A 72,089-nucleotide genomic window follows, 5' to 3' on the forward strand; every position below is an offset into this window, starting at 1 on the left:
CCACAAGCTGGACTCCCACATTTAAAGGCTCCATTTTATTACTTATATGTATGTTTTCAGGGTTGACCATTTGGCACTGAGTCACCAATTGTTTCTCTTCCCTGGAGAAGATCGGCTCTCCTGTTTGCAGGTTTTCTCAATTGTGTATAGCTCTTTGAATAGTGTTGAAGCCCCTGAGTATTTTCCTTTCCACTTGGTCATACCCTTGGTGTCATCCTTGTTCCCCTCACATTTAGGCAGTCAAGTTGCTGAGATTTAATGGGTGTAGCTTCTGAGATTTCTGGGAGATAAAATTTTTCAGTAAACCCACAGATCCTCTGTCTCTTACAATTTATCCATCCCATCTTCTGCAATGTTCACTTGAACATAGGTACCAGAGTGTTTTGTAGATATTTCTATTGGGACCAGGCTCCACAACACTGCGTTTTGAATGGTTGTGATTTTCTCTAGTGGTCTCTGTCTGTTGCTAATAAAATTTCTATGTAGATTGATCAGGTTATAAATACTAATTACACATATATATGTATTTATATATATATATATATATATATATATATATATATATATTTACACATATATGCATATGTAATTCCAATTAGGGAAAAAAGCATGAATTTGAAGGAGAGTGAGGAGTTGTACATAGGAGGATATAGAGGAGGAAAGGGAAGGGAGATATGTTATAATTATGCTATAGTCTCAAAAATAAAAATAAAAATGTTTGAATACTCTTGAGTTGAAAAAACCTCATTTGGTGTTTTGTCATATCTTCATGATCTAAAATACAACTTTAAAATTGATAGGTTTAGCAAATACACTGATGGGGCACAGAGCTGCATTGGAACTTCAGATCAACACTGAAACTTTACTACAGAATTAACTAAATAGTACAGTTTTTAGGATGTTGCAATACTAGAAAAACATCCTTTGCTTGTTTGCTAGGTAAAACTATTGAACTTTTTGTGTTTTCTTTTCTTTTCTTTTTTTTTTTCAAACGCTAACATAGACCTTTCCTGAGAAGCAGCTTGAATTTAGCCAGATCTGCCTGTTGACACACACTCTTATAATCAAACATGACCATAGCAATGGTAGTCATTTCACTCTGTGCCTACACTCTTCTTTTGACCAGTTCATAACAATTTTATCTTTTATTGCCCTCTGAATAGTTTCTCTTTTTTTTTTGTTCCCCATTTAATGAACACTTGGTGAATCCTCTGTCTCTTTTTGTACTTTCATTAAAGGAAACCTTTACTCCAGTTATTGTTTTGGCATTTTCAATAGGTCACAATGTTATGATTTCCTCTACCTTCTTTAGAAAAGCATTTCTGAACAATATATGTGATAATGTAACTTAATACAGGAAACATGCAAGATGTCAAAACTTGAAAATATGTATTCTGCTTATATTAGAAGTCATTTTTGATTTATCTTCAGCATCTGATTGATTCAGTGTTTGAAGCATATAAGCATGCAAGCATGTCTAAATGTGCACAGAAATGTAACATATATACTCTGCTATATTCCATTTTTAATGTGATGTCTTAATATATGCCAACTCTGACACCTCCATAAGAAGGGAATTGTGAAATACATAGTTCTAAATTTGGAATTCTTTATAAATCAAGAGAAAGACATTTAATAAAGGGATTTTCTTCATAGATGTCCAACAAAATTTAGCATTCAGTATGCTTAATGGTGAGTGACTGCATTTTCCATGTCCTCTTTGCTTACAAAGAAATCCCTGGGCTCCTAGGAAAGATTGTGTACAAGGTACCCACATAGAAAATGGGAATAAAAAGCCAATCACTTAGATGTTTTGAATTATCTTTGGACAATTTATGCAAGATATAGAATTTAGCTATGAAAGTCATAACAGAGGTAGAATTAAGATTTTAATAGCTTCCTGTTTGTTCTATAACATATGATTCTAACCTCAATGGCTCAGAGCTCAGAAATGTAGCCTTTTCCAACTTTGGAGAAAAAAAAGCCCCCAAAAAATTGTCAATAGGGACACATGCTCTCTGAGGCCTCCAATAAGAGAATTCAATCTTTGCCCTTTCCATCTATGAGAGCTGAGAAAAATGCTAGGCATGCCCCTAGATCACTTCAATCTAGTATTTACAAAGTCTTCTCCCCCTTGTATCAGTCCACGCTCCTGATTCTGTTACTGGAAACTTAGATTGTGCCAGGAAAACCCATGATAGCCTCATCTCAGAACACTTAATAACTTGAGAAGCTAATACTCTAAAATAATTGTAGCTTCCTAAAATGATTGGGCCACAAATATATAGTTGGGGATAATTTCCAGCCCACTACCATGGCCCACTGAACCTAAACTACAACGGTGAGTCACGTTAACAAGATGACCAATAGCATATGGCTTTTAGGCTTATATCAAGTTCTCATCAGAGCAGCAAGAATGAAGGCAATGGAAGAGTGAAGTGAGAACATAATGCTTCCAGGATTCAATCTGACATGCTTTACAGAAAGTAGGTAAACAGGTAAAACCCAAGGGAAGAGCAGTATGAACTAATGGATGATGACTCAATCTCATCCACTGAAAACACTATCGTGTCCTCGAGTGTAGTGGGTAGCCATTCCAGCTTTGATCTGGAAGTTCCAATGCCCATTGAGACTTCGGCAACTGTCACGCTTACAAGGCGGGGCTAAGGGAGGCACCTGGGGACCCAAGATCTGGATCAGTGAGCGCTCTCTCCATTCCGGGACCCTGGATGGTGGAGGTGGACCAAGCAGAGCTCCAGAGAAAGAATCTTTTTCTGTAAGGTCTCATTGCTATCCTTTAAAGCAGATTCCAGAGATAGAATCTTTTTCTGTAAGTCTTCATTGTTATTTTTGAAAGCCTGTAAATCCTGGTTAGCAGATTCCAGAGAGAGAATCTTTTTCTGTAAGCCTTCATTGCTCTCGCTTAAAGCCTGTATCAGTCCCAATAATGACTCATCTTTGTTCTTGTTATTAAACCAGTGTTTGAACACTGTGTGGATTATTACAATGAATGCCAAAATGGTACAGGCCAGATATGCCTTAGGAAGGTCATATATTTCCAGGAAGATGTCATTCATCATACAGGCAAAAAGGTTTTCAAATTCTTGTGAGGTAATGTTGTCAGCCATATTACAAGAATTACTCAAAATTTGTTAGTCAATTTTAAGGTGTAAAATTATCAAGTACTTTTACTTACCTTTCGTGGTTTTTTGGGGGGGTGTAGTAGCACTTTTCAGCCAGCAGGTGGCATTGGTACAGTTCCAAAGCAGGGCCTGCTGGTGATCTTGGCTGACTGCAGCTCTCTGGAGTCAAGATGGCCGGAGCCAGAGCCGGCGTAGGCACTCAGAAAGCAGGGGAGTGCCTCTTTCGCTGGTCTGGGGCTAAGCTAGGGAACTGAGACTGGACTAGCTGCTCCCTTTTTCAGGAATGGAACCATGTAGGCGTTCCCTGGTTATATGGAACTTTGCAGGCGGGTTTAGGTACCCTGCTAGCCGGGGAGGAGGCTGAGGGTAGGAGCCACCCAGGCCTTTGGAATTTGCCCCACGTTGGGCGCCAGAGATTGGTGAAATTATTAAGGCCACTCCGCGTAGTTAAAAGGTGATTTATTTAATGGCGTAACTTACAAATTAAGGGATAGGTAGGTCGCGGGATCTGGGGAAGGTGTATTGCAGTCCAGCGATGTTCTCTGGAGCTCTGCTTGGTCCACCTCCACCATCCAGGGTCCCAGAACGGAGAGAGCACTCGCCGATCCAGATCTCGGGTCCCCAGGCACCTCCCTTGGCCCCGCCTTGTAGGCGTGACAGTTGCCAAAGTCTCAATGGGGGTTGGAACTTCCAGATCAAAGCTGGAATGGCTACCCACTACACTCGAGCAGCACTTTTCTCATTACAATTCTTTGGTTTTCTGATGGATCGAATGAGAAAAATCGAGTTTGAGGCTTGGAGATTTAGTAAATTTTCATTTCTACTCACCAACATATTTCAACATTTAATGGGATTCACTGCTGAGGATGAGAAAACAAATTTACTAAACATGTATGTAATATTTTATAAAAATTATTAATTATATTAATTCTTATATATTCTTAAGTAATAACAATGAGATTAAATGTGAGTTCCTAGTAAGCAATAATTACCCTTAGAAAAGAAAATACAAATAGATTATATATAGTGCTTTTAATGATAAGTATGACTTCATACTAATATCAAATATAAAGAGGATTATAGTCCATAGGTTCCATTTTAAAGTTTTGATAGACACACATGTACTATAGGACACAGCTAAGTTTTTACAATTTTCAAGTAGAAAATATGAGGCTATGAAATATAAAATGACCTTAAATAACTGTGGAACTCCATTTCTTTATTAAACCATATTAATTAAATTGGAGTTCTACTATCAATGATTTATCTGCCTAACTCAGCCTCTGGCATCACCATACTCACCTGTCTGAAAACTTTTATAAGCATATAGACTTCCACTCTCACCATGGGCAAACAGGAGAAATGCAAAAAACACTTGATTTTAAAAGGTAAAGGAATTTACCATGGTAAATTCCTGATACACCTTAGCTTAATTTTTTCTGGTTCCCACCAGTACTAGTGCCCAAGAGAACCAAGCCACACATGCTGTCTTTGCCTCCTTGTCCTCCGTCTGTGACACAGCCTTGCTGGCATAGCACAGGAACCTATGAATAACAGCGATTTCTTGATTCTTCCAGTGAAACTACATTTGTTAATGTGGTTAATATATTGTGCACCCCAAAAAACTTATCTGAGTGTCGGAAAAAAAGAACAGCCATAATATTAAACATAGAGGTTAGGCAGTGGTAGCACATGCCTTTAATCCTGGCATTCCAGAGGCAGAGATCTGTCTGGATCTCTATGAGTTCAAAGACACACTGGAAACAGCCAGGCATGGTGACACACACCTTTAATCCCAGGAAGTGATGGCAGGGAGCAAAAAGGTATATAAGGCATGAGGACCAGGAACTAGCCTGGCTAAGCTTTTAGGCTTCTAGCAGCAGTTCAGCTGAGATTCATTCGGGTGAGGACTCAGAGGCTTTAAGACTGAGGAAACAGGATCAGCTGAGGAACTGGCAAGGTGAGGAAGCTGTGGCTTGTTCTGCTTCTCTGATCTTCCAGCTTTAACCCAATACCTGGCTTCAGGTTTGTTTTTATTAATAAGACCTTTTAAGATTTGTGCTACAGTTTCTCATACAAATCTGGCCAATGACCTATTTCATCTTAACACAGAAACCAGATATTGGTGATCCAGGAGGACCCAGGCCACAGTTGACTGAGCTGCCATCCTTTAAAGGATCAAGTGTGAATACGTGGCTAAGGTAACTCCACTTTGCACACTTGGACAAAGTCTAACAGAGCTAATCTAAATAGGAGTGGGATAAACAGACACTACTCCTGTGTTCTCTTCATGCTGTGCCTTTGGGACCTGGCTATAGCAAAGTTAAAAATTTGGCGTTCCGTTTAGCCATGACCCTCCATGCCCTCCTTTTGCCAATGGATAGAAAGAACTGTGTAAGAAGAAGGGAGAACAGCTTCTTGGGGATCATGCACGTCAGCCCTAATACACACTCTCGCCTGACTGTGTGCTTTGACTTAGCAGTGCGTTTCTTCTGCCACACTTTTGTAACAGCCTCTTAATTTAGAGTCCTTCCTCTTGTTGAAATCTTCCTCAGTACAGATGCCAGTAGTTATGGTTCAAATAGGTACGTCAAATCCTCACCGACCATCTTGCAATAGTTTTATTTGCCCTAGCAACACAGGCAATTTACTTTGAAGAGAAAGGAATTATTTTTAAAAACACATAAAAAGGAAATAAAATCAAACAATTTTGTGGGTAAGTGACTTGGAAGTAACAATTATAAAGATTATAAAAGAGAGGTTGGCATAGTAGAAAAATCCATTTATTTATTTATTTATATGGTTACAAATACAATATGCTTTCTAGACAAGCACTCTGATGCTGACCTATAGTCAGAGTCCTCACTTTGTATCTTTTTTCAAGTCAGATCTAGCTAAACTACTCACTGACCTTGAACCCACTCTGTAAGCAAGCAGGCCTTGAGTTCCTCATCACACTGCATCAGCCTCCAGATTAGCTTGGATTATTCTGCTGTAACACCATGTCTGCCTTAAAAATGCTTATTAATGATTTTCTTGTGGCATTTATCAGAGGTAATATGTATTCTATTTAATTCATAGGTGTGCCATCTGTCTTACCAGACAGTGAGAGATTCAAGGTCAGAATCCACATCAATCGGCATTGTACCGTCTTACTTTCACAGCATGATCTTCAGTAAATTGTATTTGAAAGCACAGCTGTGTAAAGAATTAAAAGAAAAAATTTTAAAAGCCCAAGAAGGTGGAAAGCCAGCAAGCAGCTAAAGAGAAACAAACATTAAAGAGAAAAACGTATTATGAAGAGAGAGGAAAAGAAAATAGAAGAGGCAGTAATGTCAGTGTATAGGAAAGGGAATTGTTGGGTACAATTTATTTCTGAAGTGTTTCTGCAGAGTAACTCTAATGGGCACGCCATTTTGCTACACTAATTTATGAGCAAAGAATATTAGCATACAGGAAGTTTTCATTGGCTTTCAGTAGAAAATGTATATAACATAGTTTCTGTAACACTTGAGCAAGTATAAAGTTACACATATATAGAGAAAGTAGCAATAAGAGAGTCCATTTTACCTTCACACAAACTCTTTTATGTGAAAATGAAGCGTATTCTCTTCTAAATTCAATAAGAATTAGTCATGAAATGGTAGGGTTTCTTTCTACATAACAACATGGATATTTAATATCTATAATTTGGTTTTTCCTTTTTATTTTTAAACAGTCAAACTTTTTTATTTATTTACATCCCGGCTGCAGTTTCACCCCACCCCCTTCTTTTCCCATTGCCTGATCCACTCCTGTTTCTGTTCAGGAAAGGGCAGGTCTCCCATGGATATCAACAAAGTATGACATATCAAGTTTCAGTAAAACTAAGCACCTCCCCACGTATTGATGCTGGGCAAGACTACCCAGAAGCTAGTAAATAGTCAGAGCCAGCCCCTGCTCCTACTGTTATGAGTCCCTCCAGAGGACCAAGTTACACAACTGTAACATACCTGCGGAATGCCTAGATCAGTACCCTGCAGGCTTCCTGGTTGTCGGTTCAGTCTCTGTGAGCACCTATGAGCCCAGGTAGGTTGCTTCTATTGGTTTTCTTATGGTGTCCTTGACCCCACTGGCTCCTACAATGTTTTCTTTCCCTCTTCTGTAGGATTCCCTGAGCTCTGCATAATGTTTAGCTGTGAATCTCTGCATCTGTTTCCATCAGTTGCTGGATGAAGCCTCTCTGATGATAATTGGGTTAGGCATCAATCTAGGAGTATAACAGAATAACGTTAGGCATCATTATACTGACATTTTGTGGCACATGCCTTTAATTCAAACACTCAGGAGGCAAAGGCAGGTGGATCACTGAGTTTGAGGCCAGCCTGGTCTACAAAGCAATCCATACTTTATAGACTAGGGAAATTTATTTCATTTTCATGTAAGCTTAGAGCATATTGCCATCATAATAAGGCACATTATAAAAACGCTATACATACATTTTATCGGAAAAATCAATATTTTCCAAGATTAATTAATTTAATTAATATCCCAAATTAGTTAATTAATTAAAAATAAATTATAAGATGTTTCCACTTATTGTTTTCAATGTAGTCAGCACTTTTTGGCACCATGGGAAAATATGAAAAAAAATGTGTCAAAGCCTGTTCTTCTAAAACATTATCTATTTGGAATGATCTTATTTTAAAAATATATATGTCACATAGAAATAAAGACTAAAAAGCCTATAATTGAAAGTAGAGGAATGGAAATAGTATTCTGAGATACTGGATTACTAACGTTGCCCTGGTAAAGAGCAACTGACTGCTCAACAGATTTTGAACTAGATCTGAAAACGTGAAGTTTGGTCAGATCATTTGCAGTTTGAAATAACTTGATGTTTTTCACAGCAACTGAGAAGGCAAAATGACTCTTTTCATGTGCATTTAGTGAGCATGCATGTATCTGCATGTCCACATGAGTTTGAGAATATGTGTGCACAGATGTGCACGCAAATGTGTGCATGTATGTGTGGATGCCAGACAGTGACATATTTGATTGCTTTTGACCGTATACATTGAGTGAGCACTGTAATTAATTGGAGCCTGAGCTCCCCTCTACTGGCTCAGTTCGCTAGCAAGTTCTGTGGATCTCCTGTGTGTGTCTCCTGCCTAGTGGGATTATAAGCAGACCACATTCTCAAGATTTACATGGGTTTTGTTATTGTTGTTGTGATAGATTCAAACTTCATTCATCACATTTGCAGGGCACCTACTTCACCCACTACATTCTCCCTGCAGTCACAAAATGTTTATTCTAGTGTTTGTATATCTCTTACTCTTCCTATATCTCTTTCCCATTCTCAGTATATCTGTCTCTGTCTGCCTCTGTCTCTGTGTCTTTGTCTCTGTCTGTCTGTATGTATGTTTCTCTCTGCATCTCTCTCTCACTCTCTGCTGCGGTGTGTGTGTGTGTGTGTGTGTGTGTGTGTGTGTGTGTGTGTGTGTGTGTGTAGTGTGATTATGGCAATATAGTCATATGTGATTTATGTGTACCTTTTCTTCTAATATGCATATTACCCATGATAATTACTAATAAGTAACCAAATGCTATTTTTCTTTTGGGTTCCTATTTGAGATTTTTCTGTAATTCATAAAGATATTGCCATTATATCCTTACATGGATTCTGTTTTAAAATAGCAGCTGCAAAAGCTGTTAGATTCTAGTAGGTCAAATGAAAGTTCCCTCTGCAGAATGAGGCCATCACTTGAAAATCTATACAAATGAGCTCTCTAGAGGTCTAATATTGGGCCATTAAGGAATCATCACATGCTATCTGGGATCTACACATATTTTTAATGTTCAGTATAGATGTTTGAACATTCTTTCTTGTTGGTTTCTTCTGCTTGGGTCTACAACTGAAATTGATTACAGCCACTGGTTTTTCTTTATTCTTTGTGGTTTTTTTTTCTTTGCATGAAATGCATTAAATAACAAATAGATAATTAGATCTGAAAGAACCTTTTTTTCTTTTAACAAGTGTATTGATTTGAAATCTCATTATCTTATCCATCCAACAGATGCTCATAAAATGATAAGCATGAAGATTACTTTTTATTCTCAAATATCATATGCTTTTAATGGGATTAACACATCGTGGTTCAGAGTCATGACCTTCCCTCAACATATACCTTATTGATGATATGTCATGCCCACTTGCCAATCCTTATTAATTATAAGTTGTTATTTAAGAGGATTCTTGATGGTCTCATTGGTGTTGATAAAATAAATTAAATTATTTTTCAAACAAAATTCTATCCTTAATTTCCCATAGCAGTATTTTATACAGTACAGTTGAAAGGTCTGAGCCCTGACACTTAGCTGTTCATTATTAGTCTCTGCAAGGAAAAGTAGATGTAGACCACAGAAGTCCTAAATATTAATTAACTTAAACTCAGACTATTAGATTAAACTAAAACAAAACAAAACAAAAAAAACCAACACCAGTGGCTGAATAAAAACAATAACAAAAAAACTCAACAAGTTTTAATGTGGAAATGACTGAGGAAATAAAACAGCATGATGCTAGGGGACAATCAACCCCCAAAAGTTGTCCTCTAACATGCACAAATTAATACACACACACACACACACACACACACACACACACACACACACAGAGAGAGAGAGAGAGAGAGAGAGAGAGAGAGAGAGAGAGAGAGAGAGAGAGAAACCACACACACACAAACTAAATCTAGTAGAGATATTAAAAAACCTCAAACTTACTATTTTGTAAAAGCTGATAAGGATAATGTGAGCATGAAAATAGTCTACTGAATCTTAAGCATACTATTGGCAACCACTTTGAGTTTATTAGGAGAATAAAAAAGACAAAAATTCTTTCAATAACCAAGGGAAGCACTAAACAAAAGTAGAATAGTAAAAATGTAAGCAATTAAAAAGGTACCTACAGAGGCCGGCCCCCAGCTCCCATCTTGCTCCGGACGTCCCTTTTGGAATACTGAGTGCGGATAAGGCCAAGAACGAACCACAAGGAGATGGGCAGACGTCAAGGCAGAAACATATACAACAAAATGAAAAGCAATACAGCATCACCAGGCCCTAGCCCTCCTCCAACACCTAGACCTGAACATCAGAAATTGGAAGAAGCAGAAGAAAACAGCCTTATGAATGACATCATGAAGAAGCTAGAGGCTTGCGTAGAGGAAAAGACAAAAAAATGTGAAGAACGCTGTAAACAACTAGAGGAAAGGGCAAACAAATTAGAAGAAATCAATAAAGTCCTGGAAGAAAACAATAAAATACTGAGAGAAAATCAAGAAAAATCAATGAAACAAATGAAGGAAACAGTCCAAGACCTGAAAAGGGAAATAGAAAAAATGAAGAAGACACAAACAGAGGGAATGCTGGAAATAGAAAATCTGAGAAAACGATTGGGAACTTCAGATGCAAGTATAATCAACAGAATGCAAGAGATGGAAGAGAGGATCTCTAGCGTTGAAGATACAGTAGAAGAAATACATTCATCAGTCAAAGAAAACACTAAAACCAACAAAGTCATGAACCAAAATGTCCAAGAAATTTGGGACACCATGAAAAGACCAAACCTAAGAATAATAGGGGTCGAAGAAGGAGAAGAATACCAACTCAAGGGCACAGAAAATATATTCAACAAGATCATAGAAGAAAACTTTCCCAACTTAAAGAAGGAAATGCCTATGAAGATACAAGAAGCTTATAGAACACCAAACAGACTAGACCCCCAAAAAAAGTCCCCTCGCCACATAATAGTTAAACAACTAAACGTACAGAATAAAGAAAGAATATTAAGAGCAGCAAAGGAAAAAGGCCAAGTGACATATAAAGGCAAACCCATCAGAATAACACCCGATTTCTCAATGGAGACTTTGAAAGCCAGAAGAACCTGGACAGATGTAATGCAGACACTAAGAGACCATGGATGTCAACCTAGACTAATATACCCAGCAAAACTTTCAATCACCATAGATGGAGTGAACAAGACATTCCATGACAAAGCCAGATTTAAACAATACTTATCCACAAACCCAGCCCTACAGAAAGCACTAGAAGGAAAATTCCAACCTAAGGAAGTCAGATACACCCTCGAAAACACAGGCAACAGATAAAGCCACAGCAGTAAACCCCAACGTATAGAAGTACCCACACATCACCACCAAAAAATAACAGGAATGAACAATCACTGGTCATTAATTTCCCTCAATATCAATGGACTTAATTCACCTATAAAAAGACATAGGCTTACAGAATGGATACGAAAGCAGGACCCATCTTTCTGCTGCATACAAGAAACACATCTCAAATTCGAAGATAGACACTACCTAAAAATAAAAGGCTGGGAAAAGACTTTCCAATCAAACGGTCTTAAGAAACAAGCGGGTGTAGCCATCCTGATATCCAGCAAAATAGACTTCAAACTAAAATCAATCAAAAGAGATCAAGAAGGGCATTACATACTCATCACAGGAAAGATCCACCAAGATGAAGTCTCAATTCTGAATATTTATGCCCCAAACACAAGGGCACCCACATATGTAAAAGAAACATTACTAAAGCTTAAATCACATATAAAACCCCACACGTTAATAGTGGGAGACCTCAACACCCCACTTTCACCACTGGACAGATCTCCCAAATTGAAACTTAACAGAGAAATAAAGGACTTAACTGATGTCATGACTCAAATGGACTTAATCGATATATACAGAACATTCCATCCTAACAAAAAAGAATATACCTTCTTCTCAGCACCCCATGGAACCTTCTCTAAAATTGACCACATACTTGGCCACAAAACAAATCTAAACAGATACAAAACAATTGGAATAACCTCCTGTGTTCTATCAGACCACCATGGTCTAAAGTTGGATTTCAACAACAACAAAAACTACAGAAAACCTGCAATCTCATGGAAACTGAATAATACCCTACTGAATCACCAATGGGTTAAGGAAGAAATAAAGAAAGAAATTAAAGACTTCCTAGAGATCAATGAAAATGAAGACACCACATATCCAAATTTATGGGACACTATGAAAGCAGTACTAAGAGGGAAATTCATAGCACTAAATGCCCACATAAATAAGTTGGAGAAATCTCACACTAGAGACTTAACAGCATACCTGAAAGCTCTAGAACAAGAAGAAGCACAGTCTCCCAGGAAAAATAGACGCCAGGAAATTATCAAAGTGAGAGCTGAAATCAATAAAATAGAAACAAAGAGAACAATACAAAAAATTAATGAAACAAAGAGTTGGTTCTTTGAGAAAATCAACAAGATAGACAAGCCCTTATCCAAACTAACCAAAAGACAGAGAGAGAGCATCCAAATCAACAAAATCAGAAATGAAAAGGGGGACATAACAACAGACATTGAGGAAATCCAGAGAATCATCAGGTCATACTTCAAAAACCTCTATTCGACAAAACTGGAAAACCTAAAAGAAATGGATAACTTTCTGGATAGGTACCACATACCTAAGTTAAATCAAGACCAGATAAACTATTTAAATAGTCCAATAACCCCTAACGAAATAGAAACAGTCATTAAAAGTCTCCCAACCAAAAAAAGCCCAGGACCAGATGGTTTCAGCGCAGAATTCTACCAGATCTTCAAAGAAGAGTTAATACCAATACTCTCTAAATTGTTCCACACAATAGAAACAGAAGGAACATTACCAAACTCCTTCTACGAGGCTACAATTACCCTAATTCCTAAACCAAACAAGGATACAACAAAGAAAGAGAACTACAGACCGATCTCCCTCATGAACATTGATGCAAAAATACTCAATAAAATACTGGCAAACAGACTCCAAGAACACATCAAAGCAATTATCCACCATGATCAAGTAGGATTCATTCCAGGGATGCAAGGGTGGTTCAACATACGAAAGTCCGTCAATGTAATACACCATATAAACAAACTCAAAGAAAAAAACCATATGATCATCTCACTGGATGCAGAAAAGGCATTTGACAAAATCCAACACCCCTTCATGATAAAGGTATTGGAGCGATCAGGAATACAGGGAACATACCTAAACATAATAAAGGCAATTTACAGCAAGCCAACAGCCAACATCAAATTAAATGGAGAGAAACTCAAAGCAATTCCACTAAAATCAGGAACGAGGCAAGGCTGTCCACTCTCGCCATACTTATTCAATATAGTACTTGAAGTTCTAGCCAGAGCAATAAGACAACATAAGGAGATTAAGGGGATACAAATTGGAAAGGAAGAAGTCAAGCTTTCCCTATTTGCAGATGACATGATAGTATACTTGAGCGACCCCAAAGATTCCACCAAGGAACTGATACAGCTTATAAACACCTTCAGCAACATAGCAGGATACAAGATCAACTCAAAAAAATCAGTAGCCCTCCTATATACAATGGACAAAGAAGCGGAGAAGGAAATCAGAGATACATCACCCTTTACTATAGCCACAAACGACATAAAATACCTTGGGGTAACACTAACCAAGCAAGTGAAGGACCTATATGACAAGAACTTTAAGTCCCTGAAAAAAGAAATTGAAGAAGATGTCAGAAAATGGAAAGATCTCCCATGCTCATGGATAGGCAGGACTAACATAGTAAAAATGGCAATCTTACCAAAAGCAATCTACAGATTCAATGCAATCCCCATCAAAATACCAACACAATTCTTCACAGACCTGGAAAAAATAATACTCAACTTCATATGGAAAAACAAAAAACCCAGGATAGCCAAAGGAATCCTGTACAATAACACAACTTCTGGAGGCATCACGATCCCTGACTTCAAGCTCTACTATAGAGCTACAGTAATAAAAACAGCTTGGTACTGGCATAAAAACCGACATGTGGACCAATGGAATCGAATTGAAGACCCTGACATTAATCCGCACACCTATGAACATATAATTTTTGACAAAGAAGCCAAAAGCGCACAATGGAAAAAAGAAAGCATCTTTAACAAATGGTGCTGGCAAAACTGGATATCAACATGTAGAAGGCTGCAAATAGATCCATATCTATCACCGTGCACAAAACTTAAGTCCAAGTGGATCAAGGACCTCAACATAAATCCAGCTACTCTGAACCTGCTAGAAGAGAAAGTAGGAAGTAGTCTTGAACGCATTGGCATAGGAGACTACTTCCTAAATAGAACACCAGTAGCACAGACTCTGAGACAAACAATCAATCAATGGGACCTCTTGAAACTGAGAAGCTTTTGTAGAGCAAAGGATACGGTCAACAAGGCAAAGCGACAGCCTACAGAATGGGAAAAGATCTTCACCAACCCCACATCTGACAGAGGACTGATATCCAGAATATATAGGGAACTCAAGAAATTAGACATCAAAATGCCCAACAGTCCAATTAAGAAATGGGCTATAGAACTAAACAGAGAATTCTCAACAGAGGAAACTCAAATGGCTGAAAGACATTTAAGGAACTGCTCAACATCCCTAATCATCAGGGAAATGCAAATCAAAACAACTCTGAGATACCACCTTACGCCTGTCAGAATGGCTAAGATCAAAAACACTGAAGACACCTTATGCTGGAGAGGATGTGGAGCTAGGGGAACTCTCCTCCACTGCTGGTGGGAATGCAAGCTTGTACAACCACTTTGGAAATCAATATGGCGCTTTCTTAGAAAATTGGGAATCAATCTCCCCCAAGATCCAGCTATACCACTCTTGGGCATATACCCAAGAAATGCTCAACCACACCATAAGAGCACTTGTTCAGTTATGTTCATATCAGCATTGTTTGTAATAGCCAGAACATGGAAACAACCCAGATGCCCTTCAACTGAAGAATGGATAAACAAAATGTGGTACATATACACAATGGAATACTACTCAGCAGAGAAAAACAATGGCATCATGAGGTTTGCAGACAAATGGATGGATCTAGAAAAAATCATCCTGAGTGAGGTAACCCAGACTCAGAAAGACAAACATGGTATGTACTCACTCATAGCAGGATACTAGACATGAAACAAGGATGACTTGTCTGCTACTCACATCACCAGGGAGGCTACCTGGAAAACAGGACCCCAAGAAAGACACAGGGATCACCCAATGACAGAGAAATGGAATGAGATCTACATGAACAGCCTGGACATGAGTGGGGGTAATGAAAGGCGAGGGTTGAGGGAAAGAGAGCTTGGGGGAGCGGGAGATCCCAGCTGGATCAACAACAGAGAGGGAGAACAAGGAATAGGAGACCATGGTAAATGAAGACCACATGAGAACAGGAAGAAGCAAAGTGCTAGAGAGGCCCACAGAAATCCACAAAGATACCCACACAACAGACTGCTGGCAGAAGTCGAGAGACAGCCTGAACTGACCTACTCTGGTGATGGGATGGCCAAACACCCTAATTGTTGTGCTAGAAACCCCATCCAACTACTGAGGGATCTGGATGCAGAGATCCATGACTAGGCCCCGGGTGGATCTCTGGGAGTCCAATTAGCGAGAATGAGGAGGGTTTATATGAGCGAGAGTTGTTGAGACCAAGGTTGGATAAAGCACAGGGACAAATGGCCAAATGAATGGAAACACATGAACTATGAACCAATGGCTGAGGGGTCCCCACTGGATCAGGCCCTCTGAATGGATGAGACAGTTGATTGGCTTGATCTGTTTGGGAGGCACCCAGGCAGTGGGACCAGATCTTGTGCTCATTGCATGAGTTGGCTGCTTGAAACCTGGGGCCTATGCAGGATTGTTTGGCTCGGCCTGGGAGGAGGGGACTAGACCTACCTGGACTGAGTCTACCAGGTTGACCTCAGTCTGTGGGGAAGGCTTTGCCCTGGAGGAGATGGGAATGGGGGGGGGTGTTGAGGGGAAGGTGAGGGGGACGGGAGGGGGGGAGAACAAGGGAATCCGTGGCTGATATGTAGAACTGAATTGTATTGCAAAATAAATTAATAAAAAAAAAAAAAAAGAAATGAAAGTTAGTAGTTAGACATTACAATAGAAGTTGTAGTCATATTAGATATGTTTTAAAAATTGAGCAGATATATTTTAGACAGGTCATCTTCAAACCCTTCAGAGATCTACAGAATATGGCATTTAAAATGTTTTAATAACTTAGAAAATTTTTCTTTTTTGTTATGATTATGAGACATGTCGGCTCCTGGCAGTACCAATCTACTTCAGAGAAAATATGGGCATTGAAGAAACTGCATATGGAGTTAACTTTCATTGTGGCAAAAGTTAGCCACTGGACAACAAAGTATCCTTGAATCAACTGCTGACAAAATGGACAGACAGGACATGAAACAAAGGACTACTGATTCTTGCCAAAACGAGTGTGGTTATGGCTTTATCAAAAGGCATCTTCTGAGGCCAGGACAATATGGCACCATCCCTGAAGTGGCCTTCGCAATTTGGAAAAGGTACAGTGCCCTTTTCTTCGAAGGCAGCTGAATAGGCAGTGGGCCGATGGCTTCTGATGTGCAATGGAACAGCAGCTGAAACAGTTATTCTTGAAGAGTAACTAAGCTCACGCCTCGCAATAGTAAACTGGCATTTGACAGAGGGATGTGGAGAAGAACGGGATGTTAAGATGAAGCCATATATACACAGCCAAGAATGGACAGCTGAATTAAAAAATCAACAACAATTTCCAGAATTTAAAATCCTGAGTCATGACATGACACTAGTGGAATTCAGGTGTTTCTGGTACATGGACTGCTCTCACCCAATGTGAGGTTGAACTGTCGACCTTGTGTACATCCTACTTCACAAATGAGTCTGTCAGATATGCTAAGCCTATAGGCTGAAGATGATGCCCCAACACTGTGGAGAAACCTCAGGTGACTGTCCAGGCAGCTGGCTGTTTCTGTCAACTCACAAATTTTTTGGAAGTTGCTTGCATGCACTTTCTGTTTTTATTTTTGTTAGCTAATATTATTTCCTTCTTGGGTCTCTGAGGGAGTTGAAGATTAGTTAGTTATAGTTGAAGGTTAGTTAGTTATAGTTGAAGATTAATTAGGATAGAAAGTGAATTAGATACATTTTGGACTTAACAAAATAGGATAGATAATGAAATTATTTTCTCTGAATTTGTCAAATACAAATGGACTAGACATTGTTTAGACATTTATTACTTGTATATATTGTATATAGTCATTGTACTTTTGTATATAATTTTTCTTTTGTTAGTTATAACCTTTTTCTTTTTTTTCCTTTTTATTAAAATAGAAAAGGGGAAAAAAAAATAAATAAATTTTAAGATTGAAAAAAAAAAAAAAAAAAAAAAAAAAAAAAAAGGTACCTACATATACCTCAAAATTATTTCATTTTATTAACTGAAGCATCTCTAATCAGAGTGCCAAGGAGGCAAAGACAGCCCGTTCAAACAAATTAAAAAATAATTATATTGAAAATTATTGGTATGCAGAAATGGCATTTGTAAAGCATAAATAAAAGAAACCTTTTTCTTTACTTATTTTGTGTTGGTAACTTTTATCTATATATTTTTACAAATTAAAGTATCAGAATGTTTGTACATGGATTTCTGAGCATCTAACTGAGAAATAATGAGTTTAGAAAAGACCTTAAAATGAATGTTGCATAACGAGCTTTTCTTTTCTTGACATACTTTACTGATGTACTAGAAGACATAAAAGGAATACTTAAAGTTATTCTGAAGTAGTGTTTCAAATAAAAGAACCTGAAGTGGGCATATTATATACAAAAATATCTTTAAAATTTGTCCATAAATTATTGACTATTAACACATAGATTACAACAAGAACTGTATGACCAGTGTCAGGACACCAACAAGTACCATGAAACAAGCTATTTGTTTTCCAGAGATGTTGATGTAGGAGATGTTGATGCAGATGATAAACCAAGTTAATAGAAGCATCCCACCCTATAAAATGTTTACATGCATTTACACAGACACATACATACACACACACACACACACACACACATTTATATATGTGTTGAAATTTTCTTTTGCATTTTGATCACATGCATCATTCTCCCCAAACTCCCTCCTGATCCACCATCTATTGCACAACAACAAGCTTGTTTCCTCATATTTTGAAACACATCAAGTCCAATTTGTACTGCTAATTTAAAGTTGAGTATGTACATAAGCATGGCTGCCATACCAGAAATCACACCCTTAAGGAAAATTATCTTTCCCCTCTTGGTAGCTAGCTATCAATAGGTCCTCATTTAAGAGTAGGACATCATGACCAGCTATGCCTTCCATTCTGAGGTTTTGTAGCTTGAGCTTGTACAGTTTTCCTGAATGATGTTACAGCTGCTATGAATTCTGATGTGCAACTGCTCTACTTGTCCAAAAAGCATGCTTTCATAGTAGCCATCCACCACCTCTGGCTTTTATAACCTTTCTGACCCTGAGGAGGGTTAGTGGTATAAACTGAGCACTCTGAAGTCTCTTATTCTCTACAGTTTTACCAGTTAGCTGAATATCTCTGTATTATTTGGCATCAACTGAAAAGAAATGCCTGTAATGAAGGTTGAGAGATATATTAATTTGTGATGTTAGTAGATGTCAGTTTATTACTATGTCCCTTTAGCAAAGTATTAGTAGTAGGTTCTCCCATAAGGCTTATGTCCTGTCAATCCTCTGTTTTTGGCTCTGAAAATATTATCAAGCATAGGTTCCACCTTGTGGAGCAAGCTTTAAATCAAATAAAAATGGTTGATATGCTATGATATTCATGCTACTATTACACCAATGGACATGTCTTGTCAGGCCGGGTACTTACTGTAGCTCACCAGTTTTACAGCTGGCTAGCAGTAAAGATTACATTTCTCCTCCAATAGAGTACATAGAATCTTCCTGTACTATGAAAGTTAAAAGTTAGTAGATCAAGATGAAGCTTACAGGTTGTTATTAGCTTGAGTTCTATGTGTTCCATGATTCAAGTATGGAGTATCTTCACTGATAAGACCTTAGTGTGAAGTTCTAAAGCATAACCAAGAGCAATGGAAATAGCCTGCAGTAATTGGTAGTATATAGTCTCTGGGATGTCATTAGCTAATAGTTTCAATAAATAAACCTGTTCCTGGTTTGTTAGCCTGTTGTACATAATTGGACTATTGTTTCCCAGTTACAGGTAACTCCCCTTGAACTCTTTTTTATATGTTATATGTTTAAATTTAATGAAACTTATGCAATAGTAGGTTTTCATATGAGTTTTCTCAGGAAAATCTTTAGGGTTGACTATCTCTTCTGGTATTCCTTCCCATCTTCTCACAATTTAGCTGTTATTTTTCCATTGTTCCTCTTCCACCACTTACATCACTATGTTCTGTCTTCTTCCCTTGAAAGATCCTTCTTCGTGGCCTACTACTAATTTCCTGACCTTTGAAGATATTGCAAAGAAAACAATATATCTAAAAATTCAATGTCCACATCTACAAATGAGAGAAAATCTTCCACATTTGACTATTTTGGTCTGGGTCACTGTATTCAAAATGGTTGTGTCCAGTTCCATCCATACACCTGCAAATTTTGTAATTTATTTTTACTTATAAGCTAAATTGTATAAATTACTACATTTGCATTATACACTAATCCATCATTTAGACTGTTTAGACTGTTTAGACATTTAGACTGTTTCTATGTCTATGCCACTGTGAAATGGAACAGAATGAACATGAATGAGCAAGTAGTAAGATATTGAGGCTTTGGGATATATTCCCAGGAGGAGTATGGTATAAAATATTTTACAAATGACAACATGGCAGTTGGAATTACAGCCATGTTTCAGAATTAACTACTATGGTAGGTATTTCTTAATAGTGTAATGTAATAAGAGAAACAGAGGAGATTATCTTCTCCAAATTATCACTACAGAATCCTGCCTTACAATATTGGAATAGTCAATATTTTTGCCTTCAGTGAAGTTTGATATATAAAGTACTAGCATATTCAGTCCTAAGGAAGCAAAAAATTACAAATTCACATACCCGGGTTGTTTGGGAGTTCAGTCAGTAGCCTTAACTGCTGAGCCAACTCTCTCCTGTCTTGTCCAGCCTCTTTATGAGAGAATTTGACATGTCTTATTGTGTAATGTTTTGTCTTTGTTGGCTGTCATCTCTTGAAGGCCTGCTCTTTTTCAAAGAGGAAAGGGAGGTGGAGTGGATGTGGGGAAGAGAGGAGGATGTGGGAACATGCAGCTGGGAGAAATGGAAGCAAGAGATACTGTGGTTGGAATGTATTATATGAGAGAAGTATCTATTTTCAAAAAAATAAATTAAAAAAAGAAAAGAAAGGACACATAGAGGACTTCTAACACCTGATTTGAAGATGAAGAAAATCTGAGCATATTTGTTGTAGGACTGCTACAATGTATAAATACAAGGAACATGAACTCTACAAAGGCTTTCTGTAGCCAAGCCTGCTTAACATACATGTATTTGAAATTATACTGTTAATTATATTAATTTTAAGACTCCAAAGTCTTTTTCTCGAGACTTCATGGGATGTTTAGCATTAATTTTTGTTAATAAAAAATATTGAGTTGGGCTACAGAAATGGCTTGGCCATTAGAGACTAAGCTCATAACCTAAAATATAAGAAATATTGAGTTAATATATATTACTAATATTAAAATTCAACTCTTAATATTTCTTCTATTTATCAATAAATACAATTATAAATTCTCTATTAATCACTCTCATTTGTTTCAGTGCAGTCTTGGTTTCTTGGGACTCCAAACATGTTTTTTTTAAACCATTACATGTAACACAGGTCTAATGGTGATTATGTTGTTGAAAACTCTGTGAAGTCATACTAAGGCAAATGTGGTAAGCATTCAGAGCAGGTAGCTGGTGTGAGCTTTCTGAGCAATTAGTTACTCATATAAGGTATTAGATTTTTTTTTAAATCCATTGGAATGTTATTTAACTCCTCTCCTTTGTTTAACTGCCATAAAAGTGAACTTTGGGGAATTATTCCAAGTTCATGAAGTGGATAATGATTAAAATGTTAAATATAAAAAAGGAAAGAAAAATAATCCTATTTTGATGCTGATTTGTTGGGAAGGTGGGATCAAGGTCAGCAGTTTGTTCTCACATGGGCATATGGCACATTTTGAGACAATAATATGCAAGGAGAAGTGCACTGAAGGCTTATGGGTAAAAATGTTTATATTATAAATTCAGGAAAGTGACTGGTCTAACTTTATTAGATATTGCCTTACGCAAATGAAAGGCTTAGAAAAACTAGAACTGTTTTTTTTTTTAACCAGAATGATTAAAAGATAACACAGAGAATGGAGATACCTAGAAAATGACAGAGAAATATGGCCATATTGGCTAGATTAAATCTAATCTCATCCTACATCTAAAATTTGAATTGTATGAGCAAAGCAGATTCTTTAGTCACTTTTAGTTTCTGTAACTATTGACCCAAGCATTCTCAAATAACCAATGTTATATGTAAAAAAAAAATGAATAAATATTTTGGAGTAATATACCACTGTGATGTTAACATAAGCCTGGCTGAACTGAAATTGAAGTAGGTTCAAAGTATGATGATATATGGAAATGATATTCAGTGGTGTTTCAAGAGACTCCATTCCCAATGGTTTTCTGTTCTGAAACTAGTGTTGTTAAGCATTACAGAGACTATGTAGAAAAAGAATATGTGCTCATGTGTGAAAACTGTATCTTGATGACATCTAAATGAAGCCCATATTCACCTTTTATTAATATTTTAATAAAATGCAATGCATGTGTATATAAGCAGCAATTATTGGCTGAATGGTTTTAATATTTTAACATTTAACAAGGCTAAGGAAACTTGACATTATACCTGGTTAAAAATCCCTAAGTAATTTTTCTCCAGAAACTCTACATAATATATAAATTCAATATGTACTTTCACATAATTAAGTTTTCTCATAATTTTATCTAGTATATTACCAAAAATGTGTTTGTTTTGAGTAATTTGAAGAATAAGAAAAATACTAAAAGGGGACTTTGTTTAGCAATTTTTTCCAAAAAGAACATGGGTGATGGGTAGTAGTTTATTCTCCAATGAACTTTATTGTTAAAGCTATAGATTTGCACATACATATTTTAAATGCAAAACACTTAATATCAATAATAGTTATGACTTAAGCCAAGCACATGTCATTTTAAAACCACCATTAATTCTCTGAGCACTGAGAAAACACTCAGTCAGGAAGTGTCTACCCTTGACTCATGAGAAGAGTGTCAAAGACAAGGATGTTTTGTATGACTTATCTCCCTAGTCACAGCAATGTACAGTGCCAATAACCACGTTGTACCTGTTGCCATGAAGGAAATGGCTTTTTGTCGGCACAAAACATTCTCTTCAGTAGAGACATCTGTGATTAAATGGGAATGAAAGAACCAATGGTCATTTTTATCTGAGGGAGAAATTAATAATAGTATCTGAGTGTCAAAAGTTAATTAGACATTTTCTAAGCTGACTAGAATTAGAAAGAAATTTTAAGTGGAAGGTACAATATGAATGACAGCACAGATACTTGTACATCCAATTAATCATGTCTATTTAGCATCTTCTCAGGGTTAAGGACACTGTTCTACAGTTAAGGGGAACAGAGAATGCATATAACACATTGTCAAAATAATAATGTTCCCCACATTGCCATACAGATAACAGGTTTATTTTCTTACTGAAATTTACTGACAATAATTATAACATCATCATTAAATCAAGCAGAACTTTCCCTAAGAATATCCTGAGCAGTACAAAAAGGTGTAAAACATAACCATATACTTAATTGGATTCAAATCATCACTTTGTATTTCTGTTTCCACTTGCAACCAAATCAATGAAACAATATCAGGAATAATAAAGTTTTGGGTAGAATAATCAAGATTGCCTATGAATACCACCCATATTACACTAATCATTTATACTCACCTTACTCTATATAGATATGACAACCGTGTAATTTTGGTAACTCATTTATTTCATTCCGTTGCCTAAATCTACTTTTTCATTGTAAAAAAGAAAATAAATACTTGCATAAAATACTTTGGAGAAAATTCTAGATCAATGTTTAAGTCCAATCATTATGTTTAGTATTTAGATCTTTCAAAATTAGTTTTATTTTAAGCAAATTTCTGAAATTTTTAAATTTTTCCCCAATAGATTTATTTCCCTATATTGTAAAACATTCACACAAGCACTATGCTATAAAAGCCATGTGAAAGTGTTAGACTAAAATATTTCCTTCCAGATATGGAATAAAAAAACAAACTCAGATGGATTTGAACCTATAAATACAAATTTACCCAAAAATCAAAAAGGGTGAGTGCACTCCATGGAGAGGCAACATTCAATAAAAATGCTATATCAAATTTATAATGCATAAAACTTAATGATGAAATTTATTTAAAAGTCTGCAATACAGTTAAAATATGAAATAATTTTTGTCATCTGGAAATAAAATTAGAGGTGTCAAATTCATTGTTTATGTTTTTTCTTCTCATGAGACACATTTATTACAAATATTTTCTTCTGTCTTCTTGTGGGTGCAATGCTGTCTTGAATGTCATCATCTATGGACTGACTGGCTGTTGGCTTAGCGGCCTTCCTAGGAAAAAAATCAAGATTCCCTTTAAATCTTCCCATGTGAAGTAATGAGGCATGTGATTTTTAAAAAGTGACATTGCCTATCTAAGTCTCAATTGTTGCAACTGAAAAGAAATTGAATCCATCTTCCTCAAGACAAAGCTTTACCATTCTTGGGCATATACCCAGAGAATGCTTTATCATACCATAGAGACACTTGCTCAACCATTTTTATTGCTCTTCTATTTATAGTATCCAGAAGTTGAAAACAACTTAGATGGCCCTCAACATAAGAAAGAATAAAGAAATGTGGTGTATTTACACATGGAATATTACTCAGCCACTTAAACAATGAAATCTGAAAATGTGTAGGTAAATGGACAGAACTAGAAAAGCAAATCATTCTGAGGAAAGTAACCCAGACCCAGAAAGAAAATATAGTAAGTATTTGCCAATATGTGGATAGTAGATATTAAGTCAGTGGAAAGCAAGTTACTAACCAATGAATCACAGAGGTCAGAAATAGGGGGACATATCCCTATTAAAATTAAATCAAAATCATATTTGTAAATAAACATGATATGGCTGAAATGGGATTATTGAGTAGGGAGTGAAGAGAAGAGGATAACAATGGGGGAATATTGGGAGAGAGCTAAAAGAGCTTTTGAAGACTAGTGCGGAAACAATACCGTACAAGCTTCTTACAATATATTATGAAGGCAATATGAATGAAATCGCCAAATAATGGGTCGGACAGGTTCACAACTGTCCATTACTCTTCACCAAATGAAGCTTCAAGTATCTGGAATAAGTTACATTTAATTGAATTGTTGGCCAAAGAGGTCTCATGGGAGCCCACAAACAACACAGGCATTGCCAAGACTACAGGTTGCTCTCCACAAAGTGTTAGCAAGGTCCTATTGCTGAAGAAACACCTACACAACTCACTGAACATTAGTAGGTCAAGCTGGTGGTACCTACATAGCGTGTTTACTCCTATATTCTACTGTCTTTCTTAGAACATAGAAGAAACATAAGGAAAAACATAAAAATCAATGCAGTCGCAAACCCTTTAATCTACAATGGTATCCTGCCTGCAAGATTTGCTAGTGCAATGCTGACACAAACTTATAGAAGTAGTCAAACAATATCTGATTTGAATTAAGGCCACTTGGTAAGATGGAACCCATATCTGATGCTGCTTGGATGATCAAGAACCTGAGACTAGATAGCCCAGGAACCTAGAGTAAAACCAAATACTACAACAGAAAGCACATGTAATTTTCTACGTAGGGAGTTACCACACATGTCAATCAACTTACTGTACATTACTGACATTCTAAGATGACAGAAGAAAATATGGTAAACATACTTAAAATACAAAACCATTGAGATCCACGAGAACATAACCCACTAAAGGATAACGTGAATGACTAGAAAAGTTTTCAACTAGAAAAATAAGTGCCAGAAGAAAACAAGATAGTTTTAAATATATGCATATTCAAAATTCATGAATTAATTAAAATAAAGCTGGAAAATATAGTCTAAGTGAAATCAAAACACTGACAATTTAATAAACAAATCCACAGCTACTTAGGTAATAATAGTATGTAGTTTGAATTTAAAATATGTGAAATGCCTTAAATTAGAGGTATGAACTTCCATATTAAGAAAATACAGCCGGGCGGTGGTGGTGCACGCCTTTAATCCCAGCACTCGGGAGGCAAAGGCAGGCGGATCTTCGTGAGTTGAGGCCAGCCTGGGCTAGAGAGTGAGATGCAGGAAAGGCACAAAGCTACACAGAGAAATCTGTCTCAAAAAAACAAAAAAAAAAGAAGCCAAATAAAAAGCCAAAGATAAAATATCAGAAATAAGTCACTGAAGAAAAAGCAAAATAAAGCAAAGTGAGATAAAATAATAATAATAATAATAATAATAATAATAATGATCATAAATAAAAATTGAAAAATAAAGACCCACATAGACTATGAATTAACCCAAGAACAGATTGAATGAAACCTTTCACAAAACTGAGAACTCATGAGAGAATAAATCTTCCCTCAAAGAAAAGATGAGCAAATTGCCAATACTCAAAGCAAGATGGAAGCATTATCACAAATGTTAGAGGTATTCAAATGCTATTCCTGATAACAGGTTATTATCAGGAAGCTTTATTTTACTAATAGGTACTCCAATTAAACTAACAATCGTAAGAGCAGAGAAAGACATACTTAATATGCCTGTAGAGGGAAGACGAGGTTCATTGATTGCTAAGTTCTTCTTTCGGGTCCTAAGATAAGTCAGGTTTAAAGCAGTTTGGTCAGGTCCTGGTCATAAACATCACTGTGCTTTCAGCTTCTGTCTCACTGGAAAGTTTTCTGACAACTTAAAATCCTTCTCCAAGACAAGTTCCTGCGCTGGCTGCAGGCAGGGTCTGAACCTCTCCTTTCCAAACTCAGTAACCGAGGAGGTTTCAATTTCTTGACATTCATTCTTTGAATACTATGTAGCCAAAGGGAGGAACACAGGAGTGTCTTCAGCACATCTTCATTCTCGCCAGAATAGCTACAGTGTTTATATAGCTGTGGAGAGAATTCCAAGTGTCAAAAGGTGGACAGACTTTATACCTTAGATCAGAAGTTTCAATAACATTAAGATATATTTTCACATAGTAATGGAGTCAATACAATCTCAATTGACATTCCTATAAACTTTTTATATAAAGTTAGGAAAACCTCCAATTCATAGAAAATATAGAAAGAAAGAAAGAAAGAGAAAGAGAGAGGGAGGGAGGGAGGGAGGGAGGGAGGGAGGAAGGAAGGAAAGAAGGAAGGAAGGAAGGAAAAAAGAAAGAAACATTAAGAAATGTAGCTATGGTCATTTTTTATTATTTCCTTCAACTTTATATAACAGCCTATTTGTGAAGGTGTGGCCACAACATCAATCCAGATACTCAGGATTGGGAATCATGAGGATAACTCACAGCAGGCCCAACTGGACTGACATGCTCACCCCCTTGCCTTCAACATAGTTTCCCTCTTAATTGCTATATAGATGTCCTGAACTGATAGCCCAATGGTGTCCCATTTCTAGGGCCCACCCTGTTTCACAGCAGCTCTGCTTGCTGTTTTTCCCTTAAGGTCCTACTTATAAAGCAAATAAAAAAATCTTGAAAACATATGCTCTCCATGATCTGCAAAATTCATGGTTGTTGGGAGTTGTTGGAAGACAGCAACTCAAAAACACTTCTATCCTCAGTGGGAGCTTTGTGTGACTATGTGCTTCTGACACTAAGTCCTCAGTTCAGTCTCCCAAGGCTAAAATGCTTCTATTGCACTCAAATACCCCACTCATTATCAATCCTGAAATAACTGAGTACCCCTGCACACAATAGAAGGTTCAAGTCTCCATCGTATTGTATATCAAAAGTAATTTCTATAATTAGAAAAAGAACTTAAATATATATAGCTGGTGAATGGTTAAATCGCTACATAATACATCAATAGTGCATCAACAATTCTAGTACATCATCAAAAAAACTGTTAAGTATCTTGTAATAGAGTATCTATGGTACTACAGTATCCTTGTTGATAGCTTACAGTTTCAAAAAGGAAAAATATTGTACTACATGAAGGAGCCAGACACAGAAAACCAACTCCTGTGTAATTCCAATCATACAAATTCTATTACATATAAAATGATAGTAAAAATGCAACAGATCATTAAATGTTGGTGATTTACAGAAGAATGTGAGCATTTTTTTAAAGTTTGTTGATGCTCAGAATTATTCCAAAAATGATTTTTCTTTTGGCTGGCTGAGAAGATGTGTCTAAACTTTAGAGGAAGTTAGAAAGATTTCAAATCAGACCCAGAATCAATGTCTATATTGTCTTCTGTTACATACCCCACTTTAGGTACAAAAACCTAATGGCAAATTTATCACAATTGTGTCCCATTCCCTCCCTTGGTTTCTTATCATCTACGGAAAGAATGAAGTGTGTAAATAGCCAAATCTAGAGTGAATTCCAATACAAGATTATGTCTTTCTTTTGGGATTGTTCAAATTACGGAGAGAATCCATTACAAGTCATTGCCTGACCCTGGGACCATTTGTTTCCAGAATAATAATGATAAGCCTTCAGTATTCTATATCTTCCCTGTTATAAAAAGTCAATAATTGCATGTATGCTTTGTGGGAGTCATATAATATCATTGATTTTACACATGTAGAATATTTGTATAATTTTTCTTCACTTAATCCTTTGCAATTTATTCCAGTGTGGAGAGCAAGCTGTGTGCCCTGTTCTGAATTATATATGGTATAAAACAGTACCTTTAAGTCCGTGCCAAGCTTAGAGTTACTCTACAGCTTTTTTGTGCAGGCAAACAATGACCATCCATCCAGAACAGTCTTTGGCTTAGGTTTTAGCTAAGTTTTAGGCAAACAAAATATTAACACCTATGGATTTATCATATTAATTTAGGAGCCAATGAATAGATGATTATTACAAAACCAAATCAGGAAATCTAGGCGAGTGAAATTAGCCAATGCATCAGAAAAAAAAAAAGATACATCCACTCACCTGGGTCATGCACACAGAAGAACAACTCACACTGTGATATGATAGCACCTGTCAAGCTCTCATCAGACTCCCTGGTACCTACATCATGAAAATGACAGTGACAAACCCCTCTCTGTCACCAGGGCTTCAGCTCAGCAAAGTCAGTCACCTGAATAGATGAGTGGTTCCGACCACTCCTCATTTGTTCAGACCCAGCCCTCACCTTCAGTTAGCCCTGTACCTTAAACCAAGTCTGCAATCGAAGTGAGGCAGGACAAAAAGGGAAAGCGATGAGGACATGAGAGAGGAAATGATGCTCTCAACTCCATAATCTGCATGAACACTATTAACAGGAAAGCAAGGATTTAAGCATAAGTAATACCTGATTAAGGTGTTCCTCCTTTTCCAGTTATAAACCTGACATTTTCTAGAGTTCTCACTGGATGTTCCATTTATAGGGAAAGGACCTGTTCATAATCTATTATATAACCCTAGTGGCTTTACCATATCAAGTTATAATTTCAATCAATGCTTCCCTAGAACCACTCATAACTTTATTTATAGGATAGAGAGAGAGAAAAAAGAAACAGTTACAAGTTTTTAGGGCTTACAAATTGAGAGCCATAAAAATTATGTATATGGCTAAATAATTAAGACTATATTACAGCTATGAAGCTCCCTTGAGGAGCCCATGTCCCCATATGCCGTCTTTTTTGTTTTCGTTTTCAGCAGCACTTTCGTGTGGGTTCTTTAATTTCTTTTTGAGTGCCTTTTAAATATCTTCAGCAGAATCTCAAATTTCTCTTCATACTAGCTAGTCTGGAAATTGCTTTCTGTGTCAAAGTCATGAATTTGTCTGAGTTGAGGTCTCTTAGAGATTAGGGGCCTCCTAGGCCTGCTGAGATGATTGTGGAGCTGTGTCTGCCCCCTTGCTAGCTGATTGAACCAGTTCTGTCCACTTCTCAGAGAAACACTTTGATGGACCCCTTAACATCATAGCTAAGCACTTGCATCGGTAGCTTCTACATCTATGTCAGCTCTCTGTTCTTGCTTTCAGTAAGGCTTCTTTGGACACCGTAGCATCTTTAACTATTTTGTTGCAGTCTATAACACTGTAACACACAAATGCTATTATTGTGTGAAGTACGTCATGTGATACAATAATATTATTTATTAAGATGAGAATAAGATGATTATACTAATAGGTCCTTTGATTCTGATTTGCCCTGTCAACCAAATGAAATCAGTAGTGCTTGGTAGATTAAAGCCAGCAAAATTGATGTAGCTTAGGACCTTATTGTTATTCAACTAATCACAATACTGTGGTAATAAGCAGACATGCCTATCTGTGTCTTTGATGTAACTAATGCATAACATCCAACAAATCTTAGAAAAGCAAAGAGCCCCTAAACATTAATGAAAGAAATGTTCCATTATAATCATAGATTCAAAGTGGAAGTACTTTTGCTTTAACATTGGTAACGATATTCGTTCGGAAAAAGTATGTGGAATGGTCAGTAGAAAGTATAAGTTGTTGCTCCCAAAATGACCTCCAGTTAAAAACAGCAGCATTATTAAACAGGGCTGTTGTGTTTTATGTTGTCCTTCTGACTTTGTAATTTATGCTACTAATTTGTTTATTAATATATGGCAATGTATTTAGGTTGCTCCATAATCTCCACTCCCCAAAGGCCAACCACTTCCCACCTTTCCACTATTCCTTAGATTAAGATTGTCCATAAATATTGAGCAGTTTAAGATTATAAAGCAGATTCTAAATTGAAATCTGTTCCTCTGGAAGCATAAGGCTGTAAGATTTATATAGCCTTTGACTGAGACTAGGCTATGCAGAAACTCCCAATAAGACATTAAATATTTTACCATCAGTGAGTATCTCAGAGGGGATACTACTGACAACTCTAACATCATAGACTGTTCATTGCAGATTAGTCATCACCTTAACAGCTTCACTCAGTTGACTCTCTCTGGGTCTCATTGCAGGGCCCTGATACACATTGTCTGTCTTCATTGGCTCTTGAAAGCCAATTTTACATCTTCCATGACTGTAAAACCAGTGCCATATGGATGTACATCTTAGTCCTCCCACCAAGTCTGTATGGGTCCAGACCCTTGAACCACAATTTTTCAGCTTTTATGTACTGACCCTGGGAGACATTTCTCTTAGAGTCATGTTCAAGTCCTGAGGACCCTTCGGTAGATTCTGTTTGTTTTTAGGCTGTCTCCTTTCAAATTAACTCAAAATTTCACAAAATGGAGCCTTTGATGGATGGGATGTCTTCTTTAGGACTCATTTGTTACTGTTCTAGTACATAGTGCCATGATTTTTGCACTGGGCTAATCTCTTTAGTATTTACAGCTGCTTTCAATCTTGGCTTGTTCATGCTTTTTTCATCACCTAAGTGTGCACTTTAAATATTCCTCTGCTTCACGTTTGCTCACTCTTTGTGAAGACATAGATAAAAGCAATAAACAGTAGTTTTCCCATATCCTGGATTCTATTCTGTTTCAAACTTCTTCCACCAAACATATTAGTCAATTATCTTTAAATTCACCCTCATGGAAGTGCCCAGTTTGTGTCAAAATCTCCCAGATTCTATGCAAAGTTATCATATGGATAATTGCTCATCCAGTTCCACACAGTCTTTGCTTTCCTATGAAATCTCATGGATAGGGACTCCACTATCTGTATTTCTCTCAGCATTCTGCCTTCTAAGCTCTCACTGGAAGGGCATAGCAAGCTTGGTTATGGCATCAAATAGCTTTTCCTGCCCAAAGTTCCAAACTGCTCTACCTCCCTCTAATAAACCAGTGCAGAAATTGAAAGAACTACATGCCAGGTACCAGTTCGGTGTATGAATTCCAAGTATTAGTTTTTTGGGGTTTTGTTTGTTTGTTTGTTTTTGCTGCAACAAATTTCATGACAAGAAATGAGTCAAATAAGAAGTGATTATTTTAACTTTGAGTGAGGCGATAGTCCATCAGGGCAAAGAGTCATGTCAGCAGAAACTTGAGGTAGCTGGTCATATTGAATTCCAGGCAGAGCACAGTGTTCTCATCTTTCTTTGCCCTTCTTTTTTAAAATAAAGTGCAGGATCCAAACCCAGGGAATTCTGCTAGTCGCAATTAAGATGAGTCTTCCAACTTTAATTTACATGGCCTCGTTTGCATTTTGTTTGCTGTGATAAAGCAATGACCAAAAGTGACTTGGATTAGAAATGGTTTATTTCACATTACTCTTCCACATCACAGTGGTTCACTGAGGGATGCCAAGGAAAAACCTCAAGAGGGGAAACTGAAGAAAGGAACTGAAGCAGAGATTATGGAGGGATATTGCATACTGGTTTGTTCCTCATGAATAGCTCCACTAGCTTTCTTATACAGTACAACATCAACTCTCCATGAGTACCACCGCCTGCTATAGGCTGGGTCCTCCAACATCAATCATTAATCAAGAAAATGTCCCATAGGCTTGCTTAGTTGACCATCTGATGGAAGCAGTTCCTCAATCATGGTTCCCTCTTCTAAAGAAGTCTAGTTTGTGTCAAGTTTAAAACTATCCAGCACCTAACCTAATCAAGATTCAGGCTTTCTAAAAAGTCTCACAGGCTTTTTCACAAGCCTGTATTCTGGGTCTCACCAAACTAGAAAAGTTTCTTAGCCAACACAAATCCTGAGAGCATTTCCTGGTCACTCATGCCTCCTTTCCTTCCTGAATACCAATTTATGGAATGCATTCTCAATTGGTATAGGTATGCTAGTAAATGTGTGTTACAATAGTTTTGTCAGGCAATAATTATTATGCAAGTGGCAGTCTCCTAACATGGAATGGTCAGTTATTGTAACATGTTCTACTGAACATCAGCTAATTTAGACACTGACACTCATTTTTCTGTTTTTTTTGTACCAGTTTTCATTTCTTACAACTGGGGAATAAATTTAAGTTCATCCAGAATCTAGTTGACTTTCATAGGTAGATGTATACAACAACTAAAGACTCTCAGCATAGAAATTTCCTTGGTGTATATCATTGAGTCAAAGATTACGTAGCGAAGCCCGGGAAAATTTATCCTCAAAGTCTTTGTTAACACTTGTGTAGGGGAAGCTTTTGTTTTGTTTTTTGAAATTTTTTTTGTTTTTTTTTTTTGTTTGTTTACTATGTCTAAGAAAATAAAAGCTTTAAAATTCCACCAGATGTCACCCTACAAGGTTATCATTAAAAGGGGGATGGGGGACAGGAAAGAAGAAAATCTAAAGCTAAAGAAAGTGGTAAATCTTATAAAAATCATTGGAAACCCTTGAATTTACAACCACATGAGAAAAATTTAATAATTTTCAATTTCGCCACCTACTATATAGTCGTTTTCTGAATCTTAGAAGTCAAAAGACTATATAACTCATATATATAATAGACTTAATGTAAATGCTAAGATCATTCTGAGGTCAAATGAGATTAAGCTATTGCACAATTGATAAAGTTTATCCATGGTAAAAAAAATAATAATAATAAAATAAACAGTACTCCAATATTGCCAGTTAACAGACATGACAAGCTGATGAAGCTGCCACAACAGCAAGGCAAAGGTCAAGGTGTGTCAGCTGGGGTGAAAATTAATAAGGATCAGACTTTCTTGGTAGTCCAAAGTAAAGCTCAAATGCTTATTTTTCTGTTTCACCATATAAGGGTAAAAATCAAGGTATGTAAGATGAAGTTGGAAGATAAGAAAATATGGTGAAAATAAAATGAGTTCAGTAGCTGCTAGTTTTTTTTTTTTCTTTCAAATCTTTCTTCTCCATCTAGGATCAGTTTTCTGTGATTGGCAGAAACCTCGAATGTACACTGTTATCAGACTTAAGATCACAGCCTGTGCCCAATAAACCAGGTTCAGTCACGAGTTCTCAGTAAGCTAATTTCAAGAGCTAAATTAATAGTGAAAAGTATAAAAAAGAGATTTATTCAATGTGGCCACATTAGAAATAGGTAATGAGAAATCTACTGAACCCCAACTCACCGAGTCCATCTTTGGTCTCCTAACACAGAGGGTAGTTTAAGTAGAGCCAGAATTATACGTAACTAAGAAGTCCTGGGCAAGGTGTGGTCTTGTCCATCGTTTTTATTGTTCCAGTCTCTTCTTCAAGGGGGGGGGAGGGTCTGACAATTTGTCAGCACTTGGTAAAATCTCTTCTGGGACACAATTTCTTCCTCTTGCTTGAACCAGACTTCACACATCTTCTTGTCCCAGAACGAGATGCCTGAAGAAATTCCATTTCAATGGGGTACCTTGTTTCCCATTCCAGTAGCTAAAAGGGGTGATTTAAATGTCTTTTTAGAGTATTTCCATCCCTGCCACATTATAATAGGATTTATAGAACAAAGATGTTTACATTCATATCTGTTGAATACACGCAACTCTGGTTAGGTGAAATCACGAAGCAATCTTCCAATCCCTTAATTATTTCACTTTGTTAATATCTACACAGGTCAGAGTTCTGTGGGGAGTGGGGAGATGTGTATTTTCCTCCTGTTATAAAAATTCTTTGTAGTTTCATATAAGGCAGTTCTCATTCCTACCTTGGAGTGCTACTTCTAAATTCCTACACATTCTGTAACATGGTTTCAGTTGTCTTTGTTTCTCAAAATATTTAACTGTTGTTTTTTACTTGTAAATAGTTTAAACTTCAGTATATGAAAAAACATTGCAGTACTTTACACTTTATAGATCAGTATAACTTCTGCATTGTAGTCCTGAATGTAAATCTTTCCATATTTCAAAGATGAGTTTTGTTTTCTCGGTTCTGTAATTCCATTTCATTTGTTGGCAAGTGTCATTATATTAGAATATATGTTTTTAAGCTTATATTGACACTTCTGTGGGTAGGACAAGGTCTTATTATATAGCCAAGAATATCTTAGAAATCTCAGTTTTTCAGCCTCAGCCTCCCCTGTTCTGGTCCACCACACCTGGGTAGAAAATCTGATTCTTTAATTTCAAGAAATCTGTATTCCAAAAATGGACTTCAAAATAAACTTTGAGTTATAATATCTTATATAACACTTCATATGCTCCTCTGTGAACAACAATATGTTCTGGAAGAGTATGTGAATAAACAAGACAACCACACAGGTGTTAGATCTCTTCCCCTCTAGTCAGCTCTCTCTCTCTCTCTCTCTCTCTCTCTCTCTCTCTCTCTCTCTCTCTCTCTCTCTCTCTCTCTCTCTCTCTCTCTCTCTCACACACACACACACACACACACACACACACACACACACACACACACAAATCAGGACCCAATCCCCGAAGCAGACAAGCCACTGATTTAAATTTTACACTATACAGGTTTGGAAGATAAAGGCAAGGACAAAATTTACCCCTTATAGTTATATGAGAATTTTTATGGTCCTAGCTAGTACTGACCTCTTGGCTGCCTAGAAGTCAAGTAGGCTGAGCTAAACTACATCACATGGTGCAGAACATCCCACCAATCTATAGATATCCATAAAACCCAGAAATCCTTTTTGTTTAGTGAATTTGAAGGCTTTTGCTGCTGGGTAGTTTTATGTCAACCTGACACAAGCTAAGAGTCATCTGAGAAGAGGAAATCCAGTTGAGAAAATGCCTAGATAACATTGAGTTGTAGGCAAGCCTATAGGGCAATTTAAAAAATTAATCAGGATTTGATGTAGTAGTGCCCAGATCATTGTGGATGGTGCCACCTGTGGGCTGGTCATGTTGGGCTATAGGAAGCAAGCCAGTAAGCAGCACTCCTCCGTGACCTCTGCATCAACTCCTTTTGGTTGCTGCCCTTTTTTCAGTTCATGCCCTAACTACTTACAATGATGAACTGGACATGGAAGAGTAAACTAAATAAATGCTTTCCTCTCCAAGTTGCTTTTGGTTACAGTATTGCATTACCTCCACAGAAACCCTAAGTAAGACACTCTACTTTCAGAGTCTTCTGGTGCTGTGTGTGGTAACTGTCTATCCTAGTACAGTTCCTTTCCATTTTCTTTTCAAATCGAAGCTTTTCTTTCTTCTAGCCACATTATGTTACATTTGGTATGATGTTAACCCTCTTCTATTGCTCTCATATGGCTCTCTTACTTTAGGGCCTGATATTGTCCCCCTCCCTTTTTTTGATCACCATGATGCATCTCCCCTAATGAAACACATTCAGATGATAATTTTATGTCAGCTCCTTTTCCAAACTTGACAGATTTGACTGGCATCTCTCATTTATAACAAAAGATACAAAGCATGGCTTTAGAAATGTATTTTTGAAACACAGGCACAGACAATAAGGCTGTAAAACTGAACTCTGCTTGCAGAACATAGCCTAATATCTGAACTATATTCAACTTTCATTGAGAGCATTTTATAGGAATGAGCACATTCCATGGTTTTCACATTATTGATGATTTTAATTTTTTATGATCTTTAGAAAATTGGATATATGCATATATATTTGGAATTTAGGGTAGATTTTTCAGGGGAAGCAACAATATAAACATTGTGCAGAAATCCATGTGATGTCATCATGGTATGAAAACCAAGTGAAGTTGGTGAAGATGGCAAGCATCCATCAAGGAGAACTCAAGCTGAGTGCCAGTAATAAAATAGCTTGCCCTTAAAATCCAGTGAAGGAAAACTTTCAAGGGCAAGAAATACTTGGCTCTGAAATACTGATTGTTGTTAACAGGCACAGTACTGTCTGTAGTAGATATCAATAAGCAATTTTTTATGCCTTAATTTATGCTCAGAAGGAAGATGTTGCCTTACATAGTGAGAGGAATGATGAGTTTTTCTGTGTCCTGATTGTGGGCAGTTATGGTTTCAAAGGCTTATTGCATTGGCTTATAGGTCTGTAGTGTGACCAGCTCTATGAAAATGTCATTTAGAGCTTGAGAAAGGGTCTTCATGATTTTGCTCAGCTTTTGGTTGAATTTGATAAGAGAGTTGTGTATAGTGGTACACAAATAGGCCTATCATGAGTCAAATTTAACTAAGAAAATATATTGAATTACACTGAATGTTTTTAATATGGAATACTTTACAAGTGTGTTGACCAAAAGGGAGCAAATAAATATGACAGTAGCAACTAGAGAGTGATTTCTTGTCAGGAACCATTTTAATTCTCTTCATGGGAGATAGAAATATGTTGATTTGTTGAGGACAATAATTCAACTGAAATGGGGAAAATCATAACTCAAAAAATTGAGAGAAAAGAATTGGAAAACAATAGTCCTAATTAGAAAAGAGAAGTGGAGTCTGTTGCACAAGAATAACACACAACTCCTAACTAGGAACATTCAGTGTATGATAGCCAAGGAAGGCAGAGGAAATGGTCACAGGTGTTGGAATGGGCATTGGTATGAGAGACTGCATACTGACGGGAGCCATGGAAATGATTTCTGGATTTGTATTACAAAATATAAATAATTCTAGTAAGTCACTTTGAATTTTAATGTTATAAAAAATAATTTCATTATTTACAATAAAACATTTTAAAGAAAAAGTTTCCTTGTATATTGTCTCAATGCATTAGTAAAGTATTTTTTAAATGAAAAGTTAAAAATCAATGATTAAATGAAAAGTATAAAGAAGTGGTTACTTTCAGTGTTCTCCATAAGAAGTCAAAAGATATTTACAAAGGAATTCATGCAAACCAGGTACTAATGATAAAATTTCTGCCCCTTATAATTTAAATCATACAATCATATTTATGTTTATATGTATTTATAAAAGTTCATAGACATAACACACACACACACACACACACACACACACACACACACACACACACACGCACAATAGAAATGGCTAAATTTATCCTAATAAGTAAAGTTAATTTGATTTAATTTCACCTACTCAGAATTACAACTGACATCAGAACAATGTTTTTGATGCTTTTGAATTCTGTAACTTAAAGCTTTGTTTTTTTCTGTTAGTAATATCAATATTAAAACCTACTGAAAAGTTAGCTTATAAAATAGTCAATTAAAAGTCATTTTAATTAACATGCTTTAGAGTTTGTGTTTTTAATTTGAAACACTCCACTATTCACAAGTTATATCACAGATGTTAACTCTGGTCTTAATAGATTGCTTTTCCAGAAACAGAAAAGTAAGTCTTTGTGATGCAAAGTTCCAAGTAAAGTTTCTCCCGTTCTGATGCCTTTTCTTCCTTTCCGCCGCACTACGCTCCCAGTGAAGAGTGAAGAATGAAATTTATTTTTCATGCATGCAACTTTCTCTTTCTCTCTTGGCATCTAAGCAAAGGTTCCTGGTCTTGTAGCAGTACAAGGTGATCACAGAGATACTGCAAAATGTTATTCTGCAACTAAAATACGTTTGCTCTCTCATTTTTCCATCTCACTGATTTCTTTCCAGTCTCTACATCAAGTACTCTGCAAAATTACTTTGTCTACACTGACTTCGTTGATGCTGTGGATGACAGCGTTCAAGGGAAGAATTGTTGTCAGCGCATCTTGGTTTCTTTCAGTTTTCGCATTCATTGGCACTGTGGTCATGCAAACCTTCACTGAGTTGCATTCCCATTGCTGAATACGTTCTGTTTCTTCGATCAAGAAAGCAAAAAGTTTAAATAAAATGTCATTGACTCTAGTTTAAGGTACTGTGTGTGTGTGTGTGTGTGTGTGTGTGTGTGTGTGTGTGTGTGTGACATACATATAAAATTGTATGTATGTATGTTCATAGTTTCGTGGGCACCTGTGTTTCAGAAAGTGTACATGAAGACAATCTCAGGGCCAGTCCTGGCCTTCTACTTTATTTGAGACAGAAACTCTTGTTGCTTGCTAGTTCCTAAATCAGGCTGACCTGGACATTTCTGGCTCTTGGCCTGTCTCCATATCACATCTCTACATAGGAGAGAAGAAATTGCTGATGAGTGCTTAATTGTCCCCAGCTTGATGTAAATTCTGAGGATTCAAGCTCAATTCTTCATGCATGCAAGGATTGTGCCTTACTCACTTAGCTATCTCCCCAGTCCTAGTTTTCAATGTACTTCTGATATTGTTTGGCCCGTATTTTAAATGCATCAGCTATTTTTCTTAAGTGCAGAAGGGCAAAATAAGGACATTCAACATATTTTTGAAGTACATGCATATTAAGGAGAAAGAAAAATAATGTTTAAAGCCAAAGGATAAACCATAGCATTTACATCTTTTTCAGTATGAGTAAATACATCAACAGCCTGTTGGGATGTGTACCCCCTGGCAGGTGGATGGCTTTTCTCTTCTTAAGCAGAGTTGGAGTCTTCATTGATCTTCTTTGGAAGACAAGTTCCCACTGGAAATGAACTGTCTTCTTCATTTTTATTTTATTCATTGATATTTCAAGTTTTGGAAACATGAAAAGGTACTTCTAAAATATGTTGTTTAAAATTCAATAAGAAAAGGCTGAGTCAGTTTAGATATATTTTCATCCCCGAGAATGTACTTTTAAAACTGATTCTGGAAAAAAAAAAATCATTGAAAACCTAAAAGGTTAAGGTAGCAGTTTGTGCTCTTTTATCAGTTGACACTAACTCTCCACATCTAAAATTATGTTTATGATAGTGTGCCACGATGGATTTAACTACTGGAAAAACAAATTTAACACGTCAGGTGGAGAGATTGCTATAGACTTTTCTGGGGAGACATATCACATATGGGTCAATTCACTCCAAATAGGGAACCCACCACAAGCCAAAGTAATGGCTTCAGCGCTTTGGTGAACCGATTAGTTTTATTCTGTTTACTAACAGGGATATGGGTGAAGGGTTACTTCTAAAGAGCAGGAGTAACTCAAATCAGTCGCATCATCAGAAAGTTCACCCAACAATCTACTCATAAAAACTGTAACCCTGAAGCTCTCTTCTCAGTTTCCAGGTAGCATACCTTCAACTTCTCTTCATTTAAGCTGGTCTGAGTTTCCTCTCTGTTCTCCTTTTTAAAGGAGGGAACATGAGAGTCTTTCATGCTCCCGTTTACCCATATATGTGACCTTTCTTCTACCTCCTGGAATTCCTGGAGAGAATGTGTCAGTTCAGAAGCAATGCTTATACAATAGAAGACAACTCAAAAGCAACATGTGAAGATGCCATTATAAGTTATCTGATTTCTTTTAGAGATGACAAACTTAAGAATCTCTTTTGCAAGAGAAAATATACTTATATCAAAATAAGGACTCTAAAAATACTATGCATTGGAAAACAGATGCTCATATTGTTGATGAAGCCTTGATAACGACTTTATTCAGAGGAAAACAACATTTTGTATCACTGGAGAGTAAATAATGTATGAATTGACTTTGCATTTTATTCTTTTTTTTCTTAATACTTAATTAACTACACAGTAAAAACAACATTGGATGCAATGGCATGATCTTTCCCTGTACAATAGCAAAGAAGCTTAAAAAATGCTAGAAATTCAATCCATTAGGGATGTCACAGAAACATATAGAAAGTATATCTGGCAAAGGAGATGAACTAAAACCTAAGATTTACAAGTAGTAAACATACATTTTTTGTCACTATAGTAGTTTACTCCATTATTCATCAAGCACTTATAAGACACTCAAAATGCCTTAAATATTATACCTCTTTTCATATTATTTATTTAACAATCCTAATTATTTTTCAAAGTGTCCCTATTTTGATGCAGAAATATTTGCTGAAACCTGTGTAGCTGCAATGAGAGTTCATTGACAGTTCATATTAAATGTGAACTCTGTTGGGTAGTTTGGGTGTTATTTGTCATTTGGGATATATGGCATTAACTATGAGACTCAAAGCTGCATAAAATGTGGAAAGTGAGTATCAAGGCAAACACAGAGTTCTCATCTCAAAGAGGATAAGAGAGTTTATTCCCGAGCTAAATGTGATAGATCACAGCCCAGGACCACAGATTTAATTTACTATAAAGTCTACGTCCAACATGGAAGTAGTTTATGAAGTTTTCAAAATAACAGAACAAAGAAAGCCATAAATCAAGTTGCTTTTGAAACACATTGTTGGAAACATTAAGTGAGTGGTTATATAGTAAAATGAGAAATGTCAACTGTAGACTTCAGATGCTTTGTGATGACACTCCCTCTTTAGGCCTTTGACTGGTGAAAAGTATAATTTAGTTATGTTGGTCATTTTTGAATTTTTTTTTCCTGCTAGGCTGTTAGATCAACTTTTATGCCTGTGTAGGGAAATTAATATGGCAGAGGCAGGTAAGGAATGGCTGTTTAGTGGGCTAAAGACAGCCTATGATAAACTTTAATTAGGCTCTAGGCCTGGAATTCCCCATTTGTCTCCTCATCGGTGAAATTCTAATAACTCTAATGAGTTAATCATCCTTTTTATTAAACACAACCTATTTCCAGAAATTTTTGTTCAAATAAATATGTCTTAAAAACAGGAAAGTAAGCCAGGCGGTGGTGGCGCACGCCTTTAATCCCAGCACTCGGGAGGCAGAGCCAGGTGGATCTCTGTGAGTTCCAGGCCAGCCTGGGCTACCAAGTGAGTTCCAGGAAAGGCGCAAAGCTACACAGAGAAACCCTGTCTCAAAAAACCAAAAAAAAAAACAAAACAGGAAAGTAAAAAAAAATAAAACTTATCAATGCATGCTAAATTAGGAGAATGCAGTATTATAAATAAGCTGGCCAACTGTGAGTAGTTCAGCTTTTTCTTTAACCTAGTTTCAATAATGTAGAACTCTTAAGGTTAAAATTAATGAGATATTCTAATAAGTAGAATTCATTTCAAAGATTCATTTTCATATATGATATGTCATTTCAGAAGTAAATATCATCAAATCCTATAACATAATAAAAGGATAAGTGTGCTGTTAGTAACGATGTTTTTATAGAATGTCTGATATCTCAACTTTATTAAGGCATGTGTCCATGCACTGTCTTCATAAAAATTCTTTCTGGAAGGAAAGTATTTTAGAGGAATAAAGCAATCCACACGGAACAAATCAACCTATGATGTAATTTTTTTGCAATGAGTGCTACTAAAAAATATAATACCTTTTCTGCACCTCCTAGCATTCTCCACTTTGGGCATATTGTTTAGCTTGATAAAGCTCTATTTTGTAACCTTTTTAGCATGTGTTGTGTTTTTAGAACAAATTATCTGAATCTGGATACTGTTTAAATAAAACATGCTTATTTGCCTCATGATTCTGATGACTTGGCTGGTGTCTCTAGTTGTGTTACAGAATGGTAGGGAATAGAATGTTCACAATTTCTGTGCAACCAAGACATAGAGCAGCCTCTATAACATCCTTCAGTCTCATGCTATTTCTCTGTGCTGTCACAAAAAAGAAAACTTAAATCCTCTAGCCATGCAAGAGTCTTCACACCAATCGAAGTTGATCACTAGATTGTTTTGTTCCAAACTGCATATTGGTTAGAGCTAAATAGAACCAAAGCACTTGTGATTAACATGAAACTTTCATATTTTTAATTGGTATTTTGGTAATGGAGCAGAGACACTTAGATATTGAAAAGAATAATTGATAAACATTCTGTTTTTATGACACTGTATCAGTTAGTATTCATGAACTTTTGTCAGATTAGAAATGAAATTCAGCAATGGCCTAGGTTACAGGACAAGGCTATTTTAGGTAGCCTAGATTCAGCGGCAACTATGGATATACTACCTGATGGTGCATTTGAGGTGAATGTGGGCAAGATGTTCATCAATTTCTATGAATTTTGTCTAGGTAGGGACACACTGGTGGTCACTTGGTGATGTACACTTAGTGTGGCTGCAGAAGTGGGGACCAAGTCAGGGTCTCAAGACCAGCCAGGGTTCAGTCTCTTCTCTCATGTCCCCAAGAGGATCCAGTTTACCACATATGACACAGAGTCCCTGACTGGCCAGTTTCTGAAGGCCATCCAGGTTATAGGACACACTGATAGGCCTAGACACAGTGCCTGCTGGTGTTCCCTGCTTCCATATGTGACTTTGAAGGGAATATTGAGTGGAATGGCTATGGATCATCTTCCAAAATGCGTTGCTGACCCAGAAGATGATGGGCAGTGTTAGCTGAGCTGCACTGAATTGCTGAGAGCAGCTGCCTTTAATCTTCTTAGAAGTCTCATTAGACAAGGTCTCCCAAATGCATTATTAAGCATCCCTGTTGATGGTGAAAAGTCCAATGAGGTTGGGACTATCAGTCCATGCTGTATCTCACCACGAACATTTTCATATTACACGTCTCTGTTACATCCCCACATCTGGAATTCACTACCAAATGCTCCTATTATAAAGAAAAGCCGTTCTTCACTGTGGTCATTTGTAGTGGAAGGAAGAGGGTGTCAACTCGAGTCATACTTTGATCCTCTCTCAGTAGTTTTAAAGGATGTTTTGCTTTTAGTTTTTATTGTGTTAAAAAGCCTACTCCAAGAAATATTAGTGAGGTCAGGTGCAGTTAAAATACTATCTCCAAATTAAAGTACAAAACAGAATTGATACATAGATAGATAAAGAAAGGGCAGATTCATTTCAGGTAGAAAGAGGGACATTTTCAGGATTTTAAGAGTTAAAATTAAAAATGACACGTTAAAGAACTTAGATTGATGCATGGCATTTATTCATGTATTGAAGAAGTAATCTGCATCAAGGAGTGAGAATCGGTTCTAGATAGTCATTTTTCTCCCTGTTTGAATCAATTTACTCTTAAAATGTATTGTTCATGTGCTCTTGGGTTCCCTTGCTTTCCTTGGGTTAGTAACCTGGTTTTCTATTTCAACTCACAGCTATTAGACTTTTTGGATCCCTGTAACTTCAAAGGTGAACATACAACATAATCTAGGCTGAGAAAGCCCAATGAAACTTGATTCCAAATTGTTGGTTTTTAGCATATATATATATATATATATATATATATATATATATATATATATATATATATATATCGATTATGTTTTATCCAGTTTATCTCTGGAAGGACTGAGGTTATCTAAGACTATCATGGCATATAATACCTGCACAGTGAAGCATCATGTAGTTATTTTGGTCAACTGGAGTGTTAGTTCCATGAGACTTTAAAGAACATGGAAAACTAGCTCCTACTGTCAGGTGATACTGCAGTGCAACACAAAGATACAGGTGGTCCTGGCCTTGTGTGTACCTATTGTCTCAGGCTGTTTATAGCTTAGTTATGAAGAAAAATAAAAATGTCTAAAATGTAAAATATTTTAAAAAACTAAAATTTAAGAATGTATACAGAATGATATAAAGAAAATGTATATATTTATTTGAATTTTTGTACAATGTGGGTTTTTTTCGGTTGATGATCAGTACAAAAGAGTAAAAAAGTTTACAAAATTAAAAAAAAAAAAACCTCTAATCATCGACGGCATGTACTAAAGAAAGAAGTTAAAATCATTATTTCCGGACTTAATTATACTCAATTGTAAAGTCTATTGTCATAACCAGTTAATGTCCTAAGTCTTTACTCACTCATTCTCAAACTGATTCACCCAGGGAAGCTCACTATTCTGTAAGCTCCATTCATGGTCACTGCCACATGTAAATGTATCATTTACGATTCTTGCACCATATTTTAATCATTTATGCCATGTTTTCACATGGATATGTAAATAGATATCGTCACACACTCCAATATTTCCTTTCATGCTGCAGTTGTCTGCAGTAGTGGCACAACATGACATGCACCCTTACGGCAGGGAGCAATAGGGTCTGCAGTTTATTCAGGAAGTGCAGCAAAGGGTCACCTAATTTTGTGTGGGTGCTTCGTTTTGTATGTAATTATTTTAGCCATATTTTATCACATTTTCTTTTCCCTCCTACTTTATCTCTATGGTCAAAATAGAAATGCAGCAAGTATGGACCAAGAAAGCTGGATAGTTAGCAAAGATATTTGTGGGGTTGATACAGAAAACCATGACAGCCGTGGTGGCCCACGCCTTTAATCCCAGCAAGCCGGAGGCAGAGCCAAACCAATCAGTGTGAGTTCTACACAGCAAGATCCAGGACAGGCACCAAAGCTACACAGAGAAACCCTGTCTTGAAAAACAAAAAAAAACAAAAAAAAAGAAAGAAAGGAAGAAAGAAAACCATGACAATGGAAAATATTTCAACATAAGACATAATTTTAATTAATTTCTGATATCAGTTAAAAATATGTGTGGGTTATGTCACCTGTTTAAAAACAGAGAACAGAAACATTGTATTAATATCACATAGAAATTTGCTCTTATAAAAAGAAAATGTTCTTAGCTCAGGAAATCAACTTCAAGAGATAGACGTTTGTAATCTTAAGCATTTTCAACGCTTTTCCTGTTCTGTAGTTTTCTTAGACTCACAAGTGTGTATATGAGAAAAAGTCACCAAAAACAAGATCTCTGGAGATTATCTTTCATTTGTAAATGTTTTTTGATTGTAACCAACCTATTATGGGCTCTGGGAAAATGTGAAGTTGAATTACACTATGTAAAATGAAACAGATCCCTAGATAATATTGGTATCATGGGTCAAGCTTGGCTTTGAATATTTGCTTTATTATTTTGTTGCTTGCATTCCTTAGAGAAGAGTAGAGATTTGCTCCTTCCTTGTTAAGGTGCATTTTGCCTAGAGTTCCTAGTGAATACAATGCCTGTCTTTGGGATTTTGTTTTTCTTTTTAGGTCAAAGAACTTTTGAGATGAATCACAAGAGATAAACAAAGGAACACTGAGCAGGTACCACTTTCCTGTGTGTTCTTTTTGCACCCAGCGTGACGATACTCAATCTTGCCTGGCAACATCTGTGGTATGCTTTGATGTATTAGGCCTTGCAAATCAGTTTTATATCTAGAGTTGACTTTGTTATTGAAATTCTTTCTTTTTCTTTCACTTTTCATACTTCATAAAATTAGAAATTGATGATTTCTGTTTCTCTCATTCTGATGACTTCTGACATGATAATTTAAGGAAACATTTTTTCACTCTCCCTAATATTGTCATTGACATTACAAAACTTCTTTAATTGAATTAAAAAAATAAGTCAAGGCAGCACTACAAATTATAAAATCATTAACAAACCATTAGCAACTCATGGCTTTAATGCCTGAATTTGGAAGTAGATAACCTATGGATATAGGAAAATTCTCATAGTTTAAATGTGAAGGGATGGATGAAAACAATGCTTTCAGACAAGGAAAACAGCTATTTTCTTCCCCATGAGCCCAGGGATGCAATTGACCCTCAGTTTGAGTTTGTCATGTTAAGTGAACAGACACACTGTATGTCTGCCTCCAGTAGGAGCCTTCCAAAGATTGAAGATGCTCCACACATGTATCTTGAGCTAAATTAAGGAAGAAAACAGCTAATAGACCCTGTCCTTACTATTGCTGACACTAATGCCACTCTTCTTCCCATCTTCACCAATTTGTTGTTACTAATATATGGGACAACAAAATGTATCTAAACTCCCCTACTTTAATACAATTAGTTTCAAAAATTCAGAAAAATAGTTGTATTACATATAGAAGAAGCCATCTGAATTTCCAACATTGTAATTTCCAACAAGTCTGTTTGGAAGGACAAGTATCAAAAAAGGTCCTATTTGTTTAAAAGGGGAAAGGGGAAAAAATGGCACAGGAGATAAAATATAGACCAGATTATAAATATTTTAGTTTACTTTTGCCAGGATACCTCCCTTTTAATTTTTAAACTTTGACTTTCTGGCATGATGAACACAAAAGACAATGTCCAAGAAAATAAGTAAGTAGGTGCAACTCTTTAATAACATTTTATCCACCAAATGAGTAATAGGCCATATAGACTGTAGGCCACAGTCGCCTAGCCAGTGTTTAATGAATCAGAAAAAAACATATTCTTGGGGCAGTATTCTAACACTAGACAAAAGATTCTGGGCCATGACCTAGGTCAAATGTCTACATACTAGATATATAAGAAAAGAACACTTCAGAGAATTATTCACTTATGACAATGAATCAAGATATAAAAATAGAGAAAAAGGTAATGAAAAGGGATCCTGAATATAAAATTATAATTGACAAATTTAAAATTGCAATGTAGTAATTAGTGACCTTTTTATATTCTGAAGAATTGTAAATATTTCCACACCCCAAAGAAAGCTCACAACAAAATATTGAAGCAAGAGAAGTTTTAGAACATCTTACAAATCCAACTTTCAGACATGAGATATACATTGTGGTTCCTAGTTGTACAGAAGGGTATGGTTTCCTGGATACTGTAATGACCCTTTTAAGTCCTTTTGAATGGAATCTTCGTTATTGAATGGTGATTTTTTTTAGTAGTATCAGAAGAATTTTACAGAGTCAGTTTGCTGGTACCCTTCTGAGTGCTGATCACCAGCTACCAGGAAGCAGCATTTATGCAGTAGAATCCAATAAGCTTGCTTGCGGAAAAAATACAGCCTCTTCCTTGAGCCTTTATTAATTGCTCATCATTGAAAGCTTCAGCAGAGAATCCTTAGAATACGTATCTTCCTACTTCAGAGAGATCAGTCCTGTCCTCTATGATCACTGAATAGTGTGGAGGCTTTGGCAGTGGCTAACTAGAATGATTGAACATCATAGACCTATTCTTGATGAGTGGGTTTTATCTTCTCTTTGTTCCTGAACTTCAGAGCCCAAGTCTCTGCAGTCTGGGGAAAGTTCAGTATTATTGAATCCTTCTTCAACATACACCATTTCCTTTCTCTGAGATTTACCATCCCCACTGAGGGAAGAAAGAAGCATTTCTTCTCTTTAGTGATGCTCATTTCCATGTACTGAGGTGGAGATTCTCCAGGATAAAAACAAAACAAATATAAAGCAAGCCAACTGTTTTGGAACTCATAAGGGCCTAGAGAATACTGTTGTATTTGTATTCACCTCATAATATGCCAGAAGTAATTGCAGCTAAGGGTCTACCATTAGATTTGCTTACAGGAAAATTCTCTATAGCTTTCCACTTCATCTGGGTTGGATGTTTAATCTCCATACTTACAATATTAGCCTCAGTCTGTATCTGTTCAGAGGCTTTTAAAGACCTTGACCTGTTGATACTTCATTCATTGGCAGAAATCAATACAGTTACCAATACACCAGATGGGGTAGGTGGTTATTGCTTTCCAGATATTCTAGTCTATTTCCTGGTCTTTCTGAATAGCATGTCTCTAACCTCAGAACTATTGTTATGGATGGACTATGTCTCTGAAAACTTAAGAAATTACCATGGTGCTGTGAAGGGATGAGACCTTTAATTGGTAAGGATCCTAAATAGCCAAGTGAAGCCCTTTGAAATAGATATCTCAGATAATGTGTGGCTAGCTTTCTTCCTATAGTATGATATTTGGGGATAAGTATTACATTTTAATTGAAAATTACTGTCTTCCAGGGCTTTACAATTCAGATATTAGACAGAAAAATTAAAACATAGTTTAGTTTTCTGTCAAAGTATAGCTACATTCTGAGGCCTAGAGAAACTTCATGGGTCTAGAACATAACTTAAAGGTTGGCACATAGAAGGAAACATGAAGATGAAAATTCTGATGTTACCATACCAAATATGGAAATTTCTTCAAACTGAAATGAATGTAAACAGTGTCATTACTATTAAAATAGTAGTAAATCTTTGGACATGACAGAGATAAAATTAATGTGGAAGAGCAATGAATAAATTGGTTAAACTACCTGAAAATAAGAATGTAGTGCGATGTATTAGTCTACTCAATTTCAAGTTGTTATAGAGCCACCTTAACCATGACTGTGTGGCATTAGCAGAGGAATATGTAGCTAGTCAAAAGCTAACAGAATAGAGAGCGCCCAAAAAACAAAGAATTATGTACATAATTTTGACAAAACATGAAAACTGAACTTCTTCTGGGTAAAAGAAACTTACTGAAACTGGCATTTAATCAACTAGATATTTAAATGAAAAATTAATAAACATGTATTTAAAGATACTGACCTACAACTCAGGCATTAAAAACTAAATCACATGGCTAAATGGAACTAAAACATTGAGACTTTGAGAGAAAATAGGTATATGAATAACAACATGTCCATTAGTGATCTTTAAAATTCAACGAGAAGCTCCAAAGCATTGTAGCAACTGGCTCTTCAAGTGGCATAGAAATGCACTGAGTTGTATAGTTTTGGGGTCTGGTTAATTCCAGTATTAATTTTTTTTTAATTTTTTGCAACAAAGTAGATGATGATGATGATGATGATGATGATGATGATGATGATAAAAACCCTGGTCTCTATATCAGACTTTATAAAAAATAGATTACATATCTAAATGTAAAGCCTAAATTTGAGATTATGAGGGGAAAATGGTAAATCATTAAGCTGAATGAATGTGAAGAGAAATCATAGACAGTAGAGGGATTGGTGCATGAGGTATTAGAGGGAAATATGGATCTCATCAGGGACTGAGTTATGGGTCATTAATATGATATTTTGGGCAAGAATGTGGCTTTATTCTGCCTATACCCTGAAAACTTGACTGAATTTAATAATAATTTAAAAATAATGTAGTTATGTCTCTTTTCATTTCTGACTTTGTTAATTTGGATGTTCTCTCTCTGCCTTTAGGCTAGTTTGGATACAGGCTGGTCTATCTTATTGATTTTCTGAAAGAACCAACTCTTAGTTTCATTGATTCTTTGTATTGTTCTCATTGTTTCTATTTTATTGATTTCAGCCCTCAGTTTGATTATTTCCTGGCATCTCTTCCTCCTGGATGAGTTTGCTTCTTTTTGTTCTAGAGCTTTCAGGTATGCTGTTAAGTCACTAGTGTGTGATTTCTCTAACTTCTTTATGTAGGCATTAATGCTATGAATTTCCCTCTTAGCACTGCTTTCATAGTGTCCCATAAGTTTGAGTATGTTGTACATTCATTTTCATTGAATTCTAGGAAGTCTTTAATTTCTTTCTTTATTTCCTCCTTGACTCATTTGTGATTCAGTTTCCATGAGATTGTATGCTGTAACATGAATCTTAAAAGGTCTTATTAATAAAAACACACCTGGGAGTCAGGTATTGGGGTGAACACTGAAAGATCAGAGAAACAGAACAAACCAAAGCTAACCTCACCTTGCCAATTCCTCAGCTGATCTTGTTTCCTCAAACTGGAAGCCTCTGTGTCCTCAGCTGTACTGCTGCTAAAAGCCTAAAAGCTTAGAAAGACTCTAGTTCCTGGTCCTCATGCCATATATACCTTTCTGTTTCCTGTCATCACTTCCTGGGATTAAAGTAGTAAGTCACCATGCCTGACTATTTCCAGTGTGGCTTTGAACAGATGTCTGCCTCCAGAATGCTAGGATTAAAGGTGTGTGTGCCACCATTTTCTGCCTCTATGTATAATCTAGTGGCTGTTCTTTTCCCTGACACCAGCTAAGTTTATTAGGGTACACAATATATTGGGGAACATAATATTACCACAGTAGGCTTTCTGTAGTTTTTCTTCTTGTAGAAATCTAAGGGTTGTGGGTGGGGGGTTGGGGGTGGGAAGAGGGAGAAGAGGGCACCTATGGTTGGTATGTAAAGTGAACAGAAATTTTCTTAATAATAAAAATAAATAAATGAAAATAATGTAATATATTTTGTGTGTGCATGGAGGAAAGAGGCTTGTGAAAGCACAGAGTTTCAGATAAGGAGCATGAAGGTAAAAGAACCATTGTAACCCTTAAGAAGATTGGCACAATTAAAGATAAGCCTCTCATTATGCAGCAAGACAATAGGAAAAATACCTCAAGGAAAGGCCTCCAATCATCAAAGGCTCTATTTTGTAAAGCTGTAAGTTTTTATAGAGGAGAAAGTCTGAACTATGAAAGCAGCTGAGAAAGTAATGTTCTCATACTCTTAGAGCAACTTTATAGGAAAGTGTGTCCATAGGGTCAGCACACAGAAGCTGATTCAGGTGTGACCTCAATGGCAACAAAAACTTGTCAGTGTTGTTCACATGGTATTGATTTTGGAAGCATGAGGATATTGGAGATAAGGCACAGATGTTAGAGACTTTAGGATATGACAGAACTGTGAGGCACCTGGAGAAAAAGGCTAGGCCTTAGAATGGATCCATCACAGAGAAGCTATAGGTGATGACGGAGGTGGCAGAGCAGGGTCCCTCAACTCTCTAAAGTCCACTCAGGTTTATCATGAATCACAGATGCTACAAATAACAGCTACAGGATTTGGTGTTTTCCTTGAGTGATTTTTGTTTTACTTTATTGTTACCACTGTTTCTTTTGCTCTAATTCTTTGCTTTTGAAATAAAAATGTTGATTGCTTGGCATATATCTTGGGAGTTTGTAACTTGTTTGGGATTTTATATGAAATCAGAGTTAAGAATCTTCTAAAATGTTTGGATTGTTAATGAATATAAAGACTTTTGAAATTGGACAGAATCTATTTTTACATTATAACATAGGCAAAGTCTATGAGGATGGTGTTAACAAATAGTTTCTGTCTTAATTAGGTTTTTATTGCTGTGATGAGACACCATGACCACAGCAACTCTTATAAATGAAAATATATAATTGAGGGGGTTTGCTTATAGTTTCAGGGGTTCAGTCCATTATTATCATGGTGGGGAGCATTAACACCATACAAGCAGACTGTTTTGAGATTTCTCCTTCCAATGGATTTAATCCAAAACTCTTCACTTTAGCCTCAGACAGATTCTTTGGACAAGGGCAAGGGCAGCCACTTCCTTCACCAAAGTATCACAAGAATGATTTCTAGCAACATACTAAAATTCTTCTCTGAAACCTCTTGAGACAGCTCCCAACATTTCAAATCATTATCAGCACCATAGTCTTCCATGCTCCTACTCTTATGCCCCATTAAGCAGTGCTTAAAGCATTTCACAACTTTCCTAACCCAAAGTACCCAAGTCCACACTACTCCAAACAAAAGTATGGTCAGGCTTATCACAGCATTTCCCCAATCTCTCATACAAACTTCTGTCTTAGTTAGATTTTTATTGCTGTGAAAATACACCATGACCATGACAACTCTTTTAAATGGAAACATTTAATTGAGGGGGCTCACCTAAAAGTTTCAGAGGTTCAGTCCATTATCATCATGGTGGGGAGCATGGCAGCATACAGGCAGACATGGTGCTGTAGATGAAAGTTCTACATCTTGACTCAGAGACAACAGGAAGTCGACTGACAGGCATGCTGAGGGAAGCTTGAGCAAAAAATACCCCAAAGCCCTCCCTACAGTGACACGCTTCCTCCAACTACAAGGTCACACCTCCTAATAGTGACATCCCCCTTTTGAGGCCATTTCCTTTCATACCTCCACAATTGAGATGGATTAAATTGATACACTTGTATATCAAGTTAACAAGGAATGGTATCATAGCAGTTAATGTTATGCCAATTTAATAAGTTCTAAAATAATCTGCAGAAATGGGCATATGATCATACCTGTAGGAACTTATCTTATTAGGCTACTTGACCTGGGAAGACTCATATTTATTGTAAATGGGACCATCTTTAGGTGGGACTTAGCAAAAATAAGCTCATTTTTCCTTAAGTTAGTCTTGACAGAGTATTTTGTAACATCAATAGAAAAGTAACTAAGACACTCATACTTTGTAGTCCAGATTATAAATAATGCCAATATTTTGGAAATCTCTTAGTAAAAATCATGTATGAAATACTCAGAAAATCCAGTATTTGGATTCCTGAAAAATTGATTCTAAACAAATGATTTCAACTGTTCAGATATTTTTAGAAGTTCATTCTTAATATCTATAAACTAGAAATAACCTGGAGATTGCTCAACTGTAAGTGGTCCAGCAAATTCTGACACATTCATACTACGAGTATTTTTAAATTATAAACTTAATGCTATTGATGAAGTCGGCAACCTCTAAAAACTTCCATAACATCTTGCCCTGGAGGAGATAGGAATGGGGAGTGGACTGAGGAGGAGCGGGGGGTGGGGTGGGGGGCAGGAAGAGGGAGGACAGGGGAATCCGTGGCTGATACGTAAAATTAAATTAAATTATAAAACAAAAATAATAAAAGAAAAAGAAAAAATCAATGCCAGAGCATTCTTCAACAGTTTCATAACATGTGACTACATTTATATAACATTCTTAAAATGACAAAATTATATAAATGTATAAGATTTCTTTTTTGCATGCGAAGCTAAGGAGGAGATGTAAGTGGTTATAAAGAGACAGCGTGATGGAATCTAATGATGACATGAATAGTCTGTACCTTGATAATGTCAATGTCAACAACTAAGTCTGATATTTTACTACGATTTTTATAAGGTGCTGCCACGGAAAGAAACTGGATAAAGACAAAGTAAGTCTGTGATATTTCTTACAATTTACTGAGGTTAATCTTGATTGTAAATTTCACTTCATACAAAAACACCTTGCAAAGTAGTGAGGATATTTCTGGTGTGACAATCAGTGTGTTTCAAAAAAAACAATCGGCACGTTATTCAGTAAGTTGATGGAGTAAACCACCTGAAGCATGGGAGGTACTTCCCAAGGTGCTGAAGTCCCAGGAGGATTGTGAAAGTGGAAGTGGGAATCTCATCTATGAGCACATGTCAGGAGGTGTGACTGTTGCTGCTGAGTTTGCCATGGACATAGAATTCCAGGCCCCTCAGCCCTTGACTGGGAGTTCACACCAGTGAGTGTCTGGGAACTTCATTCTCATTTTGGAGCCTCCTCATCTCTGCCTCTTGTTCTACAGTTTCTGCTTTGCATACTGAGTAGCAGTACATCTCCAACTATTCACTTTGCACACAGCCATCATGGGACTGCTCACCCCCAGTCATTTAAGCCAAGCTAATAAATGTTCTCGTAATTTTACATATTATTGATTCTGTTCCTCTGGAGAATCCTGACTAATAAGCAAGTACATATAAACATGCAAATAATGCAAGTAAAATGTTGAAATAATAAAAATGAAGTAAAAATAAAGACATTCCTAGATTATTAGTAATAGTAATGATGAAAGCAAGACGAAGATTCTGTGTCTAGTAGAACAGATTTTCAGGAAATATTAAAGAAACTTTTCAAGTTAATATAAAGTGGTACAAAAAAGTATTTCAAATCCACATGAAAAAAATAAAAGCACTAGTAAAGGCAATTAGTAAGTCATTTAAAAAGACATTATAATTGCATATTTCTTCTACTTTCTTCTCAACTGATTAAAAAGCTATTACAGAAAATAATGTGTATATAATTACACAACAGCACAAAGAAGCTGGGTGGGAACAGATTGGTATTAGAATAAAGAAATGACATCAGATATTCAACTTGAATATACTGGATTATATGAAAAGATCCAAAAATGTTAAATGAAACTGTAATGATAACCAAGTATGCAACAAACACTCCCTATTTTTCTGTTTCAGGTTCATGAAAAGACAAGGAATCACATAATTATGTGATTTCACTAATATGTCACTGGGTTTACTACATATTAAAGAAATATGTATAACAAAAATCACAAAAATGATATGTGGGAACAGGATATTATAGATAGAAAGTTCCTACAGACTCCCTGAAACTAATTTTGCATTAATTTGTGATGGAGTCTGATAAGTTATATTGTGTGTACTCTAGGGAAATTATAAAAATTAACACCAAAATACTGAAGAAAGTTATTAAGGAGACCACAGGCTACACTGGGAAATATATTTTTGATGCAAAAAAGCAACTGGAGAAACAAAGAAACAAGAAAAATATGTGGTATAAAGAAAATATAGGGTGAATTGGTAAAAATAAATACAATGATATTATTAGGAATGTGAACCTTGAAAGAATTTCACAGTTATTGCTACTAACACTTCAGAAATAAAAGAAATTTGTATGAATAATTTTGAAACTAACAAATTAGATAATTCAGTTGAAATGGATAATTGTCTGCAATGAAGCCTGTTGAAAGATACTCAAAATAAAACAGATCATCTGAATACATCTTAAAGGACTAAGGAGAATAAATTAATAATCAAGAAAAATCAGGAGTGAATAGTTTCACTGAAGTCTCATAAACACCAAGTAAAAATCATCATTTATCAGTCATAAACTCTTTTGTTAAAAATAAGAAAGAAGTCAGAACTATGTCTTCTCATAGAGTGAATGGCACTCAAATACCTAAATCAGACAAATAATTGAGAAAGGAAAACTATATATTTTATAAGTAAATTGAAGTATCTTCAATAAAATGCTCACAAACAACATGAAGTGTCAGGAGTAAATGATCAAACACCATTACCATATAAATTTTATTCCAGAATGAAAACTTGGTTTAACAGCTGTGAAACAAACAATCCAAGACACTATATTCAAAAATAATGATAGGATCTCATGATAGTGTAAGTAATGTGAAAGGAAAACATTTTAAGCAATATCATACTTAGTTTTTGAAAACAGTAGCAATAAATGGAAGAATCTTCAACCAATAAAATGCATTTATATACAAAGTTTCATTGACCAACGTTCTCAACACAAACAAGGTACCCATACTCAAATTTTATTATGTTATACAAGACATTTCTTTTACATAATATATGTGACATATATTTCATAAGACAGTATATTTACATTATATAAGACATTTCTATAGTAATTCTGCTTAGGAAGTTAGACAAGAAAAGGGGACAGGCATCCAGAGATGCCCAAACAAACTTTAGAGATAGAGACTGCAAAGACATAAAGCAAAAATTTCCTTAAAAACAAAGAACAGTGTTGAGAGACCCACAGTTCCCAAATTCAAAACATACACAACCAATGTAATCAAGACCACTTAGTGATGAAACAGAGACATTCAAGTAAATGGAAAGGAATTCGAAGTCTATGTATAAATCAAGGTTTCTAATGTCAAAATAATTTTAGGAATGATCGCAAAGAATTTTTTAATAATACACTTTTTCTCAGATGTTCTGAAGTGCCTAGATCTGTGGTGATATTGTGTTTCCCAATATATTGTGCACCCTAGTAAACTTATATGGGGTCAGAGGACAGAACAGCCACTAGATATAGAGGCCAGAAAATGGTGGCACACACACCATTAATCCTAACTTGCCAAAGGCAGAGATCTGTCTGGATCTCTGTGAGTTTAAAGCCACACTGAAAACAGCTAGGCATGGTGACACATGCCTTTAATCCCAGGAAGTGATGGCAGGAAGCAGAAAGGTATATAAGTCATGAGGACCAGGAACTAGAGCCTGGCTAAGCTTTTAGGTTTTAGCAGCAGTTCAGCTGAGATCCATTCGGGTGAGGACTCAGAGACTTTCCGTCTGAGCAAACAAGATCAGCTGAGGAATTGGCAAAGTGAGGTTAGCTGTAGCTGGTTCTGTTTCTCTGATCTTTCAGCGTTTACCCCAGTACCTGGCTCCGGGTTTGTTTTTAATTAATAAGACCTTCTAACAATTCATACTATGTAGATCTCCATGTGCAGAACTATGCTGGTGAATATTTTCCATATGTACACCAAAAAAAATTGAAATCATAACATACAACATGCCATACATGAAATATAGTCCCCAAGTCACAATGACTTTACCCAGTGGCTGATATGTAAAATTAAATTAATTATAAAATAAAATTTTAAAAAATGATGAACTGCTAATTTAGTAGTGATGCAAAAATGTTATGCATGCAACAGAGCACTTTGTTTGAATTTCAAATTTTACTCGAGCTAGTAAAATATAGTGAAATACTTTCACAATACTTTGTAGCTTCATGGAGTTATAACGCACTCAGCCATATGGTCACAGGGTTAAGAGAGGACCCTCTGCAGTATAGTTTACTTTTTCTCAGATGTTCTGAAGTGCCTAGATCTGTGGTGATATTGTGTTTCCCAATATATTGTGCACCCTGCAGTATAGCTCTGGTGTGTAGGGCCCTGGCCTCCGTTTTGGGAAGCTGTTGCCTTGCTTGCTGACCTTGACCTTGATGTCCTCCCTATGCTACTTCCCTGCAGGTTTCCACCCTCCTGAATGCTTAAGGGAAGTTCCTTGTTTGATTACCCTGCATATTGGGCGTTAACAGCTTAGATGAAAGATTGTAAACATCAGTAGTGAACTTCTGCCCTCTGGGGTTCTCCCATTGTGCTGTAAGCCTGTATTTAATGTTTCCTCCTTCTCTCAATAAACGGCGTTCAACATTCTGCTGAGGCGAATGACCCACTGTCTTTTGTCTCTGTTTTTCCATCCACAGCCCCTCACTTGGACATGGTGAATGAGTGGTGGTAACATGGGCATCATCGCTACACTGGTGTTTTCTATTTTATCCTTACTAAATATAATTTGTTGTCATAATTTCAACTTACTGTGGGTTTATTAGGATGTAGACCTGCTGTCATCTGAGGAGCATACATAGCAATGTTGTAATATGAAGATTTTAAAACATTATTCCAAGTAAAAGAAATAATCTCCAAAAGATTCCATGAAAGTCCAGAATAAAAAAATAAATAATTTAAAATATTTTCAGGTGATGCCTGTGGAGAGGATTTGGTATAAATTTGGGTATGCCTGCTAATATGTATAGAATTATGGCATTGTGATAATTAACCTTGACTATCAACTTGCCCGGATCCAAAGGGGTCTCAAGGGGTAATAAAGTACATTTCTGTCTGTGATGGAATTTCTGGAGAAGATGGACATGGGGAAAAGCATGAGAGTTAGAAATACTTGCCTCATGGACTTAGCTCCTGAACATAGGGAAGACAGTGAGTGGATGATGTACTCTTCCTCAACATGTGCCTCTGTTACTGCTGCCCTTGTTTTCATACTTCAGATCCAAGTTCCTTCAGCTCCTGACTATGCAGAAAGCTTGCATATCCATACCCTCCAGCTGGGATTGCATGTTCCTATACCTTATCAGAAGGCTTCCATTATTTTATTTTTTTCGAGAGAGGGTTTCTCTGTGTAGCTTTTTGCCTTTCCTGGAACCCACTCGGTAGCCCAGGCTGGCCTCGAACTCACATAGATCTGCCTGGCTGTAGGCTTCCATTCTTTAGCTAAACATTTTCTGGATTCTCTCCAGGATGCAAATGTCATGGTGTTAGTCATTTTAACAAACAGCTTTTTAACTCCATACATATGCTATTGCATCTGTGTATCTAGAGAACACAACACTGCCTATTTCAGGATATATGTAAATATTGTGAAATAGTTATAATATTGACATAATATGGATATATGAAAACACTGAATTGTATGTTTTCAAGTACTGAACTTTATGTAATGTGTGTTAAAACTCAAAAAAATTGAAAGCTGAGATTCTACTTTAGAGCCCTTAGAATAATAGAGTAATTTTTAAGAATGTTCATCTACTACTAATGTCATAAGCTACACTCAAAGTCTCACCAACATGACTGCCTAAACATGAGCTGAGCAAGAACAACATCAATAGACATGCCAAGGTGGAAGGGGAAACCCCTGAGGCCTCAACTCCACACAGAAAACTATAGGCAACTAAGGAATCCTGAGAGCAGAGGAAATAATCTTCCCAGGTAAGATCACAGCAACTGTTTATCCAGTATCAAACTGATAATCCTGAAAACATCACACGAATACATATGTGTGCGCATTTTTCTATCTACTATACTTGTATAATGATGATGCGCTTCAAAAAATGAGTTTCAAATATATTCCAAAAAATGAAGTCCAAAAATTAATCTAAATGAAAATACCTGAAAATTTGTAAGTCTTGTGGTTATATAGATATTCTTATTTGAAAATGAAAAATGGGAAAGTTCTATATATAATTGCAAAATGTTGGTGAGTGTATTTTTGGTACCCTAGATAAGAATTTAGACTAATTAGGGATGGGCAACTAGAAATTTCTTTTGTTTTCAAATTATTCTATATTTGGTTATGATTTTAAATGTATACATCTTTGAAAACTAATATAATGTCGTTATGCAAACATTTCGGTCTTATGTACTATTTAACTTTACTGCTAATTTTAATCTGAAAACTAGTGCAGTAAAATTAAAAAAAAACTTTAAAATAGTTGCTGTCTCTTTACTGTACCACAGTTGTGAAAATATGGCCTTTATAGCTATGCAGGAATTTATCTTCTAAAATGTCACATACAGTTTTTCTTACACAGTGTATGTATACTATCTGTATTGATGCTCTTGCATTGTGCATTGCCTTCTTTTTTCTTTGTTATTTTTCTGTTTGTTTAACATGCTCTTTAAAATAATACAACATGTATTTCTAATGAAAAAATAAAATGAAATACCCTTTAGAAAGTCCATTTATAAGAAAATATTTTCTTATATTAAAACTCCAGATGCTTGTCTTTCTGAGTCTGGGTTACCTCACTCAGGATGATTTTTTCTAGATCCATCCATTTGCCTGCAAACCTCATGATGTCATTGTTTTTCTATGCTGAGTAGTATTCCATTGTGTATATGTACTACATTTTATTTATCCATTCTTCAGTTGAACTCAGTGGTATTTTTGTAGACTTTTTGTTTCATATTGCTTTGTTTAGCTTTTGTTTTAGTGGTCTTTTGCTTGTATATTATGATTTCTGATTTTGTGATTTTTATGGATTTTCTTTTTTTCATTTTTAATCTTGTTTGTATGTGGGGCTGGGTTGATGGGGAGGTGCAGAGGTTCTGAGAGGAGTTGGAGGAGAGGAAACTTTGATCAGAATATATTGTATGGAAATTCATTTTCAGTAAGAATATATGGGTATAATTTAAAATATAAATTAAAAAGTAAACAAATTGAATCTTTATACTCTATAAACTCACAGATGTCAATGAGTATCCACGATCAAGAAGCATCTACTTTTACCAATATCTAAGAAACTCCCTGGATAGTGCTAGGATGACCAACTGTTTGGAAGCCTATAACCACAATATGTTTGTGTCTACAAAGTGAAACAGACAACCTAACAAACTTAGTATCATCTGTTTTTCTTTAGGCTCTGCTAACAAAATTGCTATGTGAATGTAGGTGTGTCAGACTTTTGCTGCCATCTCCTACAAGGGAAACTGCTCAAGGAATATTATAGAAATGGCTCCTGACAAAAGCAAATCAGGCTTTTTGTTTAAGAGTCTGAAGGTCTAATTTGGTTCAGTGCTTGAGAAGGCAGCCAAGCAGCAACCTGGGAGGAATGTTGACATCAGTTTATCTAATATTCAAGTAGATGAAAGAGGAAAGATAGAGAAGTCTTGGGTTAGTGTTGCTCTTTCTCTGCCTAGTCTAGCTGGAGAGGAATCTCCAGACTGTCAACAGGGAGCAACTCATGTCTTTTCTGTCCCAAGAAAAGTAGTGGGATTTCCACACCTACCAACAGCTCAGTTCTCTGCCGTTTCTGCCTTCTTTTTCAGTCTTTATTAGGGCCATATCATCTTCTTATCTTTCTCCAAGGTACTTGGACCCAGGTACCCTAAAGCTCCATTTTTACCTATGATATTTGAGGCTGTCATTACTCAACACATTTGATTTACCTTTGTTCCAATATAACATTAAAACATATGAGCTCAGAGATGGCCCAGAAGCCCTATTTACCAAGCTTATTAAGCATATGCTATGTAATTGACATGCTACATGATAGTCACTGTTCTAGTCCCACATAATCCTGAATTCGAGGGCAAGGCATTTTCAGTGATGAGTAACTCATAGACCTGAACACAGAGCCAGATGAAGAAAGGAGAATGGTAGGCTTTAGCCCATTATCCCAGTTACCCAAGGTCCTACTAGAAGGAACCCAAAAGTAACAATTCATCATGGATAGATTCTCCCTAAGAAGTTTATAATTGATTTCTGCCCCATTCTGGGACCATTCACCTTCCAGTTAAAATTTCCAAGTCTCAATCATTTGCAAAATCCCAGTGACATCATTCAAATTCCACACCTATTATTGACTATAGTTAGAAGGCAGGGCTGGTCCTCTCTTAAAATCTTTGAAGCCTATCATGTTCACATTTTTTCCCCAGACAAGCCAACTAGGGGCCTTTTGGGTGACAACTCGTGGATATTCAGGCTTCACATCTGTTAATTGACTCTGGGTCTAGTGTCACCCAATATGCAGCTCATGGGTCATTTCAGATGTAGTCTACAAAGTTCAGAAATTCAAGTCACCACTATTTGCTCACTACTCTGCTGTGCTTCAACAGTAACTGGCTATTCATTTCCAGGATATACCACACTAACACAACCATGAGGTCAAGGGTTCAAGGTAGCCTCTGTGACATGGGAAGTGTAAGCCCCTCAAGACACACAAATGGCTAGACCCCTCCCAAGAGGACCTCCAACTGCCACATTCCACTCACAGAACACTCTAACTGCCCTTATGGCTGGACTCAGCTCCTGCTGCCTGTAATCCCATAGCTCCTCTAGGCCCTCGTGTCTTTTGTGACTCCATTCTCCAACCCTTGCCTGTGAATGAGACCAGCACCAAGTTTTTCCTCTGGCTTAGCCAGGGTAAGCCCCTCACCCCTGTTGAGTGTGGTGATGACCCACTGAACACTTTGTCCTCATTCAATCATCCATAAGTCCTGAGGATGCCCATGACTACAGGCTGCTGTGACATTTTCCTGCTCTCTCATCCATGGGAACCTGTATTTCATACCTTTTTACTCTTCCTTGGGATGCCTCTTAGAAAACCTCCAGCCTATTTCTGCAATTTCTGCTTTCTTTTTCAGTCTTTATTAGGGCCATATCATCCTCTTACCTTTCTCCAAGGTACTTGGACCCAGATACCCTATAGCTCCATTTTTACCTATGATATTTGATGCTGTCAAATAAATAAATTTAGGGCCCTAAATTTATTCAGTTTTTCTAATCACATTTGGCTTCAATGCCCCTTAGATAATCAATACAAAGGGCCACCTAATGGCACCTTAGATCCTATTATTATTTGGGACCTTTCCATCACAGTGAGTGATGGGCAAAATGGAAAGAGATTTCCCATTCCCTGTTTCCCTTTTCTCCACAACAAGCCTTGTTGGACTTTGTCTAGTCTCCACCGACACACTGTGTAAATGTCCTGTCTTTTAAGTTACCATAGGTGGGTCTGTAAGTTTGTTGTGAAGTGGGAACTAGGAGTGAAAACCTTGCGGGGGGTGGGGGGGGGGAGAAAGCAAAGAAGTAGGCCCGCTGCAACGAGCACACACCCTGCACACATTTTTCACTGGCTGCTGCATCTCACAGCTCCCTCCTGCAGCACCCTTTGTCTACAGCCAGGACTCCAGAATTTCCTGTCTCTAACCCTTCTTTGTTCTCAGTTACTAGATTCAGTTTTACAGCGATTCAGGTGTCTTTTAGGCATGAGTGGCATTAGGATTTTGTTTTATGATGTCCCACTTGAATTAAAAAGCAGCTCTGGAGTTAGTATGGATGCCCCTCCTCTAGACCCAAGCATTCTTGCTTAAAGGTTTCTTCCAAAATATCTGTCCAGTATCAGGTGGTCCAATTGACTATGTGACAGAAAAAGGAGAGCAAAATGAAATAAAGGGACAGACTATTCCCAGTAGGGACTATTGCTATTCATCTCATACTCTTCTGGTTTTGAATTAACTCTCTGAAACTTGTGCTAAGGTATAAATATTATCTCAAGATTTATAAAACTACTGTGTAAATTTTCTGTACCTCAAGATTTGTAAGTATATTTATTATGAATAAACCCTGTAAAATCTGTAACAAAGGGGTTAATTTAAAACTCATAAAACCAGGATTGATAGTTAAAAATCTATACATAGGTAATCTTAAGCAATTGTGGATTGTTGCCACTTTAACTGCTGTTCCCCTACTGGGATGGAGGAAGCCATGTGACTGACAACCATCTTCTCTAGGGTTGGAGAGGATGGATTTTGCCATGTGATCTCTATTGGTGGAAGTATTAAGGCAACTCCACATAGATAAAAGGGAGGTTTATTTGGAGGTTTTACTTACAACAAGTAAAGGGATAGGTTACAGGGTCCAGGGGAAATAAAGTACAGTCCAGTGGTATTCTCTGGAGAACTCCACTCAGTCTACCATCCAATATCCAGGATTACCAAGAACCAAGAGAGCCAGCACATCCTGATCTCTTAAGGGTCTTAAGGGTTCCTATCTCAGCCCCTCAGGGGCAGGCCATAGATAGGCCTGACAGTTACCAGAAGCCTCAATGGGGATAGTGCTTCCAGGTCAAAGCTGGAACAGCTACCCTCTACAGATCTCACTCCCATTTTGATTAAATGTGACCACATTACATGAAGGAAAAGACAACTCCTCCTAGTTGTGAGGCCCAAAGCAGGTGATTCTACCACTATTTTCAATTACACAAACAAATCTTCCCCATCAGCCTCAACACACAGTCCCTTCTTTTCCTCTCCAGCCTCTCCGGTTTCCCTTTCTCCCTTCTCAGTGATAAGCTGCCCACCAAATCAGGGCTTAGGCAGTCTCCGACCAGGACCCTGAATGAAATTACAATATCTCAGGGGGCATGCTTGGTAGAGATCAATTTGTAACTTTCCTCCTGGCTGGTCTTTACAAGGCCACCCTTGAAGTGGTAAATTATGGAAAAAAAATCCAAGCGCTCATCCAGGACAAACATGAAAACCCAACTCAAATCCTAGACCTTCTCACAAAGGTCCTCTTACAAATACACCAATCTGTATCCCAGGTGGAAATCTATTCCTTATGAACTACTTCTCTTGGAGTTTCTCTGATAATAGAACCCCTGATTCCACAAGCAAATGTCTTAGCAGTGACCTTTAAGGTGTGCCATGGGAGAGATAAAAAAGCTCAAAACCAAAAATACCTGATGCTAGCAAAGGCCTTTTGCCTGGCCATAGCAACTGCCTAGGCTTTCTGTACAGCCAGGATCTAAGATCTCACCTTCTAAGGTTCAGTTGTCTACTCCTTACTTATCTGGGATTAGCTATCACTCTGACTCACAAGACCATTATCCTAGATAGAAAACACTTAGTTCAGTCACTCACAGTCCCCATCACCAGGATCAAATTCTGTCCTTCTCAAGGAGGACCAGCTTTTTACACTCTTGCCTGCTCACTTTATAAGGCAGCTTTTGGCCCCTCATGTGTACCCTTTCTTGTACCCATTACCAAGACACTTCATAGGCTTCAATAGGCCCTCCTCCAGGCTCTGGTTCTACATCTTTTGAACTTAACTAACCTCTTGTTTCTCCATGTCACAGAAAACGGGGGATATGCCTTCAGGGTCCTGGGTCACCAACCAGGAACTTCTTTTGTGGCTATTGCATATTTATCAAAAAATAATAACATACTCTCCAAGAATGATCACCTTGCCTGTGTGCTCTGGCTGAAGCTGAACTTCTTATTCTCAAATAAGAAAGGTAATAACCACTACTGTCTTCTCTTTTCACCACCTATCTCATCTCCTAATATACAAGTATCTCCAAACACTAATCCCTTCCAAAGTTCTCTCTCTTCAGGTAGCATTGGTAGAGGATACTGCACTTACCTTTCAGCACCACCATATTCTAATGTTTCACAATGCCTCACTCATGTTTATTGCTGCCTAACTACTGGGTGGTCTGGGACTTGTGCCTTTCTGTTCCTTTTTCACAGACTAGGGCATGGTGCCTGATGAAAAGCCCTTGCCAGTTCTTATCACAGGGTTTATAGAAGCATGGCATGGCAAAGGAACAGTTCAGGTTCTACCCTCTCTAGCAGTCCTGTGTATAACTGCTAGCATTGCCGCTGGAGTGGCAGAACTGACTACTTTCCTAGCTATTTACCATCAGTTTTCCTCTCAGTTGATCTAGGGTCTTCAATGGGTGGCTCAGTCCATCCTTACCCTACAGGGCCAAAAAGTACTGGCCACCATAAGTGCTATAAAATTTGTAAGGATTAGATTCACAAATAGCAGAAAGGTGTGGTCTTTATCTCTTTCTCAGGATGAAATGTGCTTCTATGTCAACTAGTGTGGTATAGTAAAAGACAAGATCTGACAACTCTAGATAGAACTCCAGAAACATAAGAAACAGCTCAATGCCTCTGGCCAGTGGCTCATTAACAGTCCAAGGTGGAAGTGGATATGACCCTTCTTAACACCTTTCTCCTCTTTTCTTTATCCTACTAGTCACACCCTGCCTTATAAACTTCTTGTCTAGATTTCGTCAGCAATAGATTCAGAAGATTTCTAACCAGACTTTTAATCAGTTGCTATTACAGGATTACCAGCCCTTAGCTACAGAGCCAGAGGGCAGTGACTCCCAAATATACCCTGATGGTGAAGATCAAGTCTGCCCCAAAGACTTCAGTGCCCCGATTCCCTGGCTCCTGAACTGTCACATACTTTTCCATCTGAGCTGTAATGCTTACAGAGAGCAGTCATCACAAACAGGGTGGCCCTCTACAAGGAGAGGCAAAAAGTCATCCCTTGAGGGGAAGGTGGTATCTAATTAAGAACAAAAGCCATCACAGTCCTAAGTATTATCAAGATACAAGGGTTCATCATGCAACTGGAAGACATCTGGAAGGACACTCATGGCAGCTATAGTAACAATGTCTCCTAACATCTGCAGATACCCTGCTCCTAGGATCTTAGCCAGAAGTAAGATAAGGGAATATTGTATATGGTAGAAATTAGTATGAGGAACTAGGTAGACATTAAAACTTGATATTATAACCCTACTCTTAACCCTAGGAAGAAAGAAATTAGTAGGGAAAACACCCCAGATTTTCATATCATGATCTTACTTCAGATCCCTAGCACATGACCCCTTTTTGTTCTAACACTACAGCAATGAGGGGTTTCTGCAACCCTCTGTTGCTTGTAGGTGCTTTATTGAAAACATTGAGCAGAAACTGTAGTGTTTAGGACACATGGGGAACAGCCAAACAACCTATTAAAATCCACCCAATGATTCTTCAATATTCTTTGAAATCAATGAAATCTTAAACTCATCATATCTTTACTTGATCCACCATTAAAACAAAACAAAACATCTGCAGTAAGTGTTTCCTTTAACTCATATTTTTCTTCATGCTTTTATTCTGTAAGCAAGAATGATAAGTACCCAAGGTAAATAAGTAATTAACCATATACACTTGTACCCCTTACCAGAGAACGTGAAATATTCTTTTCTGTTCACGTCTTTGCCTACTTATGTCACAGCAACTGGAAAGTAAAGACAAATTTTAGGGTGTTAAAGGAGTGTTGAGGGAAGAAAGAAAGCAACCAGTGAGAAAGGAAAGAACATTCTCTCTCCCTTAGAGCAAAACAGGATTGGAGATGCTGGGTACAAAGAGTAGGCATTAAGATCTGGCAGTGCACTCATCTCTATCTTCCTAGCCAAGCTGGATGATCCATCCGTTTTTTCTCAGGCTGTTATAGGCAGCAGCTTATTTAACATGAGGCCCTGGGCTGCTGCAGATTCACATGAGCTTCTCAGGTCTAACCATCTTAGTACTAAAGGCACAGGGATGAGAAAACTCTCAAATCTCCCTTAGAAGCAAGTAAATGTATTTTCTTCATGGGCTCACTGTTGCAGTGATTCAGAGGGAACCCAGGGCCTTGTATACATTTGTTTAGGCAAGCCTAAAGCTGAGCCACATCCTCAGGCCATTCAGCTAGCATTCTTGACATTTTCTTTCCCGTTCTCCCAGTAAGCCTGGGAACCTCCAGATCCCCGTGTCATCTGCTGGTGTGGCAGATAGTTTTAAACACAAGGTAAGAACAAGGGAGAGTCTGGGCTGGGGGAACAGAAGAAAATTTGCAAGATCAGAGATTTCATCTGTCAGACCCATCTAAGGTATGATGCCAAGTAAGAAGGCAAGAAACATCTGAACGTCCCTAGTTACAAGATCTTGAGGGGCTATCTGTGTACCTCTCCATGGCATCTAGCATTCTTCCTGCCCTGATTCCAGTCTCCCTCCTCCTCTCCCCCTTCTCACTCTTTTTTTTTATTTTTATTTTGCAATACAATCAGTTCTACATATCAGCCACGGATTTCCTTGTTCTCCCCCCTCCCGCCCCCCTCACTTTCCCCCCACCCCACCCCCCATTCCCACCTCCTCCACGGCAAAGCCTCCCCTGCGGACTGAGATCAACCTGGTAGACTCAGTCCAGGTAGGTCCAGTCCCCTCCTCCCAGACCGAGCCAAGCGATCCTGCATAGGCCCCAGGTTTCAAACAGCCAACTCATGCAATGAGCGCAGGATCCGGTCCCACTGCCTGGATGCCTCCCAAACAGATCAAGCTAATCTACTGTCTCACCCATTCAGAGGGCCTGATCCAGTTGGTGACCCCTCAGCCATTGGTTCATGGTTCATGTGTTTCCATTTGTTTGGCTATTTGTCCCTGTGCTTTATCCAACCTTGGTCTCAACAATTCTCGCTCATATAAACCCTCCTCATTCTCGCTAATTGGACTCCCAGAGATCTACCCGGGGCCTAGCCAAGGATCTCTGCATCCAGATCCCTCAGTAGTTGGATGGGGTTTCTAGCACGACAATTGGCCATCCCATCACCAGAGTAGGTCAGTTCGGACTGTCTCTCGACCATTGCCAGCAGTCTGTTGTGGGGGTATATTTGTGTCTTGAACGCATTGGCATAGGAGACCACTTCCTAAATAGAACACCAGTAGCACAGACACTGAGAGAAACAATCAATCAATGGGACCCCTTCTCACTCTTATTCTCACTCTTAACGAAGCTTCCCTTTGGGCTTTAAAGGAATAACTCCTCTTCCCTTCAAGTCCACATACATTTACCACTCCTATATTGTTTTTTTGTTTTTTTTTTTTTTTTTGCAAAACTTTATCCCAGCTCATGAGTTGATTATATCATGGAGGCCTATTCATTCTAATAAACTTAATACCCAAGGGAATTATGTGTCTGCTTCTTTCCTAGACTGACCACTGGCTGATGTTTTTGTGTTATCATTATAAGAAAAGAAGAGGACACAGTTTCATTCTGCTAAATGGGAATTCACAGTTTTCATAGTAACAAAGAGGTTGTCTTTTCTCCAAAAATGTGTTTTGCCATATTTGTCAAAGGTTGGTTGGGTTAGTGTTTAGGGTTTGCCTCTGGTCTTCTATTCTACACTGTGGATCTATGTATTGGTCTTTAATACCAGGGTTTCCCCACTTCATGGCCCTATAATTACTTGAAATCAGGTATGAGGGTGTTTCCTGACTTATTTTTAGTTTATTATTCCTTTCACTCTCCAGGGTCATTTTGACTCCAAATGAATTTTAAGATCATATATATTTACTATTCTGTGAAGAATGCCACTAGAATCTTTATGGGGATTCTATTGAATCTGTAGATTGCTTTAGGTAAGAGTGCCAATTTCACAATATTGATTCTGCCATTTCATGAGTATGAGAGGTTTTTCCATTTTCTAATGTCTTCTTCAATTTTTTCTCTTGTGTTTTAAGGTTTTTATTGAATAGGTCATATTCATTTATTTCCTTAGTTAAGTTTATTTCAGATTTTATTTCTGTAAGGCAATTGTGAGTGAGATTGTTTCCCTGATTTAATTCCTGGCATGTTTGTTATTAGTTTATAGAAAGGCTACTAATATTTGTATGTTAAGATTGTGTACTGCCATTTTGATGAACGTGTTTCTCAGGTTGAAGGTTCATGGTGGATTCTCAAGCATCTCTTTAGTGTAGAATTATTATAGGCTAATAAGCACATTTTCACTTCTCTCTTTCTTATAGGGGCCCCTTTTATTTACTTCTCTTCTCTTAACGCTTTTTTTCTAGGGCTAACATGCTGTGGGATAATGCTTTTGTACACTGGTTTGGCCAATAGTCAGACTGGAAGTATAGGCAGGATTAGCACACAAGGAGAATTCTGGGAAGAGCAAGGCTGAGTCAGGAGAAACCAGCCCCCCATCCAGAGAGCAGCATGCAATGGCACACAGGTAAAGCCTTGGAACATGTGGCGACATGGAGATTAACAGAAATGGGCTGAGTTTAAGTGTAAGAGCTAGACAGTAGGAAGTCTGAGCTTATGGCTGAGCAATTTTAATTAATATAAGCCTCTGTGTATTTATTTGGGTCTGAATGGCTGTAGGACTGTGGGTGAGAGTTTATCCCTAACGTGGGCCAGGTGGGACACAGAAAAACATCAGCTATATTAGCAACATTATATTGAATGCCAGTAAAAAATTGGGCACCCTTGCCTTTTCCTAATTTTAGTAGAAATGCTTGGTTATCTTTTCCCATTTAATATTGTGCATAAAGCTTTCGTATAGCAAGCAACCTTGATATTTTTGATGTTTTCTAGAATTAAGTTTACAATAGTTTTTGAGACATTTTACAACTATGTTCATCAAGGATATTGGTCTAATCTTTTCTTTTTTGTTGTATACTTACCTGGTTTGGTTATCAAGATAATTCTAGATTTGTAGAAAGAGTTTTGTAGTGGTCATTACTTCCATAGTTAGCAAACAATTTAAGAAATATTGTACATAATTATTTTTTGAAATTCTGGTGGAATTCAGCAGTGAATCCATCTGGATCTGTTTTTCTTGTTGTTGTTCATTTTATTTTTATTTTTTTTTTTTGCTTTTGTCTGAAGAATTATTTTGATTAAAGTTTCAATATCATTTCTTGTTACAGATTTCTTTAAATTATTTGTCTGATTTTAGTTTAATTTTGGCATGTCATAGGCATTTAAAATTCATCTATTTCTTTTAGATATTCTAATTTAGTGGAACATGTGTTTTTTAGGTATATTCTAGTGACTTTTCTGAATGTCATTGGTACTGTCATGATGTTTAGCGTCTTATCACTAATTTTGTTAATTTAGGTTTTTACTATGTTTTATATAGTATTCTGACTAAGTTTGTTTATTTTTATTTTTATTTTTAAGAATTAACTCTTTGTTTTCATTCTTCTTTATTATTTTCTTCATTTCCATTTCATTAATTTCTGCTCTGATTTTAATTATTTCTTTCCATTAATCTTCTCATACCTTCAGCCCTCATCTTGATCCATTCTCTTTGCAGTGATTTTCACATAGCTTTCTATTTGTTGCTTTTCGTTCTATTATGTTTTTTTTTCTAGTTTTTCAGTTTGGTTTTTCTGCTACTTTATTGAATTTCACTTAAATGATACAACAACATAACATCACACAAGTTTTTCATGTTCTCTTGTAATTTGTCCAGTTATTTTTTTTCCCTCTGAGTTCTTTGAACATGCTTATAATCATTCTTTTGAGTTGTCTTTCTGGGATTTGATATAATGCACTTTTATGGGAGGGCACTACAGGAGGGTTATTAATTGGTGGAGATGTTATGTTGTTGTGTCATTTATGTTTTGCTATTGGGACTTGTGCATCTGGAGTTAGATGATTCATGATATTATATTTCTTTAATATTTATTTGTTTATTTTATCTCACTCTTTTCACTTCAGAAAAAGTGTTTGAACTTTTTTGTAATGTTTGATACTGTTGTTATTTTTGCTATCTTATCTTTATGTCCTCAGTATTGTCAGAGTTCCTGGTGTTTGAGAAACATTAATTAGTGAAAGAAATGTCCTTCTTCTAGTCACAGTTCCCTGTGACAGTTGGCATCTAGTTCAATACAGGATTTCAATACAGCATTGAATAGATTCTGTCCTACAACAAGGCCATTTTTGCATGATGTCAGATGAGCTTTGCAAGAATAATGCTTGGGAGGAATCAGTTGCAGGTCGGCAGAGACTTTGTATCAGGCATCCTTAATAGGTTAGCTTTAAGTGTGGCAACTAGATAGATGTTCTTCTACATTCATGAACTCAATAGCTTCATCTTCAGTATGCTGCATTGTAAGGATTTTCTTACATATGCACTGTCTCAGGAAGCAGGAAGGGCCCCCAGGTTCTGTTGAATCTGAAAGTGATGGGCATGTCCTTGACATTCAACTTACCTGAAATTTCTCTTGAAGGCATGCTGGTGTTACAGAAACAGGGATAGCTAACATATTCCTCTGCATACAGAATTGAATCAGAAAAATCAGAACTTGGCATGAGATCTTCAAAATGTCTATCTGGAGATTTCAGGGGACATAGGCTATGCAGATGATCCCTGTGGAGTGGCTGGACAAGATCAGTTTGTCCGGAATGAGGTCTGAATGGTAGTTGAATTGATTAGTAACTGAATTGTGTTTCAGTCCAGGCTTGTTCAAGAGCCTTTAAATCTGGAAGGGATTGAAGGTGGAGATGCTCAGGGCTTTCACTAATCCCTAGTCCACAAGTTCTTTCATGACCACCCAGGTATTATTTTACTAGTAATAGAATTGCCTTTATTATCTTGGGGGAATAACTCTTATAGGCTGAAGCCCCATGACTAGCGAATAAGATATAGGTTCAAATGGCCCCGACTGAGAGCTGTAAGAGTCTTCTGAAGGGCTTCCTTCAGCAGTTTTCTTTTCAGCTTGCTAGTAAAAAAGAGAGGGGTTTTCCTGCTTCATAGCCTTCCCCTGGATCTTCTCTTGCATGGCTTCTTCTACTTTATTCTTGTTATAATATACATATACACAGTAAATTTAATATTAACCAGCACCAGTGGCCATCTTCCTTGACTTGGTCTAGGACAGACTACTAGTTCTCTGGGCACACAATGGGCATTTTGGTCTATGCCATAATCTCCATGGAGGCTGCCATATTTGCTACATAAATACATCTAAGAGAACAGATAGATGTCTGGGTCATGGTCACACATTTCAAAATGGACAAGTTGTTGTAGAGTCATTGTGATATTGTTTTCTTGTATTAGACGGTAATAGGGTCATGAGGCTTAACCTCAGTACTGTTGGACAACTGAGATAGCACTTATCCACAGATAAAGCAAGGTCATCATATTGCCACAGTCTTCACAGCTACCGGGGTATGGCATGTAGAAGGCCTTACAGGATTGGGGGTGGATAAAGACTGACATACAATCCTCACCAATGTTATGGGCAAGGCTGGAACATCATACTAAACACAGAATCATCACAGTTTCTCCAGTGGAGCTGGAGTCTAGCCAAATGCATTGAGCTCACTAAGGCAATGGGCTGACCTAGAAACTCACAATTGTACTGTTCTCAGCAGGAAGATGGGCAGGGCTGAAGTCTCATGAATATGCTGAACTGGAGTTTGGCAAGTATCCTCTACTCACCAGGATGATAGGCAATGCTAGAGACTGTCCTCATTGGGTTGATGGGCAAGAATCTACTTTTATAATTTGTACAATAGCTCTTAGAAATGTGTAAAACTTTCAGAATACAAAATTAAAAGGATGTATCCGGTGTATTATAAGCTATTCTCTATAAATAATATTAAATGAAAATAAAATAAATCAGAATTTTCAAAGTTACAAAATATGATTTATATTGTTAGGTGTCTCTATAGTATAGCGGGTCAAAGACAAAAACTTCTAATTCAAAATATAGATGAACTCATGTACATCTATGTATCAAATTGCATGGTATTGGTTGTTGTTTTCATAATTCAAAGCTGTCAAATATTGGAAATTGTATAGATTTTAGTGTAACATATTGGGGAAACATTTTAATAGATAAACTATGCTGGTATATGCCCATGGAGGACACTTATGGAGGTAAAATATAATTTCTGACTCAAAGCAGTAGTAGATAAGATTGATGCCTTGAGTAATTAAAAGTATTTTACCAAAGTATAATTTCCTTAACAATAATTTAGAAAACTCTTTCTAACTTGGACTCAGAATTCATTTTTCCGTAATAGTAATAGTATGTGAGTTAGCAACATATATAATGCAACCCACACAGGACTATTTAACCTACAATAGAGCTAAAGCATATTAGTAATTTATCTACATAAAGCCATGTTCATAATGCTGCTATAGG

The sequence above is a fragment of the Peromyscus californicus genome, unplaced genomic scaffold (assembly GCF_007827085.1).
Source record: "Peromyscus californicus insignis strain IS unplaced genomic scaffold, ASM782708v3 Scaffold_5__1_contigs__length_169319896, whole genome shotgun sequence".
In the NCBI taxonomy this organism is placed as follows: domain Eukaryota; kingdom Metazoa; phylum Chordata; class Mammalia; order Rodentia; family Cricetidae; genus Peromyscus; species Peromyscus californicus.